The 72,089-nt window shown below is 32.9% G+C and overlaps 1 protein-coding gene and 2 pseudogenes across 1 annotated transcript; all 3 read left to right on the forward strand.

The window, feature by feature from the left end:
• The first annotated feature begins 23,756 nt into the window (after positions 1–23,756).
• Positions 23,757–24,756, forward strand: LOC125817170 (pectinesterase/pectinesterase inhibitor PPE8B-like). Its single transcript, XM_049496725.1, has 2 exons — positions 23,757–23,958; positions 24,083–24,756. Exons 1-2 carry the CDS (start codon positions 23,757–23,759, stop codon positions 24,754–24,756), a joined length of 876 nt encoding a protein of 291 aa, XP_049352682.1.
• Positions 24,757–57,154: 32,398 nt separating this feature from the next.
• On the forward strand, positions 57,155–58,383 carry LOC125817171 (uncharacterized; annotated as a pseudogene).
• Positions 58,384–69,521: 11,138 nt separating this feature from the next.
• The window catches only part of LOC125817172 (wall-associated receptor kinase 5-like), a 5,632-nt pseudogene continuing 3,064 nt past the window's right edge, over positions 69,522–72,089 (forward strand).

Here is a 72,089-nt window from a genome sequence, read left to right on the forward strand (position 1 = left end):
CAGAATCAACTAGTGTAAAAGCTTTCATCTCATATACAATATTCACTTGATGCTAAGCATTAATTCCCACACAGTACATATTAAGTCTTGACTTAAGTTCATATTCATGGAAGAATGTCTTGACACTCAATCCAACATAATTCATAGGATAGCTCATAGATCATGTGTGAGAATAACCTTTCACCGTCCATGTCTACATACAAGTCTTAGATTCAATTAGGTGAGAAAGCCTTTCAACCCTAGAATCTTCATTGTGTGAGTAAACCTTTCACATCATATCATATTCATGCATATGTGTATATGAGAACATCCTTTCAACAACACAACAACTACATCATAATCATAGACACTTTACTCTTAAAGTGTTCTTAAAGCATATACAAAAACTTCATAAAACATGCATAATATCATATTTTTCCCTTTCAAGGGTCAAAGCTCATATCAATCAATAAATCTAGAATTCACTACATTAGACATGGATATCATCATAATTCAAGTAACCCAATCACTACATGCATAATCTCATAACATTCTTCTTTCATCAACAACCCACATCACAAGATCATAATTGGGAAATATGGGGATTTCATGGGTTCTTTGGGATTACAACATAATAATCATAAGTAATCATCAATTCATACATAATATAACATAATTTAATCATTAGAATCGATTTTTAAAGGAACCCATGGTCTTGGAATCAAACCCTAACTTTTGGGGATTTTATCTTTGAATTTGGATTTTGAAGGGGCTCCATGGATGAATTCTATCCATGGATGAAAAGCTACCATACCTTATCAATGAAGCCCAATTAATTTGATGTGAAAAACCTTGCTTCTTGAACCCTAGCTCCAACTTTTTTCTTCTTCTTGTTTCTTCTTCTTCTTCTTCTAGAGAGAATATTTGATGAGGATGAAGTTTGGGAATTGATTTGGGTTTTAGGAATAATGAGTTGGATGAATTAATTTAGGAGTATAAAATACTTATATAGGGGGTTTAATTTAGGCTAAAACAACACCACTTAATATTAATTAAAATCGGAAAACCCCAAAGTGCCCCTAAACTTAACCCCTAAAACTGCCCCCAGGTCACCATCCACGAAACCACGCTGACGGGCCGTGGTTGGACCCACGGTCCGTGATGGTGAACGTGGTTTGGTGACTGGGACTTGGAAACTTGGATCTTGACCCACGACTCCCCCACCCACAGGGCGTGGACTCACCAACGGGGTGTGGGTCCTACCGTTGGTCACTATTTTTGGGCAATTTCCAAGGGTCCTCCTCAAGGGCCCATGGTTGGTCCTTGAGGGGTAGTACCTTGACGTTCTAACACGTAAACCTATATTTTTAAGTACGGGGAGTTACATTCATGACTCTAACCCTCACGTCAAGCTCTAGTTTAGCTTACTAATTTCTGGGGTGTTACAATACTGCATAATCATTGATGGCATATCTAGATACCATACTGCTTAAACATTGATGGCATACTCGACTGTCATACTAATCATGTTTTAAAAACTCTTTCTCAAAAATCATTTTTACTTCCTCAAAAAATCAATTTAAAACTCAAGTATTGACTTTAAAAAGCTTCTCAAGATTTATAACCCAAAATAGGGTTCATGCTGAATTATAGACATAAATCAACTCAAGGATCTCAATAATAATATAGAAACTCAATAATTAGGAATAAAATTTCAAAAAGAAACAGGAACTCGAGAACTCAAAATCAACTCATCTCAAGAATACTCAAATCTAGGGCTTGGATTTCTCTTTTATTGATTTGAAAGTAGGCATGAGGTCGAACTAGTCCAACACTAAGATAGTCTTACATACCTCGAAGAACAAGGTTCTTGTAAATCTTGAAGAATCTTGAAAAAGAACTCGATTAGAAGCCTTGAAACCTTATCTTGAAGGTAAACAATCAAGAAAACTTTTCTTGAGATTCTTGAATTAGTTTCTTGAAATATCTATGGCCAAGAATTATGATTTTTATTAGTGATTCATAATTGTATGGAGGAATTGGAGTTGGAAAGAATAAAATTCTTGAGAAAGACTTACCTTGAAGAAGAATCTTGAAAAAGATTGAAAGAATCTTGAATGGAGTCTTCTACTTTAATTTTTCCTTAGGGTTTGAGAGAGAAGAGAATGATGAATTAAGAGATGAAAATCTGATTGTTTTGGGTCTTTAATTAGTCAGGAAATTCGTTTAGGGTTTTCTTAGAGGTAAAAAGAGAAAAACGACCCTTTTAAATATTTTTCCATAGGCTAATTCGTCACATCACTGTATTAAGTTACTAAAATGGTCATAACTATTTACTCGAACCTCGGATTGGTGCGAAATTGGTGGTGTCGGAAATAAGATTCAAATACCTTTAATTTGATAGGTTATGGGACACGTAACTCTTTAAACTCAAGAGATATGGTTGTTTAAAGTTGACCCAAGTAGAATCTTACATCAAAACTTAATCGATAAGGAAACTTTCAACTCTACTTTGTGTTAGGAGTTTCTAGTGACCTTAATTGATATCCAAAATCATTCTCACACTAAAGAATTTACTTTTACACATATGGGCAATTTAAAAATCACCCGATATGACCCTACAAGTAAATGAAGAATGGTTCGAATCTTAACTTAGAAATTTTCGGGGTGTTACACATCACATACAAAGTTGAAACGAAATGACATAAACAATAAATGGTATCTTGGTCCTCGAAACATGAGAACACACTGATCTTCAAAGTCTATGGTATCAACTAACCACGAGTATGAGAGGTAGGAGCGTCGGACCCTACATTAGTGAAACAATATAGGCACAAGTATGCATTAACACATGAAATGTACTAAGTATGAGGCAATATGCATAAACATGAACATGATGATATAAATGACTTAAAACGAATAAACATGATCATAATGAAACATTTAAAAGCTTTTAGAGAAGAAATGACATGTAGATCATAAAACATATTTAAATATATTGACATAAAGGACATAAAAAAACTTTGAAGAAAATATAGTTATTTTGTGGGATCTTAGCCATAACCGATAATAAGACTGTGAGAGCTATATCATGGAATCCGGTATATCCCTCATACCGAAAGAAGGGGAAACTACTTGCCAAGGTAGAATCCGTACATATCATCTTTTGCTAAAGTGGATCCACTAGCTAGGTCATTTAAGACAATCCTATGGGAGCACGTAGTTTAGAACTAGAGGTTGCTACTAGAGACTACCCTATTTGAGCCTCCATCTCAAAGCACTCTCAGTGCTAAGTCTAAATCCCAACGGAATAGATAAAAGTCAATTATTAATTTAACATAGGGAAAGAAAATGATCAATACCAATCCACAATTTGAATATCAAAACATAGAGTAGATCCTTAAACATAATTCAACATGAATGAGAAAACCTTTCACCAATGTGAATTAATTTGTGATAAATACCTTTCACAATCATGATCATCATAGCTAGTGAGAAATCCTTTCACAATAACATCAATACTTTCCTTTCAAAGCATCATCAATTCATTTACAATATCTTCATGAAAACATGCAAATCTTCATAATTCATAGTTCATGGGTTTATCATAAGATCATGGTTGGAAATCATAATTTAGGCATGGGCAAGTGCAATTTCAAAAAAATATCATAGATTAAGATCAAATAGTGCATTAGAAGACTTTATTAATTATAATCAGTCATAATTGAAAGAAACTCATATTCATTGAATTGAAACCCTAATTTGATAAATTGTAGATTGAATTGAGTACTTGAAATCCTTAGGGACCCATGGAGGAAAGGACTCCATGGGTGAATACATGCATACCTTGATCCTTTAAGCCCAAGAAAATGGAGAATTTGGAGACTTGAATGAAACCTAGTTCTCCTTCTTCTTCCATAGAATTGAGAGAATTAGAAAGATGAATTTGATCAAGTTTTGGTTAGGAAAATGAGTTGAAATGGGTAAATTGATGGCTTAAAACCTTTATATAGGGATTAGGGTAGAAGATAAAATGACGTAGCATAGGAATATAATAATTAGGAAAGACCCAAAATCCCTTTATAAATAACTGTCGAGCCTCACCTACGGTTCGTAGGTCTTTCTATGGACCGTACTGGTCAACCGTAGATAGAGTTCAGAAACTATTATTTGGACCAACTTTGACGGAACCCCATGTATGGCTCATTTGTCTTCCTACAGTCCGTACATGCCAACCGTAGAAACCACTTTAACCCTCAAAATTTTACTAAGCCTGGGACTCACCTATGAGACCTACATACGACTCGTATATAAGATGACAGACTGTCCTAATGAACCGTACAAAGGGTACTGGGACTTGCTTTTTGAAAATTATTTTTCCCACATCCTACGGTTGCCATCTATGGCCTGTAGAAGTTTCTACGGCTGTAGTGGGGACCCGTAGACACAAACTTTAGTCCAAAAAAATTATTTTTCCTTATTTTCCAAATCTGAGGTGTCACAATAGAGGAATTTTCATTCATAACACATTGTTTAGTACCAACTTAAACATGCATAACATTATGAGGTGAATCATTTTGTAAATTAAGAGAGAAAAAATATCAGAAAATTTACCTATCCAATAAGTTTCGATTTGTAAAATAGTTTGGTATAACCTTCTAAGAAAAAGGAATATCCCAAAGGTACAACTCTTAGTACTGAATTAAATTCCTAGAAAAGTTAGGAACATAAAAGGTCTTTTCTAACTCTAAAATAAAATCACTATTGAGAATTAAGTTGCATGTCCCAATTAGCTTCCACATGCAGCTGCATCTTGTTTCCTAAATAGATGATTTGCTCAGCTCCCACTGGCTTCCGCATGTTTTGTCACGACCCGAGCCTGAATTCTGGATATGGCCAACATTCGAGAACCATTGTTGGTCTCCAAGCGAACCCTCATCCTACCTGACAACAGGTGGAAAACTAAATCAAACAATAATAGACTTGAAACATAATGAAATCCATTAAACTCAAATGCTCAACTTATAAAGTCTGGAAAATACTCAATAGCAATAATTATAATTTGTAAACAACTTAAAAGAAAGTAAATGTTGAGAGATACCTCGACTATGTTTATCTATGAAACCTCTACTATTAAGGAAGGATGTCAGGACAAGACTCATGACATCTCAAAACTACTAACTAGAAAGTAACTGTGAAGTCCTCCGGAATACAAGGAGACTCACCAAAAGCTAACTGAAGTGTAGAATGATCTCACCGAAGTGCATGTTGATGATCATGAACACCTGTATCTTCATCATAAAAGGATGGTCACATGACATCAGTACATTTGAATGTACGAGTATGTAATATAGCCGAAGTGAAATAACTGAATGAAAGGACTTCATTAGATATAACATAAACTCAATTGAATGTAAAGAATTAAATAAATGAAATCATTTAAAATTTACAAAAATACTTACTCATCTCTGAAACTCAACATAATAAGTGATATATAAAAATACACTTTAGCTTTATTGGGAGATTCTCTAACCGACAACCATCACTATAAGTTATGTGATGCTACAACGTCTTATCCTATATCGTGCTGGAATATAGAAACTCTCAACTAAGTGGATCCACTAAGCTCTGCCTGGAGGCACTAAGGATTCATCTAAAAAGTATGATCATGTACCCATGTTAGCAAGACATGGTTTATGGGGGGCTGTGAGTTGTCTGAACTCTCCCTCATATCAATGCTCAATACTACTCCCAATAATATATACTCTTGCTCATTGCTCAAACTATCCTCTTAAAAGAGGTAACTGATCTGAAATATTTCTAAAGCTCATTATTCATTTAGAAAACAAGGTTTCTCTTTGCTCAATGTAAAAATATATTCTGGGTTGAGATAACTACTCAAAAGGGGCCTCTTTCAGAGGTAACTGCTCTGTACTCAATCTTTCTGAAAACTCTATTAACTTTTCTAAAAAAAAGTATTCTCTTTCTTCATGTAAAAGTGAAACATTTGAGAAATACTTAGTTCCCTTATACTTATGCTTAAAAAAGTCAAACTCTTTTTTACTTTCAAAAAACTCAGTTTAAACAATTTTGTTTTGTTTAAAATATGCCCAATAAGAACTCAATGAATACTTAAAATAGGGTTCATGCTGAAAAATAGACATGAACAATCAAATCAATAATCACAATACAAATGTACAATAATTCAATGATTAGAAATAGGAATTCAATAATCAAAAACTCAAGAACTCAGAACTCAATATCAACTCATCTCAAGAATACTCAAATCTAAGGATAGAACCCTAGATTACTCTTTTATTGATTTGAAAGTAGATGAAGGGCATGAGGATAAACTACTACAACACTATGATTGCCTTACATACCTGGAAGAACGAAGTTCTGGTCGAAGTCCATGAAACTCGAAGAACACTTGAAACCCTACCTTTTCTCCTCTTAGAACCTTTATCTAATGGCTTGAAGTGTTAATGAACGTAAAAGAACTGATTAACACTTTCTAAGCCCTAACTATGTGTAAAACTTCGTGTTTTAGGCTTAGAATAGGGGTTAAAACAATGTATTTTAAGCACCACACACATAGAGAAAAGGCCAAAGCGACCCCAACTTAAAAAATTGATGGAGTGCTCTTCAAGGAAGACTTCACGGACCGCTTAAGGCTCCACAGTCCCTAAACCACTTCATGAGTCGTATAGCCGTCCGTGAACTTTTGCCTGTCTGACAGGGTCTTACTAAAATAGGCATACCTTTTTACTTCAAACTCAAAATGAGGCAAACTTGGTGGGTGATAGACCCCAAAGAAGATACCCTTGCTCACACCTTAGCCGGATTCAAAACCAAAAGCCATTGCGCCTGTTGGAAGAGGACTCAAAGACCTTTAATTTGATAGGTCATGTGGCACCTAATTCTTTTTGTGCTGAGAGATATGGTCATTTGAATTTGACCCAAGTAAAATCTCATATTGAAACTCAATCGATAGGAAAGCTTTCAACTCAACTTTGTGGTAGAAGATTATAGTGACTTCAATTCATATCCAAAATCATTTCCACATTTAAAGAATTGAACTTAACTTAAAAGCTGACGGAGTCACCTATATGGAAGGTTGGATGGTCCGTACAAGGCCTCACTGGCCGTATAGGGAACCGTGCAGAGGACCCCAAGTCTGGCAGCCTTTCAGAGCTGGACTTCCCTCCCTATATGGCTCATACACTTGTAAACGGACCGTCTAGGGGTCCGCACAAGTGAGGCCAAATTCAGGTAGCCTTAAACGGTCAACCACTGTCCCTAAACGGATAATGGTATTCTAAATTGACCGTTTAAGGTATTGTAAAGGGTCTTTAACCTGTTTTAGGCTTGTGGACTTGCCCGTTAACTCACTATAGCCTTTCTCGAAATTCGAGGTGTACACAAATGATTCAAATTTTAAGAGTAGAGTTGCGAGGTGTTATAGAATGATTCGGGTCTTAGCTTAGAAAAAATTGGGGTGTTACCTGTTTCTTTAATCCTGCAAGGAATTCGTAAATAGCAAAGCAAGAGATATATGTCTAAGATCATAAATGAATCCAATATTTTTTTTATTGATAAATAGTACCAAGTACAATGCTCTGAACTTTTATTACATTATATACATGATTCTAACAAATCAAGCAAGGCTTTCATATTTATAAAAAAATCATTTCATACAATAGCACAAATTTGAATACATTTGAAAGCATAAAGTGTCTCCTCTTTCTTTTCGAAGCATCTTCCATTTCGTTTAGCTGATGAGTATGATTCAGGAGAGCTCCGATTGACTGTGAAACAAAACATTATTATTCCCAACATTGAAAACTCAAAGGTTAAAGTACAAATCAAAGAGCCTTTTTTGAGCAAATTTTCATCTGACCACATTTTCTCATGAAAGGTTTAGTCGCTTGAACTGGTAATAAATTTTGTGGATGAGCCATAATTGAGACAAAAGCTCTTTCCTTGAAGAAAACCGAAGAGGTTCAAAGGAAAGTATCTGTGTACCACTGACGAGGCCAGTAAGGATACATTGGACAGGCTGCCCAAATATGTGTGCACAAGTTTCGAAAAATTTAGTAGAATATCATTGTCATCCAACGATAAAACATGATCATTTGATGAAGAAAGCACTTTGTCAAATTTATGTTGTATATATAATGTTTTTTTTTTACTGTGAACCCCCTAAAACCCACGTCGGTCCACCCCTAAGTCTACATACCAACTCAGCAAAACATTGATGCTTTACAGTGTCTTTTGAGATTTGTGCACGACTACTTAAGTCGATAAGAACCATTCGGGGATGGTGGAAAAACATGTTCCATGGACTGCCAACCTATCAATAAGCAAACTCAAAAGACTGCTTTTGTAACAATCTACAGAGTAATCACAAAAATAAGATAAGTAATTCCTTCATAACAATTATAAATAAATCAGAATATATTTACACTAATCAATAAAAAACTAGCAAGTTAATAAGCGGGAAAATGATTTATAAGAATCGATAATTTTTCACTAAGTAGAAGATGCTTGTCAAGTTTCAAAATTATTTCTTACCAGGCTCACAATGTTTGATGCTATAAAGAATTACTTGAGCGCTGTATAAACCTATGATGAACATAATAATTGTAATTAACTCTGGAAAGAAAATTATTTGGTTATGAAAATATTTGGTTAGAATCCAAGTATGATTCGACTACCTCATTGATGTTCTTCTTTTTTTTAAGTAAATTGTTGATTTTAAAAATAATAATAATGATAGTTATATTGTTAAGGTAAGTTACTATATATGATTAAATCTCATTAAAAGTAATCTAAGGTGTAGAAAATTTTGTACATCAACAGCGCGTAAAAATTTAACTTTTCTATCTTAAACTATAGCTATGTTCCATAAATATGTTTGCAATTTTTTTGTTCCATAATTTTCCCTTTAAAGAAAACTAAGAATCCATGAAGAAATGATAGAGGTGTTATGAAGGATGCCAAACTATAAATATTTTTAAAAAAAGGATGCACCAGAGAAATTTAAAATCGAACTACACAATGTTAAAATTGACATTTTTTTAATGAATTAATGCACCAAATTTTAAAAGATCAATATGCATAATATTTAAATATGATGAGTTCATATTAAATTTAATATGATGTGGATGACTGGAAAAAAACAAAGAGAGAGTTAAATCTTGAAAGAAATCATTTTTAAGTTTTAAGTTTTTGTTAACCTCTAAGAACAGAAGTTCCACCTGATAATCACCTCACTATGGACGATGCTTATAATGCATAATGAACAATGAGGAAATTTTAAATTTAAAAGAAAATGATAACAGTATCAAAAACAATATATATATAATGTGGATGATATGTATTCATCTACATTTATCAGGATTTCTTGGAAGTCTTCTATAAGTTGGACATTTCTTGTTCTACTATTATTTCTACCTGAGCAAGTATTAGCTAGATGTTCTTCACTTCCACATGTAAAACAAGATAGTCTATTTTTGTAAATTCTATTTAATGCCCTTCGGTTTAAAAACAGCACCTCCGATTTTTCAGAGAAAGATGGATAATATATTTAGAGACTATAAAAACTTTATTTTAGTTTATCTAGACGATATCCTAGTATTTAGTAACAATACTAATGAACATCTAGGACATTTACAAACGGTGTTTAAATTATTTGTAGACAATGGAATCATAATTAGCAAAAAGAAGATGGAGTTATGTAAGACTCTTATAAAATTCTTAGGGGTAGAAATTGGAAATGGAAAGATAAAATTACAACCCCATATAGCAAAAAAGGTTCTCGATATGCCAGATAAATTAGATAACACTAAAGACTTACAAAAATTTCTAGGAATATTAAATTATGCGCGAAGTTTTATAAAAGACCTAGGGAAAGTAGCAGGACCCTTATACTCTAAAACAGGTATTCACGGGCAAAAGACATTCAATATGGAAGACATAAAATTAGTACAAAGGCTCAAACAAATGGTTAAAAATATATCAGATTTAGCCCTCCCACTAGAAACCGACTACCCAATAGTGGAAACAGACGGAAGTCTAGAAGGATGGGGAGCAATGTTAAAAACAAAGAACAATAAATATGGAGAGAAGAAAGATGAAAAAATTTGCGCTTATCACAGTGAAAAATACAAAGAAAAAGGAAATATGAGTAGCATAGACGCAGAAATTCTAGCAGTCATATATGGATTAAATAGTTTTAAATTATATATTATTAATAAAAAAGAAATTTTGGTAAGAACTGACTGTGAGGCTATTGTAAAATTCCACCAGAAAATAGAAAGAAAAAATAGTAGCAAAAAAAGATGGCTAAATTTTTTAGACGCCACGTCAATATACAATATATCTTTAGAACATATAAAAGGAAAAGATAATTCCTTAGCAGATCAGCTAAGTAGACTTAATGAAAACTAATGGTTTGTTTTCAGAATGAGTACAGGCAAAAATAAAGACAAGGCCTCCAATTCGAGTTCAAGTAACAGTGGACAGAAAGACAAAGACTTATATCTGCAGACTCTATTAAGAAATACTTTATTCCAACCACATACAAGATTAGAGAAAGCAAGACTAAATACTACAAGCATGGAGAGACTATATTTTGGAAAACAAAATTTAATTTTCTATCCTCCATCTAATCTAAGTTTCACGGTAAAACCAAAAACGAAGATAGATAAACCTCAAAGATGCCTAATAGACAATCTGTGGATAGCATACAACAAAATTCCTAGAGACAATAGCTATTTCATTTCAGTGGTAAACTCTTTAACCCATTACTTTACAGACAAAAATGAAGACAAAAAATTCAGATTCTATGTAGTAGTCCAAGGGAGATTGCCAGGAGTTTTCCAGACATGGATAGAAGTTGTTGACTCAATCAAAGACTTTCCTACCCCAATTTTCAAAGGATTCAATGATTTCAATGAAGCATTAGACTATGTTAGAGGAACTCTTGGGGCAAATTATTTCATAAGCCCAGCTTTAAGACAAACGACAAGACCTTTCCTGCAATATAATATCCAAAAAGACACTGACAAAATAATCTTTTGCGATCATTGTTCTTCAATGACTGAAGGATTCAAAAGACTAAACCAGACAGTTGAGAAACTAGAGATTGAGAAAGGAAAATTGACCCAACATATCCATTCATTACAAGAAAGAATAAAGTTTTTACTTGGAAATACTAATCAAACTACGCCATTACAAATTCAAGACAACTCAGAAGGACCAAAGAGTTCTCCATCTCATTTCAAAATGGATAAGACAGGTGTACATTCCCCAATGAATGTAGAAAGAGCTATTGTATCGGCTAAAGGTATAACTAGTCCCGTTCAAACGGTAGTAGGTAAAGACTCATCAAATCTGTTGATGGCTGACACTTTGCCAAAAAGTGTAAGAATTTTTCCAGCAAGTTTTAATACGATCGCAGAAACAAGTAAGAAGACAAAGGGATTCTTACAAAAGAGAAAAAAAAAATAAAAGGATAGAAAAAATAATAAAAAGTTCCCTTTACAAGTTACTTACGGAAAAGACTAAGGAGGTTATACATGAAAGAATTATACGAGAAACCCCGGAGCCAGATGATCAAGCAGGTTCCGACCTAGAAGACACAGAAAGTAGAAGTGATGAAAACAATTTATCAATAGACCAATTTACTCGTCACTACGACCCAAATGAAGACAATGATTCAGGAATGAGTTTCGATTCCGTAGCAATACACAACCTGGACACCTAAAGAAATACGTAAGCAATGATGTCAACACAAGAAGACAAAAAACAATATGCAAGCACTGACATCACAAACCATTATTATAAAGAAGACTCCACTACCTATTCACTATTATTGAAAAGAAGACTCCACTACCTATCCGGACTCCACTACTAATAAAGAAGACAAAGAAGGACCATTAAATTTTGAAAAAAGTTTCACAAGCCATGTGACGATGGGGCCCAAAGAGCACCTGGCAGGTGAAGAAAGTTTAATCGAAATTTGAAATCCAAACTTGAAATCCGGAGCCTCAGCTATAAATAGAAGGCCATATGTTAAAGGACAGATAGAGAAAAGTGTAATCAGAGCATTGAGCAAAGAAAAGACTGATTCAGTTCTTGTAAGAGTTAGTAGTTTTACATATTCCCCTTCCCTTTCAAAAAAAAGAAAAAAGAGTGAGTGTTTGTGTACAAAGTGTATGAGTGTTTTTAATTTTCAAGTAGCTGCAAGGTCACCCAGGGACTCCCGAAAGGGAAACCTCATTTCGGCCATTATCATGTGAGTAGTTATCAGTTTTCTAGATCTTTGTAAGTTTCTCCCTATATTATGTAGAAATTATTATGTACTATTATTATGAATGTTTAATATAATGTTTATATTACTATGATGTTCATATAATGTTTAAATTACTCTTAGTAAATGGTTAGTTCCTTATCTTCTTAGTAACCTCGATGGATTAACATATAAATACCTAGAGAGGTTGAAAGTCCGCCATTGTTAGAAAATCGAAAGGACTGTATATCTCAGGGTGTGGTTAAAGATGCAAGTGCTAAGAACATGGGTTAAGGAAAAGAGATGAACAGAGTAAAAAAAAGTAATTTTGGGAGAAATTACATAGATTTAGTAACAAATCACTACTAAACAAGATAACGGAGCAGGAAGAGGGAGTATTGAGTAGGATTTTACAACATATTTTTACAAATGCAGCCTATTTAAACATCACAACCTGATTATTAGATATAAATTTTGACATATTTTTACTATATTTAAATGTATTTTTACTGGTATCAGAGCGAGAAGGTTTTGGGTACAAATTGTTTAAAGATCACAAATTAGTTAATTGATATAGTATTTTTATAATATATGAAAAAACACCCTTTTGCCAACCAATTAAGGTTAAATTATTGGTACTTATATAGAGAATTACAGACTAAATCTGAGTGGCTAAAAATAAAAGAGGCACTAAGCCTATATCTAGAAATATTAGAAACAAGAGACTTAACAGACAAACTTTGTAATCATGGGGGTCTATATTTATCAAATCGACCAACCTTGGTCAACCCAGAGTTATTAAGTGCATTAAAGTAGGAACTACATAACTTAGACAATAATGTCCAATACGCAAATAGACGCATAGGAGTCCAAATGAACTATATTAGTAAATTAATATTACCTTTAGGATAAGCAACATAGCACTCACCCTACATACAAATAATAATATATATGCAATCTAGAATATATAAGAAAAACTTTAGGCCATACGAAAGACAGATTATAATTGTAATGACCCTTCCGAAAATGATACTACCACCTAATCAAGAAAACTACTTAAATACTTGGGACATTTAAAAGAGATTTACTATGGCCATATTGATTTTAGTTTAATAGAGGGATTAGGTTCATAAAGGAAAAAAAAATAGATAAGGATGTGCATCTTGTCCATTTAAACATTTATGTGATGTCAAAATTGATATGGCATGGAGTTTCAACTTATGACGGAAAAACCCTCCCCAAAATCGCTTTTAAGCAATTAACCGATGGGATTTTCATGCATATATTATCTTCACACTTAAGGATGAAATAACACGAATATTACCCATTTCGGAGTACCGAAATCAGCCCGTCATGCTTCACAAAAATATTCAAAACAAATAGTAAATTTAGTATATTGCAATACTTGGGCTTACACACCCCAAAAAAACAAAACATATAGCCATACTTAATTTACAACCCATGGTGACATGATCACATTAGTCATCGAAATTTTATGTGAATATACAACACAAAGATCATGTACAAGTCCCAAGGTTTATACAAATATATATGCCTAAATGCAAATATGATCTTCCTTAAGGCTCTCAAAAATTCCATCTCCAATGGCCCGCTTCATGCATCCACTCTATCATTCCCCTACGATAGAAACAACTATCGCTAAGCATATAGCTTAGTGGTGCAAAACTATAGTTTCGGAGCCATCCGATTCACAAAACAAACTTTCTCAAGTCATGGGCAACATAATTGAACATAATTAATAAATCAAGTAAACAATATATAAAGAGTATCAAGTTCAATATTTAAAGACCCAAATGTCAAGAACGTTCATAACATCAGTTTCCAAGAGATTCAACAACAAGGCTCACCCAATATGTACATCATGTCTTCACACCAAGCACAAACAAGTATCAAGAAGGGTCGACGCCCTATATCAAGAAGGGTCAAAGCCCAATAATCAAGAGAACCAAGAACTATATTAAGAATGGCTTTCTAATTCGTACTTAAAATGGACAACATCCATACTTAAGACGAACTAAAAATCCAAAGTCAAGATGGCAAATGATCCAAATCAAGAGGCATGCCAAGAGTGACAAAGTCACAGCCACAAGAAGGACAAGGTCCCAACAAGAGTGCTAAGTGATCAAACAATCTGTACAAATGGGCGAGTTACACAAGCATCTTTAACGTCTCAAAGGATACCAACACAACAATGCAAAGTGACAAGAGGTAACCAAGGTACCAAGATACAATTTCAAATATACTAGAGGTTAAGAGAGTGCAAGTACAGGTTTATACACAAACCTCAGTGCCTTAGCAAAGAAATAGTCCAACCAATGTATCAAGGTCCTCAACTTGTTCACGACTATATACAACCTTTAAAATACAATTAAACAACTTATTTAATCCCTAGCACCTCAATAATATTGATGTAAAACGGTATTATCATCACAAGTAAAATTAGCCTGCACAAACACAACAATGCTCCAAAACAGTGATTCTGGCCAGCCTAGTACCTCATGTCGCAACTTAGATTTGAAACGGAAAACAGCAAAACTAGACTTTATAACCTTCATGAAATATGTAGATACATCTCTTAGGGTTGCAAACAAACAAGAATCACCGCAAAAGGTATTTTGTACAACAAGATATAGTCAAAACACTAACAGCTGTTCATACAGAATTTGAAATTCTAAAATCTGGACAGAACTTGTCCTATGTTGCGTCCCATATTTCGAATCCATAACAGCTGAATCAGAGTTTAGCATAAACATAAGAGTTGTAGGTATACGAATTATCTTTCCAAATCATATTTACTCACTGTAAACTAAGGTCTAGATCGAGAGATATGCATAAAATACCAAAAACTACCCAGCTCAGAAACAGATTTCGTCACTTACCAAAAAGAAGTGTGTGTTCTTGAATTCCAGCCAAAAAGGGCCACGTTTTCTCTTGTGATTTTGAAGAACAATATGTTAAGCTAAGGTTCTAATGTTCTTAGACTTGAGGGAAATTAATTTAATTGAAGGAGGTGTGAAAATATATAGTTACAAAGGTGATACTTATCAGCTGTACAGATGTCACCAAAAGGGGCTGCCCAAACAAAAAGTTGGCTGCCCAAAAAGCATACATATATATCTATATATATATCCGTTACCTTCCTTTTAAAGTTATACATAATTCTAATTAGGATATTACCTAAACACCCCATCACAAATCCTTAAATTACGATAAGAATTTATGCTAAGCAAGTTGGCAAGTATCACAACACTTCAAGTTCCCAAAATGAGACTAAAACATATTCTAGTAATTAAGCAACGGTAAATCGACATGCGACTCTTGGTTAGTATTTAGGGGTGTTGCAATAATTGACCAAGAATATCATTGGTATCTATTGAGAATAAGACAGAATTATATAGATATATACGATTTTCTGATAGAACAAAAACAGCTATATTTAGAACAATTAAGATTGTACTTAGATTTATTGACACCTTCACAAATATTGTCTATACGCCAGGAAATAAGACAGATAGATTTACAAATACCTACTATAGGAGCTAGAGTTTATCATTACATAAAATAAATTAGAATAGAAACACAAGATTGGAAAAACAGAACCTTATATTTAGCATAATAGGAATTGTTAAGAAATTAGAATATTTAGATTTAGAAGTAGTTTTAGAAAAGAAATTTCAAAGACTAAAATTTGGATCATTACTTAAGTGTAATTTCACAGAAGGAGACCATATCTTACATAGTGATAATCAACATTTAAATACTATTACAGATTTAATAATAAATTTAGAAGAGCATAGTCAGTCCAAAGATGATAGATTTCTAAAGCTAATAGAGACCATAGAAACCCTGCAGCAAAAACAAAACAAATCATTAGAGAAAATAGAACAAAATTTTGACTTTCTAAAAAACCAACAACTAGATATAATTTCTAAAGTACAGACCATAGTAGTAAATAAAATAATTGATAACAGTCCACTAGAAATATTAAATAGTCAACTAGAAAACCTTTATAGAGAAACAGAAGAAATTAAGAAAGAATTAGGTAAACTTAAAGACTTAACCCTTTCATGAACAGTCTTTTTTACAAAGAAGTTCTTAGAAAAACAGCACAATTTCAAGCTAACCCTGAAGGTTTATCAGATTATACTCCACCAGGTAAAACACACTCAATAAGTGTAAAACAAAATAATCTAATAATTTTTGCTTTATTAGAATTAAATAAAAACCTAGAAGACCAAATAACTGAAATAAATAAAAAATTGGATAGTTTATTAGAAAATAAAATCCTACTAGAAAAGATAAGCAAGAAAACAATATGCAAGACTTAATAGAACAACTCAAAAGAACTGAAATAACCTCTCAAGAAGATAGACTTAAAAGAAAGGATAAAACATGGACTTTTTTTTCAAACAGGAATAGAAATTCCCAAGAAAGACAAAGGACCAGTTTCTCTCAAGATAGACTAGGGAACAATATGTTAGCTCAAATAATGAATAACTCATCTAGACCTAGTAGTAGTCATCAGTTGGATGAACTAATAGATGTAGATAGAGACATAGAAATTTCAAACAAAATAAATTAAAATTATTAAATCCACAAGTTCTCTATAATATAGGTTTTTTCTCGTCAACAGCACATCTATACAGACATTATAGAGAAGAACAGTTAAGTGTATCAGAAAACGATAGTGAGAGTATAAATTTAATTAGTAAAGAATCTATGCAAGAAATACAGAAAAGACGAATGAATCTCATGCACATGGGATTGGTAGTGATTGGGCTTAAAGGCTTAACTAGAAAAAAATTGGGTACTAAAGTACTAATTACTTTATGTGATAGCAGATGGTCAGAGTCTAAAAGATCAATAATAGGTTTAACGGAAGTAGACATAAGTAATAATGGTGAAATATTTTACTGTAGTCCAGATTTCATGATAAATTCAAAAGAATTTGGAAAATACATAAAAATTGGCATACAAACCAAAGGATACGAAAAAATGAACTGTGAAAACAATCTTTTAGTTTGTGTTGGCTTTATAGGAAAATTAGCCACCAATAGCAGTTCAAGGTTTAAAATAAAGATAGACGATGCCGTAGGTATAATGGGAAATAAAGGAATCAAATTAATGAACCCTTTAAAAATAAATTCAGAAGAATATGCAGGTAGAGAATGGAATTTAGAAAAATTCTGTAAAAAAGAAGTATTAAGACCAAACGACCACCTCACATACACTAATACTAACGGAGAGACATCAATCAGATTCACTGATTATAAATATACAGATCAAAAAGAAATAGATGAAGATCTAGAAGATAATGAATCAACCATCAATATGGAAGGTATGAATACTCAAAATATAAATAAAGAAGACTACGAAGTAGACTTATCAATAGCAAAGGCTAAAGAATTACATAAAGAAAATAAAACAACTTTGTTTAGGTTGTAAATTAGGGAAAGTGGATATCTCTACAGTAGAAAAACATTTAAAGAATGCAAATTTAGAATAGATAATTCTGGGTATAGACAAAAAGAGGACACCCAAGAAGAAAGCGATGATGAGACAACACGCAGTCTAAAAGAATTCATGAAAACCGCTTCTTCTAGTTCAAGTCCCTTCCAAAAGACAACCCCATAACACCAGTAGAATTTACTATAGGAAATTTATCAGGACATAGGGTATATAGGCAAGACCCGGCAACAGAACCAGAAATGGTTAGACCAATAGGAATAAGAATGTCAATAGAAGCCCCTATCAAACTTCAAGACGGAGGAGATAGAGAAAAGATATTAAATATAGCAGCTCGTGACCCTCAATTATGAAACTCAGTAATAGACGTATGGAAAAGAATTGTGGTAGAAGATTACATGCATCATTATAGTGAAACAAATGTAGAAACTATGTATAGATACATGGAAACTTTTTTAGGAGAATCAATCAAAGGAGTATGGGAAGCATACAAAGTAGCTTACCCTCAAGAATTCCAAGAACTAGTAAATATGGGATCAAACTCGTATAATTTTACTAATAAAATACACAGCCTAATAACAGGAGAAGATCCAAATAGCGGATTAGTAGTGTTACAAAAGAATGCACTGATAAAACTAGAACAACTTAGTATTACAATTGGAGCCATATAAAAAAACTTTTTAAAAGACTATTTTTACTATTGCGCTATAAGCGGTAATGCGCTTGACCAAAGCTTGGGAAAAAAGCTTTTTAACAAACTCCCTGGAGCCTTAGGAAGAGAAGTAGAAGAAAGATGGAGCAAAAGAGAAGGAGTAATGCAGAATCCAAATGCTAATTGGTTTATTGGACATAAATTACAGCATGTTATGAAAATACTGCAAGAAAAATGTACAAATATACAAATACAAAAACAATTAAAACAAAACGAGACAGGTTTTTGTAAAAATATATACACAACGCAAAGCTATGATCAAAGTACACCAAAAAGAAAATACAAAAAGACATATCAAAATAACCAAGACTACAAACCAAGGAAAAGATATTATCTAAGGAAATCTACGGCAAGAAAGCCTTATCTAAATAAAGATAGACATGTAAGAAAACATAATAATAATAGAATTTACAAAAATAGACTATCTTGTTTTACATGTGGAAGTGAAGAACATCTAGCAATACTTGCCCAGGTAGAAATAATAGTAGAACAAGAAATGCCCAACTTATAGAAGACTTCCAAGAAACCCTGATAAATGTAGATGAATACATGTCAGATAATGAAAGTATATATTAAGTAATAAGTATAGATGCTTTAGAAGGAAGACAACAAGATTCATCTGATTCAGAAGAAGAAACTTTAATAAACGAAATAGGATATGAAAAATTAGACTTAAATATCAAGGAGTTTACATTTGTCAATATACAATGCGATCACCAATTTTCCAAAGGAAAAGGTTTAGATAGTAAAAAATGCTTTAATTGCACAGGATAACCCAATAAAGACAGAAGAGTTAAATGTATGAATTGCTATATAGAAGGATGTCTTATGTGCATCGATAAAATATTTAACATCAAAGTTATAGACCAGATAATAAGTACAAAAGAAAAAACATTAATATCTTTAGAAAAAAGGATTGACAGTTTAGAAGACAGAATAAGTAAATTAGAAAAAAAAAAGTAATTTTGGGAGAAATTACATAGATTTAGTAACAAATCACTACTAAACAAGATAACAGAGCAGGAAGAGGAAGTACTGAGTAGAATTTTACAACATATTTTTACAAATGCAGCCTATTATATATATATAAAATTTGTAATGAAGTTCCACCTGATAATCACCTCACTATGGACAATGCTTATAATGCATAATGAACAATGAGGAAATTTTAAATTTAAAAGAAAATGATAACAGTATCAAAAACAATATATATATATATATATATATATATATATATATATAGAGAGAGAGAGAGAGAGAGAGAGAGAGAGAGAGAGGAGGAACATAAACAAGGTGATGTGGGACCTCTCTATGGTCTCCATTCATATTTATTTATTTATTCTCCTTTTTTGACCAATTTTCTTTATTTAACTATTTATTTTTATTTTTAATATAGCATAAATCCTTTATATTCAATTAGTCAACTTTTCACCTTTCACTATATAATATATCTTCTTTATTAGATATAATGTGCATATATTTATAACTGTCATAATTTTCAAGTTTTCATATTCATAACCTTTAAATATTAAATATGAAAGTTAATATAGCTGATGGTATTCTTCCATTATTTTCTATATAGATTCATATTTTTTTGTTTCATGAGAATCTATCCAAAGTTAACCTTCATTTTCCCTATAGTATTGTATTCATGTTTTTGTTTGGCTTGCAAAAGAAGAAGAAAGTTTTTCAATAGTCACTTCTAGAAATATGGCCTACGACTAAAATGATTATGTGACGGTTTAATAACTATTGCCATAAATATTCTATAGCAACACTTTTAATCGTTCCCATAGACCTTTTGACCTAATACAACACTTATTAAAATAAATCATTGCATCAGCCTTTAATCGTTGCCACTAAGATATTCTAAAGAAAGGGTATAACTTACTTTATCATCATAAAGTCAAGTTGTATCAATTTTCTATAACTCCATAACAATTGTTTATTGTTTTTCGATAAAATTCAATTCATTGAACATAATTACGATTCATATTTGGTTAGAGGAGGACGGACAATATCAAAATGAATAAAGTCAAATTTAACGATGCAAATGAATAATAGAAAGTATTAACTAATATTAATTTATTTTATTCTAAAGAAATTATAAATTAATGTTAAATTTATCAATAAAATTCAAAATAAGAAGATGATGTATGTATATGTAGTTAAATATATATTGTATGTGGATAAATAGGTACGTAGAAGTTTTCACGATTAAAATTTTACTCATTATTTAATTGTAACCATTATTTATTTATACTAAAAGTATATTAATTATAATTAACAAACACAATATATTTCATCTATTCTTTAAAAGTATATTTATTTTGTTTCTTCTTCTTCTGTTGCCTTTTTTTTACTTTATAAAATAGTAAATTTATATTATTTGTTTTTAAATCGTTATAAATTACAAGAATGTTCTTAAGAACTATGTAAAAAAAATTAATACTTTTTCCCTATGAAACAAAACTATACATCTACACATATATATAAATGTATAATATAATAATTTTATTTTATATTATTTTTATGGAAGAAAAACTGTATAATTTTTTTTAATTTTCAACTAAAATTCTCTCTCTCTCTCTCTCTCTCACACACACACACACACACACACATATATATAATACCTTTTCTATTTAAATAATATTTAATAAATTATCAAAATGAATAAAGTCAAATTTAACGATGCAAATGAATAATAGAAAGTATTAACTAATATTAATTTATTTTATACTAAAGAAATTACAAATTAATGTTAGATTTATCAATAAAATTCAAAATAAGAAGATGATGTATGTATATGTAGTTAAATATATATAGTATGTGGATAAATAGGTACATAGAAGTTTTCACGATTAAAATTTTACTCACTATTTAATTGTAACCATTATTTATTTACACTAAAAGTATATTAATTATAATTAACAAACACAATATATTTCATCTATTCTTTAAAAGTATATTTATTTTGTTTCTTCTTCTTCTGTTGCCTTTTTTTTACTTTATAAAATAGTATATTTATATTATTTGTTTGTAAATCGTTATAAATTACAAGAATGTTCTTAAGAACTATGTAAAAAAAATTAATACTTTTTCCCTATGAAACAAAATTATACATCTACACATTTATATAAATGTATAATATAATAATTTTATTTTATATTATTTTTATGGAAGAAAAACTGTATAATTTTTTTTTTTAATTTTCAACTAAAATTCACACACACATATATATATAATACCTTTTCTATTTGAATAATATTTAATAAATTATTCGAGTTTTTTATTATCGGGCGAAGCGCGAACGAATTCATTAGTTGGTTATAGTGTGAAATCCAATATAAAGAGTCGCATGCCTAGAACCAACATTATAATATATAGTGGTTATTCAACTATGATTTAACTCCAATACCTTTATAATCTCAAAATTACAAAAAAAATCGTATGATCCACATTTCATGTTTATCTTCCTTTACACACTAATTAGTTATCATTACAATTTTAGTGTTTTTCTTCATTTTGTTACTTATGTTTGCTGTGATTTTATCTTTCTTTTATATAGTATTCTAAATTGGTTGATCTAGATAAAGCAAAATGAGTATTAAACACATATTTTAAATTTGTTGTTGATCTAAATAAAGTAAAATGAATATTAAAAACGCAAACAATCAAATCTTGATGGCTCCGTACTTGAATATAATCATAATCAATCTCATTTATACTACCACATTAAATTTAATTACATATAACACTAAAACTTAAAAAAATATAGATATAACTAGTTATTATTTAATTTATTTTAAAGTTATCTTATGTTTTAGAGTTCATTTAAGAAAACGTATGCCATGAAAACAATTCTATTGGAAGTAGTGTCCTTAGAAATGAATTTTACAATGTATAAATATAAATTTAATCAGATTCTAATGTGAGTATCAAGTAAAAATAAAAAAGAAGCATACATTTTTATAATCTAAAAACAAACAAAATATCCATAAAATCCCACCTTTTCATGTTTATCTTCCTTTTTTCCCCATGCAATAAGTTGAGTGGTAGTTATGTTCCCCCTTAACATTGCAATGTTAGTATTTTCTTCATTTAGTCACTTAAGTTTGCTATGATTTTGTTTTTCTTTATATAGTAATTTAAATTTATTGATCTAAATAAAGCTAATGAGTTTAAAAGTTTCAAATAATCAAATTTGGATCAATTTGGTAGTACTAAACAATATCTCAACTCACTTCTTTGATTCCTTCTCCAAATATCTATATATACATAACAATCTTGATAGCTTGATTGCATGCACAACACAATTAAGTATATACTCCTAGACCGGTTTTGCATTTCTTGCAAAAAAATGAGTCAACTCGAAGAAAATCAAGTTTTCGCCTTTTTGCGTTTATTCAATTTTCATTACGCAAAATTTCTTACTATCGTTCATAATCAATCACATTTATACTACCACATTAAATTTAATTAGATATAACTTTAAAACTTAAAAAATATATAGATATAACTAGTTATTATTTAATTTATTTTAAAGTTAACTTATGTTTCACACAAGAGTTCATTTAAGAAAACGTATGCCATGAAAACAATTCTATTGGAAGTAGTGTCCTTAGAAATGAGCTTTACAATATATAAATATAAATTTAATTAGATTCTAATGTGAGTACTGAGTGAAAAATAAAAGAGAAGCATACAAATTTTATAATCTAAAAACAAACAAAATATCCATATGGTCCCACTTTTTCATATTTATCTTCCTTTTTTCCCCATGCAATAAGTTGAGTGGTAGTTATGTTACTCCTTAGCATTGCAATGTTAGTATTTTTCTTCATTTAGTCACTTAAGTTTGCTGTGATTTTGTTTTTCTTTATGTAGTAATTTAAATTTATTGATCTAAATAAAGCTAATGAGTGTAAAAGTTTCAAATAATCAAATTTGGATCAATTTGGTAGTACTAAACAATATCTCAACTCACTTTTTCTAATTCCTTCATATCTATAAATACATAACAATCTTGATAGGTTGAATGCATGCACAACACAATTAAGCATAAACTCTTACATCATTTTTTGCATTTCTTCCTAAAAAATGAGTCAACTCGAAGAAAATCAAGTTTTCGCCTTTTTGCGTTTATTCAATTTTCGTAACGTAAAATTTCTGACTATCGTTATGTTTTTACTATCTATATTACAATGCGGAGGATGTCAATCTGTTTCACATCCTCCAAATGTTATAGTAGCCAAGGATGCGTCGGGAAACTATAACACTATAATGGCTGCTCTATCCGCGTGTCCGAATAATAGTATTGCACAATACTATATTCTAATCAAACAAGGAATCTACGAAGAATATGTCCAAATCGACTCATGGAAAACGAACATTGTTTTCATTGGAGAAGGAATGGACAAAACAATAATATCGGGAAATAAGAGCTATGGTGGTGGAATAGGAACATACTATACTGCTACCGTGGGTAAGTTGATGAGATATATAACTCAAACTAACCATAGAAATGTATGTTATTAGTCTTGCTAAGTTTACGTATTATATATATTAATATCATTGATCTGACTATTGTTTGTTTGTTTCCTTTTAAGGGGTGGATGGAGTAGGCTTCATGGCTCAAGACATAACTTTTCGGAACACGGCTGGACCTGCTAACTATCAAGCAGTAGCTTTAAGGGCATCCGGTAACTCCTCCACCTTCTATAGGTGTCAATTTGATGGTTTTCAAGACATCGTATACACACAAGCTGGCAATCAGTTCTACAGAGAGTGTATAATTTTGGGCACCATCGACTTCATTTGTGATGATGCAACTGCGGTGTTTCAAAGTTGTTTAATTGAAGTACGTAAGCCAATGAAAGGTCAATACATCGCCATCACAGCACAACAAAGAAATGACAATGGACCAACAGGACTCGTATTGCAGAATTGCACGTTGCGATTAGAAACTCCAGATGCGGGGGACAATGTTGCTATGTACTTAGGTCGACCGTGGGGAAATTTTTCACTTACCATAATTATGCAGAGTTACATAGATATGTTGATAAATTCAAGAGGGTGGATAGAATTTGAAGGAAGGCCCAGAGTTCAGCCATACTATTTGGAATACCAGAATAAAGGAGTCGGTGCAGATATAAGGAGACGTGTGAAGTGGGCATCAACTACTAATGATCCCAGGATCGTATCAAATTTCACCGTTAGAAATTTCATAAACGGTGACAAATGGATTCCCTCCACAGTTCCACATTACTTAGATCTCCTGTAGATATAATTAGTATTTAACTTAACTGTTTGCATGATTTTTCTCTACCTTGCTTAATTAATTTTTGAATCGATTTTAAAATTTTCAACAAAAATATTTATGGAATGTCCAGTTGGTATTTAATTGTTACGCATAATGTCTTATAGCTTCTGAAATTATCTTTTCTAATTTAAAGTATTTATGATTTTAGATTGATTTAATGAAGTAGTAAGGAAAGAGATTGTTTAGTCCTTCAACATTTTTTTCAAAACAAAGGCTTGATTAAATTGTCTTACTGAGACAAATCATGGTTCATATGCTTAGTTAGAAAATGATTCAATAAGTTTGTATCAATTTAGATATTATTCTTTACATCTTAGCCAATTTATATGTAGGAGTATTTTTCAACATTTTAAGCATTTTAAGTTTGTATGATTTTTTTAAAAACTATAAGTTATAGTATTGCAATGTGAAGTTCTATATTGGAACAATTATTTTTTCTAATTTAAGTTATTGTGTCATTATTGAACTTTGTTACCTAATATTACAGAGTTTACCTGAAATAAAGGAGTAAGAATGTCATTTAATAATGTTATCATTTTGTGATTAAATTTTTCAGTGTGAGTCTGTGTGATTAGGTGTTTTAACTTTCAAGTTGAAGTCTAAGTTTGACTTTAGTCAACATTATGAGTAAACGAGCTCGAATGAGAATTTCGGCAGCGTAGTTAGCTCCAGAATGTCGAGTTTAGTCTAGTACAACCATTTGTATAGGTCACGAAGCTTCCGAGCTAATTTGATGGCCCTTTGTGGTATTTGGCTTAAACAAAAATTGGGTATGGGACCCACTTTTCATCACGACGACTTTGGATGGAAATTTTGATGATTCTGTTAAGCCTGGAATACCTATTTTGATGGGGTAGCATACTACGTTTGCGCGCGCACGGATTCCGAACGAATTCGGGGCACCCCGTTGAAGTTTCGGGGCCTTAGACCTTTTGCTGCCAACTGAGGCATGGCCGCATTCGCGCACCCATGGTCGCATTCGCGCACCCATGGTCGCGTTCGCGGACATCAAAAACAGTCGTGTACATGCATCGTGTTCGCGGACGACAGCTGGCACACGCGTTCACACGATCTCCCCGCGTTCGCACCTGTCAACCGTCAGGCCTATTTAAGGCTGGTCGCAACCACCCTGAGTTATAATTTTAGAATTGCAATTTCTTCCTTGTTTTAACTCTATTTTTGGTGATTTGAAGTGATTCGTGCTCGTAATTGTCGGGTTCTATGTGGTGGAGTTGTTGGATTATGTCGGTGACACTTTGTTCGAGGGGAATATTTTTGGTAAGCTATTTCCCCTTCTCTTGGAGTTGAGTTTTCGTTGTGTTGTTGTGTTAGATGATTTTTGAGCCTCTAATTTTGTTCAATTTTGGGACATAGGCTCAAGGCATAAATTAGAACCTTTTGACGGAATTAATTTCAGAATTTTCTGGTAGAGATCCCACGATTCCCGTTTGACTCAAACAATTGATTCATCTCAATTTTGGGTGATTTTGGTGTGTAAACAAATGTATTGACGTCGTGATCCTATTTTGATAGTGTGACATCATTTAGAGGTCGCTCGGAAGGGAAAAGCTCCATCCTTGTGATTTGGAGTGTGCGCGATCGGCCTACAAGTAGGCTACGACTTCCTTTCTAATTAGATTGAGCATGAATGTGTAAATTCACGATGATAAGTGTGAATTGAGGGTGTATACCTAAATAATGGTTGATTAATACTGTTTTGATGGTATTACCATGCTGGCAGGGGGTTGTATGTGTGTTGTAACATGCTATGTGATTTACTTGTTTGGTTACTTGTTTTGGAGCATGATTTGGCATTAGTCTAGGATAGACTAGTATTGTCTTAGACCCATGCACCTTCTGACTATGGTATGTATCAGACGTCATTTGGATGGACTAGGTCTTTGTAGACTGGAATAACAGACCCAGGTCTGATAGTATTAGCCTTAGCTGAGGCATTTGCGCTGCTTGTTAGACTTTCTGTCTCCTCTCCCTATTTTTGCAGCTCTGATGCATTACCGAAGGTGATGTGCTTTCTTGGGATAAGAGTGTTTTCGGTTTGGAGCCTTTTATGATATCATTGAGGGTGGACGTCGATCCACGATGGCTTGGAGCCTACTTAAGATCCTCTTTCGAGTCAATATCCCCAGACACTCTTGCTAGCTGGGCGGCTGACGCCCCTAGGAGTGAGTTGGGTAGTTGGGCGGTATGGATATCTGAGAACCTCTATGAGTTGACACGCTCCCAAGGCACTTTTGCTAGTTAGGAGGTTGACGCCCCTAGAAGTGTATTGTGTGGTTGGGTGGCCTAAGTTGATAGTGACTCTTGCTAGCTTGGATGGGAGTTGACTTATTGAGTTGATAGTCACTCTTGCTAGCTGGGCTGGGAGTTGACTGATTGAGTTGATTGTCACTCGTGCTAGTTGGGATGAGAATTGACTGGTTCTTGGTTACTTGGGCTGGGAGCCAACTGACGTCCTGAATTCAGATGTGGATTACTCTTCTATCTCGTAGACTTAGCTATTATGTGTACCTGTCGGGCTTATGGGGGGCCATTTTGGTTTTATTTAAACTTGTGCACGAGTGTACCTTCTGGGCTTATGGGGTCCATTTAGGTTTAGTTTAGTTGTACCTAGATTTACTTTCTGTATGCTCGTGTGCCTTCTTTTCATATCCGCTTTGGCCTCTGGTTGTGTCTAGATTATATCTTTTCTGATTGTCTTTACCTTTCTTGCTTGATCGGCCTATGATGCCTACTGAGTACCTTGTTTTGGTTCTTATGATACACTCCGCATTTTCTCATGATGCAGGTCCTAGTCTAGCTACCAGCAGTGATCATTCGTGCCGTCTTTTTCAGCTTGGGGATATCGGAGACGAGGGTGAGCACTTGAATTTCTGGATCAGCCTGTCTCTCTTTTGTACATATGTTAGCTTGTATTTTGCCTTTGAGACGACTTGTTGTGGTCCACTTTTGAGACTTGTATTTATTCTTGTTGATAAGTTCAACATTTTCAAAAAATATTCAGTTTATTAAGAATATAAAATAAATATTACTATTCATAATTTAATTTAAATCTAATTTTTTTTTATCATTTTGTAGATATCTTAAAAAGTTTATTGTTTGCGAGGTTTGATTTCTAGGAAAATAATTACTTTTAATTTGAAAAATAAATAAATTCTAGAAAAGTTATTTTCAAAATTAATTCTGACAATAATTAATTTTCTACAAAGCCAAAGTTCTCATTTTTGGATTTATCCGTATTTTTGCTGCATAAAGAGAAATAATATCACATTTTTCATAATATGCACATAAGCGTAAACTTAAATTGTGAGAGGAATATACAAAAGAAAAGAATGTCCCAATAGTATATGTGTTCTGAGTTGGCTCTGAATTCCAAAAATAAATGGATCGGATTAAATAAGAATTAAAAGAAACTGCTATGAGCGAACTAAATGTAAACATGAAGGGAAGAGTAAAATATGGAGAAAAAGTTACTTAGACTCGAACACGCAAACGTATGCCCACCTTGCAAAATCTTGAACGTCTTTTATCACTAAACCAAGCTTGTGGCTTATGTTGAAGGAGTTCACAACACACACACACACGTGTATATATATATATATAAATGGATCAGTATCCCCAAATTATGATCACTGTAACACCCCATAAATTTTTTGAGCAAAGACTCGAACCATCCTTCGTAGTGAGTAAGTTTTTTCAAGGAATTTAAAATTTCTTAAGTGTTAAGGTCACTAGATGTAGCACCTTGAGTTCCAAAAAGAACTAAATTGGAAATAGCGAAATCTGAAATTTTGCAAGTTATGCTTAAGTTATGAGTTTTGGATCAACTTCAAACGACCATAACTCTTAGTACATGATGAATTAGGTGGGATACAAGATAGACAATGAAAGGTCTTTGAATTATCTTTCCAACGCCATCGAGTTTGCTAAGTTTTGAGGTCGGATGAGTGAGATATGCCCTTTTGAAGTCAAACTGTCCAGTTAAGAAAGTTACTCGAAAATAGTAAGGGGTATTTTGGTCTTTTTCTTTCCCAATCAGATTTAATTTGTTTTTAGTAAGATTTTAAGGGTCTAATCTAATTAGGTTCAGTTTATAATCCTAATATATGCCTAGGGTTTTAGTTGAGAGTTCAAGAAGAGAAAAGAAGAGAAAAGAGGAGAGGATCAAAGCGTTCGTTCAAGAAATTCAAGATTTCGCCAAGAACCTAGTTCTTTCAGGTATGTAAGCTTCCTTAGTGTTGAGTTTGTTCACCCACACGCCAATCATGTTAATTTCAGTGTTAAATTGTTCTAGAAAGTTGAAAGTTTGATGTTCTTGAATTTACTTTCGTTCTTGAATTGGGTTGAGACTTAGGAATTCTTGAGATTATTGCGTCGATTTATAAAGTTATTTTGAGTTAGATTCTAGTGTACATGAGCTGAGTATTTAAATCTAAATAGAAGTTAAGCAAAAAAATTGAATTTAGGCGAATTAGGGTTAGAAAACGAAGAAGGAAAAAGTCGAGCGAATCTGGCAACCCAGTCCGCGTCGTGGACCTGCCTCCCCATTTCACAAAATTTTTCTTCGCTGCGCGGAGAGGTCACGGACCGTTCTGCCTCAAAATTTATTTCTCGACCAAATATTTAAATGCATCTCCGCGTCGCGGACTTGCTCCCAGACAGTGATTTCTTGATCATTTCTCATGTTTAACTATCTAAAAACACTCCTAAACATGAAGATATCTTTCCTACCACAAATCATAACCTTGAATTCATAATTCACATTCAAAGTAGAGTTAAGAGTTAAGTTTTGAGAATTCTTTCGAACATTCTAAGAAATTCCTTTTGAGTCCTTTTGTGGAGTCTTCTACAACTTCTAGTAACTTGTTTCAAGACTCGAACAAGTGAGTATGAGAGTGAGGAGAATGTATTCATGACTCTAATTTATTATCACGAGATCCTTCATATCATGAACCATAACTATTGAATTCATAATTCACATTCAAGAGAGAGTAAGAGTAGAGTTCAAAGAAGCTTTTGAATTCAATTGTGAATCCTTTGAGATCCATCATCGATTTGAGTTCAGTTTTGAGTAAGTAAGGATGAGAATGAGAATATTCGTATACATGAGTTCCTTATTGATATTTTGACCCTTGAGTTGAGTCGTTCATGCCCATAACTTCCGCATGAATTCCATCAGTTGAGTACCTTTGAGAGGAGTAGTATCTTCAAGTTCTAGGTCTTGAGTATTGAGTTTCTAATCCCCTTTGAGATTATATTTCTAATCATGGGACTATTACATGTTACCCATGAAGTCCTTGATTTGCATTGTCCATGCCCATAATTCCGCATGAATCCTATAAGTCGAACAATCTTGAGATGAGAAGTATCTTTGAGTCCTTGAGTTGAATAGTTCATGCTCATAATTCCACATGAACCCTCTAAGTTGAGCATTCTTGAAATGAGTAGTATCATTGAAGTTCTTGAGTTCCAAGTATTGAGTTCTATCTATGGTTATTGAAAACCTTGAATTGAGTCGTTCATGTCCATAATTCGGCATGAACTTTATTTTGAGAAGTCTTTTACAAACGTTTTAACTTTGTTTTAAGACATAAGCTTTGAGTTGAGTAAAGAGTAGAGTAAAGTTCATTTTCTTCAAATTATATATGGGAACTAAGTATTCCCAAGAGTAAATCTTTTCACATTTAAAAAAGAAGGAAACTGAGATTTCCAAAAGAGTTTTGAGCAGTTGAGTAACATCTCTTTTTAGAGAAAGATTTTGAGTAATTATCTCAAGCCACAGAAAGAGTTTTGTTTGTTTAACATATGAGCTGAGTATTTTGGGAGTAGTATTGAGCATCGATATGGGGACGAGTTTGAGTTCAGATAATTCAAAGTCTCCATAAACCATGTAGCCATCATGGGTAGAATGGATCATACTTTTTAGATGAATCCTTACTTCTTTTTAGCATAGACTAGTGGATCCACTTAGTTAAGGCGTTCTATATGACGGCAAAGTATAGGACAGTTCTGGCAGTGTGGGAAAGACGTTGTATCAACACTTAGGCTCATAGTGGTGGTTGTCAGTTAGAGAAACTCCCACAAAGTTATATTGTATTTTTACATACACATTGAGTATTATTGTATTTTTTTTAATGCAGTGAGTTGCTATCCACAGTTTTACCTATATATATATTGCATCTTTTACTATTGTTTTATCCTTAAGTATCATGAGTTGAGTCTTTCGAGTTGAAAATGCTGAGTTGAGAACCTTATTACTGAGTCGAGTATCTTATCCTTAAGTACTTCTGAGTTGAGTAAGTTTTGAGTATCCTTGAGTTGAGTAAATTTGAGAAGAGGTAAGTATGTTTCCTTTTTATCAAGTTCAAGCTTATGTTATGCTTTAGAATTCTCCTTACATGCTCGTACATTCCACGTACTGAGCCATTTGGTCTGCATCCTTTCATGATGCAGATTATTTAGGATCATCAGCAAGAGTTTCGTTGATAAGACATGGAGTTCGAGTTAGCTATGGTGAGCCTCCTTGCTTCCGGAGGATTTCATTTACTTTTCAGTTTGGTCAGGATGTCGTGGGTCTTGTCCCGACTTCCATCTTTGTCATTTAGAGGCTTCATAAATAGACAGTAGAGTTTTAGAAGTATGTTTCATTTATCTTGTTAAATGTTTTAAAGACTTAAGTTGCCTATTTTATGGCAAGTTGAATATATTATTTTATTCAGAGTTTTTCATTTGAAGTCTATTTCATTTATCTTGTTAAATGTTTTAAAGACTTAAGTTGCCTATTTTATGGTGAGTTGAATATATTATTTTATTCAGAATTTTTCATTTGAGTTAAATTTATGTATTTCAGTTTCAATGAATTTTATTCTGTTTTAAACTTTTGTATGCTTGAGTTAGTCTTCCGCTTGTAGTAAGCCAGGATGAGGGTTTTCTTGGAGGCCAACAATGATTCTTGAGTGCCGGCCATGCTCAGGGTGTAGATCGGGTCGTGACAAACTCATCCTCAATTACACACCATTTCTTTCCCGAATCTATTACATTTCTTAACTAGTTTAAAGTAAAACAAATATAGCTTTAGGTGTTGAGGTGAGAAAAACAATTTAGAAATATAATTAATATGAACATCTATAATGTAAAATTTTATAATTAATTAACATTAAAATTCAATTTGATAATTTTTCTAATTCTTTTTTTAGTTATACCAATTACTAAAATCATCTTATGCTATTAATATCACGCACCGAGCCTACACCCTGGACGTGGGTGGCACTCGAGAACCATTGTTGGCCCCAAGTGAACCCTTAGTCTGGCCTACTTACTCAGCGGAAGACATAGACATAAGAAAGAGAATCCAAATACAAGATAACTCATCATGTCTCAAACTGAACTCATAATGTTTTTAAAAAATAAACATTTAACTTAGCAAAAATGGCAACTAAAATCTGAACATAAGCCAATAACAAAATGATGACGAATGAATTAACATCTGACTGACTATCTATGAAGCCTCTTAAACAACTAAGATGATGTTGGAACAGGCCCATGACATCCTAATGAGCTAAAATGATAAAGTCATGATCATCCGAAATGCAAGGAGGCTCACCAACAACTCTGAAGCTCAACTGGATCAACGATGTGCTGGATGCTGATCCTGGCTACTTGCGTCTGCATCATAATAAGAAGTAGGCCAACTGACATCAGTACATTGAATGTACGAGTATGCGAGTTGGAATGCTAAACATAACTTAAGCTTGAAAAGGATCTGAAAAAAACACTTACCTTGGCTTTACTCAACTCCTGAATAACTTAACTCAACTTATTGAACTCATTTCAATATAAAGCAGTTTAAAAACAAGTGCAATATAAGGAAAAGTTGTTTAAAACATGATGTCAACTCTGTGTATTTAGAAATACATTAATAACTCTGTATGTATGCAAAGATACAATATGAACTCTGTTTGTATATGAAAATATAAATATTTCTGATGTATATAAAAATACAAAACACTGTTGTGGGAGTTTCTCTAACCGACAACCATCACTTAAGAACTATAGTGATGATACATCGTTTCTTGGCCCCACGCTGCCAGGGCCACCCTATACCTTGCCGGTGGTATAGAACTTGAACTACTAAGTGGATCCACTAGTCTATGCTAAAAAACGCTAAGCGTTCATCTAAAAAGTATTACCCTTTTCTACCCATGATGGCTACATGGTTTATGGGGGGCTGTGAGTTGTCTGAACTCTCCCCCATATCGGTGCTCAATACTACTCTCAAAAATATAATATTAGCTCTTAAGTTTAAAAACATACTTCTTCCTGTGATTTGAGATTAGTGCTCAAAAACTTAGCTCAAAGGCTATCTTGGAAATCAAAGTTTCATCTCTTGCTTCATTTAGAAAGCGATTACTCTTTTCTGAAAACTAGCCCGAAGGCTCTTTGGAAATCAAGGTTTCCTTTCTTGTTTAAATGTGAAAACATTTTAAACCGTTTGGGAATACATAGTCCCCTAATACTTTTGAAGAAAAGAACTTCAATCTTTACTCTTTACTCTTTACTCAACTTGAACTTTAAGTCTTAAAACAAAGTTAAAAGTATTTGCAAAAGACTTCTTGAAAAGACTCTAAGAACTTCCTAGACTTGGCTCTTGACTTTCCTTGAATTTGAATTTATGGATTCAAGGTTATGATTCATGTTTCTGGATGATTTCTAGATATTTAGAAGTCACTTAGAGTAGTTAGAATCAATGGAAAGTGTTAGTACACTTTAGAAGGACTTAATAGGCTAAACGACGAAAACTGGTGAAAAATGACAATTTGGGCTCATCCTGGGCGCGCCGCGCCAACTCTAACTTATTGGGGCTCAAATCTGGCGCACTGCTGGCGCGCTACCCCAACCTTCCTTAGGCAAAAATCTGATGAAGTTTTGGTCTCATTTTCTGATCTTAAATCAATTTTAATCGATTCACCTTACTTAGGGCGAAAGATTTTTTGGATGGTTCATTCCAGTCTGAAGTCAGTCAAGTCATGGAATTGACAGAATTTCCCCCTTAACCAACCCTAAGAGGGAATTCTTCTATTCATTAAGATGAAGCCATTTAGTCAGCTCTAAATTTGAACTCAATGATTGCAATTCAAGAAGGCGATGAAGTTTTGGCTCAGTACAGTAGCATTTGACTTTGGGAAAGAGAATCAATCGCTTACCTTGTTTGTCATGCCAGAAGCATTTCGCTATGGTTCTCATTGATTGAATCGATCCAAAGAAAAATAAATGCACGACAGCTTTTGAAGAAAAAAGAGATGCATCTTTCTTTTCAACAAGAGGAATCACAACTGATTAGAGTGCTACCAAGTTTCGTTTTTGGTTGCAACCCGAATTCCCGGGAGAATGAAATTCAAAAAGTTGAGGAACGAAGTAACCTCATCCAATGGCCCTTCCTCTCCTTTAGAGTCGAGACACTTCGTACCTTCCTAGCCGTCTATTTCTCAAATTCACTTTAGAATCAGATACCTAAGGCATATACACAAAATCTAACTCATACAACTCAAGGAATCAACACTTTAATATCAAGAAACTCCTTAATCTCAACTCATATTCAAGAACGAAATCAATTCAAGAACATCAAATTCTCAATCTTTTTAGGAAGAAAATACGATGAATTAAACATGCTTGGCGTGCGGGTGAACTAACCCAACGCTATGTGATCTCACATACCTTGTAGGGATCACCCCCGACAAATCCACAAGCTAAACTTGACGAACTTGATGATTTCCTTGCTTCTACTTCTCTTTTCTCCTTTCTTTCCTCTTCTCTAAAACCCTAACTCTTTTCCAAAAGTGTAAAACTGACCAAGTTCAGTTTAGACCCTTAATTAATTCACTAAAACGAATTTAATTAATTGGATAAGGAAAGGACTGAAATACCCTTCAAAAATCCGGATTAGACATTTCCTTATTTAAACAGCCCAACTTCCAAAGGGCATAACTCACTCATATGAACTCGGAATCGCGCAAACTCAGCGGCGTTGGAAAGATTATTCCAAGAGATTTCCAACCATATCTTGAAGTACACCTAACTCATTCTGAGCTAGGAGTTACAGCCGTTTGAAGTCGACCAAAAACTCACTTTTCCTAACTTAAACAAATTTTCAGATTTTTCATTATTTCCGAAAATGACTATTTCCAATTATTAGCTTCTTCCTAGTTATTTCAAATTGCGAGATGTTACAATTAAACTAAAATTATATATAAAATTGAACACTATAAGTATTATTTATAAGAATAACAAATTGTACAGACGAATTATAAAAAGTAACAATAAGGACCAGGACAAAACTATGTGGACGAAATAGTCTCTACTCTTTGCTACTCAATAACACATTTACAAAGTGCAACACTAGGAATAAATTTGAGTGTTATACTATATTAAATACATCAATTTATTTTTTTATTTAATGAGAGTGAGTTATCAGACAACTATCATAGGTCACATCAGTTTTCAAGGTCCAGACATTCCATTGCAGCATTTAATTGAAACTAAAATGACTATGTAGGGTCCACTTTAATCAGTTTCTTAACAAGTCCAAATGAAATTATATGTTATACTTTCTTCTAAATCTATTCATAATGAGCTACTTTAGGAGTATTACCTAAAAGTTAAATCTCTAATAATTTATAAACTAAATGTATCATATTGAAATACTCTTTCTTTTCCATTTTATAGTTACATATTTGATTGCACAAGAAATTGTAATTGTTTTTCTTTAAAAAATCATGTCAAAGTTATTTCAAATATTTGTATGACAATAAAGTTATGATTATTAGATATAAAAATCAAAAGTTTCAAAATTAAGTTATTTTATAAGATGCCATATAAATTGAGATTAAAAAAAAGATTGATTTCTAATATTATTTTATATAATTTATGTATTCTCCTTTTTTGTTCGTTAAATAACCTTATGACTTATGATTATATGTGCATAAGTCATAATTTAAGGAATTTACTTATGACTATTTTTGTTATTAATTTGACTTTAAAAAAAAGTAATTAATAATGTTTTTTTTTACATCCAACCCAAATAATCGAAAAATTATTTTAATTCAAAACACTTGAAATATGTCAATTTAACTAGTGGAAAAAGTCATATTTACATTTGTACTTTTAGTAAACGGTTACATTTATCCTTCGTCATATTTTTTTTTGACATATCTGCCATTGCGATCTAACTTTAGGCACATATGTGCCCTTGGACAATTAAGTATCATGTCACCATTTTTGTTATCCTAATGTGGCATCTACATGACCCCTACATGGATATATTTTTGTTATAATTTTAAATTTACTTCAGATTTAATACTCTATCCGACCCATTTAATTAAACCTGACCCACCCAATTAATTTAATGAATATACTTTCCTGCATTGAATTGAAACCTGACCCACCCAATTAATTTAAGGGAAAATTAGCTAACTAGTCAAAATCCCTAACATATTTATTTAAAACAGCTACACTTCAAAATAATTATTAAAAAGGTCAATATTTTAGTTTTATAGCAAATTAAATGCATCCAATTCTAATTCCTTATTTTCCTTTAAGGCCCACGTCTTGCAAAAATATTGCAACAATACCTTTCAGCCAAACAAACGTTCTCTCTCCAATTTATAATTATTTCAAAACAAAAAAAAATCTCACTCATCCAATTCCCTTCCTCTATTGTTCTTCAATTTTCATTCCCCCGTTTCTCTCTTTTATATGTGACGTTTTTTCGATTATTTTCATAAATTGATAAAAATCTCCCAAAAAATATTCACAACAATCTCATTAATTTTAGTTATGTATCTTTTTTCGATTTTTATGTATTTTAATGATTTGCATCTGTTTAAACCTTTCAATATATTTGTTTGTATAATTGCTTTGTAAATTCTCTATTTTCGATTAGGGTTTTTGATATGGAAAAACTCAAAATTCCTCTCTAATGAAGGACTCAAAGAGGACTCCAAGAAGTATATCATGTAATGATCGACTTTTTAGCGAGTTTTCGTCTTTTGATCTTTGTCACTCAAGGACAAGTCGATAATGTAGGATCGACGGCTAGAAAGTTGGAAGAAAGCAGATCTAAGCATCTACATTACCTTATCTGTATGCAAAACCTTCCTCAATTACAGAATATAAACATCATCAAGAGCAAGGACACAAACAATGAAAAGAAAAGGAAACGATAGGCTCTTCGTCTTTATGTGCATATGTATTCCCTTGTTCCCTTTCAAATTTAAATAATCTGGAAATATAATAAGTGTTCCCTTTTGTAAATTTTTTTTACTTATGTTTGGATACAACTCATAACTAAACTAAAGTGTATTGATCAAAGTTTTTCGTTGGTTTTATACATAAATTTTGTATTCATTCTAATTGTATGCCATCAAATTTTATAAATTTATCTTCATTTTGTTGTCGTACTATGAATTGGATACAACTTCTGTAGCTCATAATATCATTTTGTTGGGATTCTATTAGATACAACATATTTATGTATTTCTTCTATTTGTATGCATATTAGTTTTGTATTTATGTCATCAAATTGTATTCATCCTTGGAAGTGGATACAAAGTTAGTAGTTCATAATAGTATCTTTGCAGCTGATTGTGTGGAATACAACATAATTTTTGTTTAGATACAACTTTTGTAGTACATAATATTATTTTGTGGGGATGATGTGGAATACAATATATTTTTTGTTATATTGCTTCTTATTTTTTATTTATTCTAAATGTATGCTTGCTCACCAAACTATCTGGAATACAAGTGGTATCAACAGAGTGCTTATTGATGACCCAAAATACTTGTATCTGCATCATGAAAAGATGCAAGTCGAATGACGTCAGTACATTGAATGTACGAGCCTGTAAGGGAAAAACTGAAACATGCATATATAGTTGAACAAATAGAAAGGGAAAACATACTCACCTCAACTCAACTCAACTTAACTCAATATCAAAGCATTGATAATAAGATGTAATGTATAAAACTTTTAAAACAGTAAGTATCAACTAAATATGTATAAAAATACAATAATAAAATCTTTGCTCTTATTTAGGAGATTCTCTAATCGACAACCATCACTATGAGATATGTGATGATACAACGTCTTACCAATGCTGCCAGAACAGTCATATACCTTGTCGGGGTTGTCACGACCCAGGGGTACCCCCTAGACGTAACACGACGTACTTGACCCCGAAGGGGTCTCATACAAGCCCTTAGCATAATATTACACATAAAGTCATAAAAATGATGCGGAAAATTTAAAACTTTTACAATCGAAGTCAACTTCTTTTTCATAAACGAATATAAGAATCTAGACCTTGTCTCATTCACCATCTAGAACAATAGAGAATACAATTAGGGTCTAAGCCCTTTACATCAATAAGGTCTCGAAAATAGAAAGTACAATAGAAGCTAGAAAATAATAACATCTTGTCCTCGAACCATGAGGACTCATCAAGCCTAGGGAATAGTCAACCCAAGCTTCAAATGAAAGAAGAAATACGTCTCAACGACCAGAACCTACACTCATAGTAAATGTAAAAATATGGGTTAGCACAAATAATGTACTAAGTATGGAAGCCATGCATAAAAATCCTTGAAACATGCATAAAAGGGACATTTAGTTGAAATCATGAGTTTATCAAGTTTGAAAGCAATTATGCACATTTATGAAGAAACATAAGTCAAACCAACATATAAGTAACCCAAGGCTATACTAGTGCAATGCAAAGGTAAGATCCCATAACCCTACCAAATGCTAAGTATCACATTTAGGTCACCAACAACATACATATCTTACTTTTGCCTCATCCTTAGCTAACATACATAAGTAAGGAGTTATTCATGTTCATAACTTGCAACAAGTAAAGTCAACCTTAACATCCAAACATATCTTACATACATAATCCATAAGTCTTCATAACATAATTGAATCTCATCATAACCCCTCTCACAGTCTACTTGTGCAATGCACAAGTGGAGTACCATACCCCCACTCATACTAAGTAGTACCTCTTAAGAAGTCATAATTAAAGTTCGTGTTCTTATCATAGTTCATGTTCATATCATATAGGGAAATTAACATTAACCGACATAGACCATGTGAGCTACATGATATCCAGTATTCTACCCCACACCGAAAAGAGGTGTCCTACTTGCCTAATGTAGAACTAACATATTTACCTTTTAGGTGGATCCACTAGCTAAAGACCTATGTGGGCACATAGTTATGGGATAAGGAGATTGCTACTAGTAACTCGGAATACTAATGTAAAAGGTTTCCATCTCATGAGATAACTTACATTGGGAGGCCAAACTTTCTAACGTAAAAGCTTTCATCTCATTTTTGTATCTACTCGGTGCTAAACATAATTCCCTTTAAAAGTCACATTAAGTCTTTACTTAAGTTCATGTTCATGAAAGAGTGCACTTAAGTATTCAAGTCAACATGGTATCATAATAGCTCTTGGATTCATTAGGTGAGAATGTTGTTTCAACCTTAGAATCATCAGCATGTGAGTAAACCTTTCACATCATATTCATAGTGTGTTCATGAAAATGGCCTTTCAATCAACACAACAAGCTTATCATAAACATACATACATACTTCATGCATAATCAAGTGTAAGGGTATAGGGAAGAAGGATCATGCATCAATACCATAATTAAACAATAGTCATAGGATCATCACTATCTAAGCGAATCACAAGTTCATATACAATCCTCATCAATATGTAAAAACCCTAACAAGTTGCCCTTCAAGGCTATGAATCAAGATCAACCCTAAATTATAGAATTACCACTTTAGATAGAGGGAATCATGATTCAACAACTTAATCAATGTAAACATAATCAATTACCAAGCTCCTATCATCAATCAAGCCATACCATAGTTCACAATTTAGGAAGAAGGAGAATCATGGGTCCAAGGGAGATTTTCATCATAATTCAACAATACTCCAACATTCAAACCATAAATCATCATAATCAATTTCAATAGACCATAATTAAACAATGGCAAATGTTTTGGAAGAAGATCCATGGCATAGATTGAAAACCCTAGGTTTGGGGAATTTGGAATCTTAAAAACATAGTTTGAAGGGGCTTTTTGGGTGATAGCTTCCCAAAGATGAAAAGCATCCATACCTTAGGTTGAATTCCACACGAAATTGGAGGAGAAAGGCTTTTTCTTGAACCCCTAGCTTGACCTTGTTCTTGCTCTTCAATGGAGTCTTAGAGAGAATTTTTGGAGAGGAGAGGTAGTTTCTAGTTTGAGTCTTGCGAGTTATGAGGAGTTAAATAGGTAGTTAATAGTTAATAACTACTTATATATGACTAAATAACTAATATAAACCATCCCCACCCTTGAATAATAAAAATATAATTTACCTTAAATACCCCACCTTTAGTCGAGCTTATGATAGCTTTTCAGACCCCATCCACGACCCATCCACCCACGGGGCATGGATGGACCCACAAACCGTACTGGTCACTCGTGGGTTGGGTCTGGGGCTTGTCATCTTGGCCAACGTGCATGCCTCACTTACGAGACCCCACCCATGGGGCGTGAGTGGGTCTATAGAGCGTACTGCACGGGCGTGGTTTGGTACTAAAACTTGGAGATTTGGGGGAGGCCTAGCCTTGAATCACGACCCCTACCTATGGGGGCGTGAGTCCACCCACGGCTCGTGGGTTATGAGAATTTTGAGTTGTCTAAACTCATCCCCATATCGGTGCTCAATACTACTCCCAATTATATATAACTCATGCTCAGATGTTTTAAAACTTAACTCTTCCTCAAGTTGAGATAATTACTCAAAATATCCTCTTAAAAGAGGTAATGCTCAAGACTCATAATAAACTCATTTAGAAATCAGTGTTTCTCTCTTTTAAGTGTAAAATTATTACATACTTGGGAAATACTTAGTTCTCTTGTACTCATTTTGAAACATGAAACTCAATTCTCCTTATCCTCATACTCATTTAATTGAGTCTTAAAAACAAATTGAGATAATTGCAAAAGACTTCTCAAAATGACTTGATAGGACTTTCTTGAACTTTTCTCTTAACTTTACCTTGCTTTGAAATGTGAATTTAAGAGCTATGATTAGAATATAGGATCTCTCTGTGATTGATGAAGGCTTAGATAGTTAGTAATAATAAGAGAGCAAAAATATGATTTGAAGAAGCACTAGTGCGACGCAGAGAAGGAATTTTATTTTTGGTCGAGAAAGATTTTTGATACAGAGGACTTCGTATCCTTTCTGTGACACGAAGAGGGGTGATCATCTGTAGGTGGAAATTTAAAACTTCTTCGCGACGTGGCCCTGGGCTCAATTATTTGGCCGTTCTTTTCTTCCTTTCCCAAACTCAATTCAATTCATACCAAATATAATTACATTGCCCAAATTCATAAAATTTCATAAAACCAATACATTTTCAATGAAACCCACAAAAGAATCTGTCAAGAGACTCAACTCATTCGCAAAACCCTCACTTCAAGAACTCAAAGACCTCCATTGTTAGCTAAAACTCAAGAATCAATCAATCAACTTCAAGAACGAATTCATGGGTAATGTCATGCCCCGAGGCTACCCCCTGGACGTAAACACGGGACCTAAGATCACGAGTGACCCCAAACTAACCCTGAGGTGGCATATCATAAGCATACTAAAAGATTATTGAATAAAATATATTATGTTGAAGCTTAAAACCATAATTAAATGAAAGTGGGGAACACCCAATACTAATCTGACTATATAAAAGACTATGAGTTTAATAACAACTGGAAGATCAAGCTCAAAACTAAAGCTGAATCTAATAATATGTCTGAAAAAGCCTCTAATGACTAGAATTGCTAGGACATGCCCCCAGCTAAATTTAGTAAAACTGAAACTGAAATAAAATACTAAATCTAGAAAACATGTCTATTGTCGTCGAAGTATGAGGACTCACCACTGAAGCTACTGAAATGCGGATCGGGAACCGATCTATGCGTGATCTGGATGCTTAGTACCTGAACCTGCATCATGATATGATATAGTGCAGAGTATGTGTCAGTACTTGCAATGCACTGAGCATGCAGGATATAGAGTATAGCTGAATAAAATACATAACTGAAAAAAGTATACTGTGCAATAACATAATCTCAACTGAATGTAAATATAGAAATATTCTGAAGACTGAACTAAATGTAATGACCAAGTACTAATTTTGAACATGACATACTGAGATTGAATGCTGAAATATAACTAAAAACCTAGTCGAATTCACTAGAGTCTGATTGTGGGAGCTACTATTAGCCGCCATAAAACCACGTGAGCTAAACGTGGAGTCCGATGTATACGCCCCATTGAGAGGACCCAATATACCTTGTCAGGGGTATAAAGACTTGACTGGTGTGATCACTGTCCAACTCGGTCTAAGCCTACTCCTAACTCGAATGTGTATAAACAACATAACTGAAATACTGGATAGCTCAATGTTGTAACACCCCAGAAAAAAAAATTCGAACTAAGACTCGAACCGTTCTTCATAGTGAGTGAGATTTTACCAAGTAATTAAAAATTTCTTAAGTATCAAGGTCAATTCACTAGATATATCACTTTGAGTTCGAAAAAGAACTAAATTGGAAATAGCAAAATCTGAACTTTTGCAAGTTAAGCTAAGTATGAGTTTTGGGTTGACTTTAAACGCCCATAAAGACTAGATCAGGATGATTTAGGTGTGCTACCAGATACCGTAGGAAAGGTCTTTGAATTATCTTTCCAACGCCACTGAGTTTGCTAAGTTTCGAGTTCGGATGAGTGAGATATCCCCTTTTGAAGTTAGGCTGTCCAAATAAGGAAAGTTAACAGAAAATAGTAAGGGGTATTTAGGTCTTTTCCTTACCAAATCAGATTTAATTCATTTTTAGTAATTTTTGAGGGGTATAATACTATTAGGTTTACTTTTATAATCCTAAAATATGCCTAGGGTTTTAGTTGAGAGTTCAAGAAGAGAAAAGAAGAGAAAAGAGGAGAAAAGAGGAAAGGATCAAGCGTTCGTCGAGATTCTTGCGTGTTGTTGCGAATTTTCGCCATGGGTTTGATCCCTAAGAGTTATGTAAGCTTCCATAGTATTGGGTTTGTTCACCCACACGCCAAACATGTTATTTTCAGTGAAGTTTCGTTCTCAAAAAGTTGAAGGATTTAAGTTCTTGATAGATGTTCTTGAGTTCATTCTAAATCTTGTTGTGTTGGGGTTTTGATAATTTCTTGTGATGAAATTTAGTTATTTGAGTGTTGTTTTGAGTATATTAGAGTGTAATTATGTTAAGTAATCGAATACAAGTGATTGGGGAAGAAATCTTTCGATTCTAGGCGAGTTAGGGTGAGAAAATGAGTAAAGAAATTCGTCGGGTTTTCTGGGTTGGGTCCTGGCGTGTCACGCCAGACAGAGCACCCCAAAGTAGGCTCCAAATTTAGGGGCTGGCGCTCCGCGCCACCCATAGCCCCAGGGTTGCCTGCCCCGTCCAGTTCGCAATCAGTTGCTCCGTTTGAGTTCTTTCGAAGCGTACCTTCATTCTTTTTCGATTCTAACTACTCTAAACTACTTCTAAACACCTAAAATCATTCCTAAAATGATCATAACCTTGAATTCATAATTCAAATTCAAGGTAGAGTTAAGAGTTAAGTTTTGAGAATTCTTTCGAACATTTTAAGAAAATCCCTTTGAGTCCTTTTGTGGAGTCTTCTACAACTTCTAGTAACTTGTTCCAAGACTCAAGTAAGTGAGCATGAAAGTGAGGAGAATGTATTCATGAGTCTACACTATCATCTATATCTTTCATATCATGAACCATAACTCTTGAATTCATAATTCACATTCAAGAGAGAGTTAAGGGTAGTGTTCAAGAAAACGTTTGAGTTTGATTGTGAACCCTTTGAGATTAACTATTGATTTAAACTACGTTTTGATGAATTAAGTAAGAGAATGAGAAGAGTCGTATACCTGAGTTCCTTATTGATATTTTAACCCTTGAGTCAAGTCGTTCATGCCCATAACTTCCGCATGAACTCCATTAGTTTAGTATCTTTGAAAGAAGTAGTATCTTCAAGTTCTAAGTCTTAAGTATCGAGTTCCTAATCCTTCCGAGATTATAATCCTAATCATGGGACTATTACCTATTACCCATGAAGTCCATGAGTTGAGTTGTTCATGTCTTAATTCCGCATGAACATTATAAGTCGAACAATCTTGAGATGAGAAGTATCTTTGAGTCCTTGAGTTGAGTAGTTCATGCTCATAATTCTGCATGAACCCTCTGAGTTGAGCATTCTTGAAGTGAGTAGTATTATGGAAGTTCTTGAGTTCCAAGTACTGAATTCTATCTACGGTTATTGAAGACATTGCATTGAGTCTTTCACGTCCATAATTCAGTATGAACCATATTTTAAGAAGTCTTTTACAAATGTTTAAACTTTGTTTTAAGACTTAAGCTTTGAAGTTGAGTAAAGAGCAAGAGTAAAGTTCATTTTCTTTAAAATGATAAATGGGAACTAAGTATTCCCAAGAGTAAATGTTTTCACATTTAAGATGAGAGAAAGCTGAGATTTCTAAAAGAGTTTGGAGCAAGAAAGGGAACATCGATTCCAAGAGAGCTTTTAAGCTAAGTTTTGAGTAATTATCTCAAACCAAAGAAAGAAGTTGTTTTAAAACATATGAGCTAAGTATATTTTTGGGAGTAGTATTGAGCACCGATATGGGGATGCGAGTTCATATTAACTCAAGTCTCTATAAACCATGTAGCCATCATGGGTATTAATAGGTCATGTTTTTTAGATGATCACATAAGTTAAGCTAGTGGATCCATTAAGTTAAGTAGTTCTATATGACGGCAAAATATATGACAGTCTGGCAGCGTGATGGTAAGAACAATGTATCACCACTTAGGCTCATAGTGGTGGTTGTCGGTTAGAGAATCTCCCACAAAAACTATATTGTTTTATTATATAAGTAAAGTTGAGTTTGTTATTGCATTTTCTTTAACGAACTAAGTTGTTTTTATTGTTTTATAAAGCTTTCCATATATTGCATGTGTATTGTTGCTTTATATTGAATTGAGTATCCAGAGTTGAGTACCCAGAGTCGAATATCATATCTTTGAGTTGTGTATCTAATCTCTGAGTTGAGTATCTTATCCTTGAGTACTTTTGAGTATCCTTGAGTATTCCTTGAGTTGAGTAAGTTTGAGAAGAGGTAAGTATGTTTCTTTTTTATCAAGTTTCAAGCTTATGTTTATGTTTTAGTATTCCCTTTACATGCTCGTACATTGCACGTACTAAGCCATTTGGCCTGCATCTTTTCGTGATGCAGACACAGGTATTCGGGATCATTAACAGGAGATTCGTTGATACATCCAGGAGTTTGAGTTAGCTATGGTGAGCCTCCTTGTTTCCGGAGGATTTCATTTACTTTTCAGTTTAGTCCAGATGTCGTGGGTCTTGTCTCGATTTCCATCTTTATCAGTTAGAGGTTTCATATATAGTCAGTATAGTTGAGAAGTCTGTATTATTCATTTATTTTATTAAATGTTTTAAAGACTTATGTTGCCTATTTTATGGCGAGTTAAATATATTATTTTTATTCTAAGTTGTTCATTTGAGTTACAGTTTTGAAAGGTTGAGTTTATTGAATTTTATTCAGTTTTAAGATTTTGCATGCTTAAGTTAGTCTTCCGCTTGTAGTCAGCCAGGATGAGGGTTCGCTTGGGGACCAACAATGGTTGTTGAGTGCCGACCACGTCCAGGGTGTAGACTCGGGTCGTGACAAATGTTCTGACATGCAGATCTAAGAATGCAACATTTAAATACTGACAATGAAGCATTCTTAACTGGAGCATGTATATCTGCTTATCTGACCTGGATAGTGTAATTCATTAACTAAACGAATCTACACAACTAGGGTTCTGAATTTCATGCAAGGAACTAGGCAACAATGTTACGAAACCATGATAATCTAATTAAGGATACTACAACAGTTAATTCGCAACAATCATATAAAGTTCTAGAAACTCTAGGTCTAAACAAGATAAAGGGAATCAAGAATCTGACTGAATTCTAGGGACCTAGTGGAAGAAAGGAATCCACTAGTGAAATATCACATACCTGGTGATGAAATTCACGGAGAAATCTTTCGATTTCGGGGTTGGAATTGAAGAAAACTTGTTGCATTCTTGGAAGGGTTTGGGTCTCCTCTTTTCCCCTCTTTTATTCTAAGTTTGATGAAATTTTAGTGAATGAATCGCTTAGGGAAAGATCTGACTAAGTTACTAGGCTTAAACCAACCAAAACTACATAGTTTAGGGATCAAAAGACATAGTTTAAGTACCCAACGCATAGGGGAAAGGACCAAAATGATCCTGACTTAATTCTGGCGAAGCCCATCCACGGAGGGAACGATGGTCCGTCATTTGACCTACCGTCCATCGTTTATTGGTTCGTCGTACCCTGAGAGCTTCACCAAAAAGAGCATAACTTTTTTACTGGAGATGGGATTTTAGCAAACTCGTGGCGTTGGAGAGAGGATTCAAATATCTATCATTTGGTAGGTCATGGGCCACCTAGTTCCGTTTGTTCTAAGAGTGATGACCATAAGAAGTTGACCCGACAGCAATTTCCCTCTAACTAGCTACTGACCCTCACCTATGGTCAGACCTATGGCCTGTAGGTCCAACCACAGACCGTATTGGTCGACCGTGGGTGGGATTTGAGACCATAAATATTTGGTGCTCAACAATGGACCCCACGTACAGATCGTGTGTCAGACCACATACAGACCGTCGGTGGCTTCTGTTGTTCTTGCACCAGGTCTGAAAAGCTCCAATTTTTTTCCATTTCCTCAAATCTGAGGTGTTACAGTAAAACTTTACATGATTGGAGTGAGGGCGAAAAAAACCCAACACTATGGAAGCTTACATACCTCGAAAGAACTAAGTTCTTGGCGATTTCCCCAAATTTCTTGATGAACTCTTAAGACCTTCTCTGTTCTCCTATTGAACTTTGCCCTAACTTTCTAAGTGTTTAGGAATGAATGAAAACTGATCACAATCAGGTTACACCCCTATTTGGGTGAGAAAAACGTTTTTGACCAAGTGGGGTAGGGAAAAGACCAAAATACCCCTCTTTAAAACGGATGAAATGCATTAACTAGAGAGGCTGCACTTGAACAGACATAACTCCTTCATTCAAGCTTGGAATTTAGCAAACCCGGCGGCGTTGGAAAGAGGACTCAAAGACCTTCGATTTGATACCTCATGGGCCACCTAACTCTTTATGTGCTTAAAGTTATGGCCATTTGAAGTTGACCCAAAACTAAAAACTGAAGTTTAACTTGAACGAATCTCTAGTTGGCTTTTCAAAGTACGAGATGTTACAGTTACAACCTTTGTTGGTAATTATATCAACATCACTCTTAGATGCCAAATTATAACTTAAAAAACATATTTAAAATAAAAGAAATAAACTTCTTCAATTATACACCGAGTGAGTAACCAAGAAAAAAAAAAAGGAGGTAAGGTATCTTTCTTAATTAATAACTCCCAAATTTATAATAACAATTTTTCAAATTTGTTGCTAGTATATTTCTATAAATTGTATTCAAGAGTGTGGTTTAATGATTAATAATAAATTTTTAAATTTAATTTTTAACAAAATAACAATACTAGATGATTTCTTTTTATATATTCTAAGCTCAATGAGCTAAACTATATGATAAGTGTTGTTGGTGGAAAGTGATAACTATCCAAAAAATTAATTAAGATGTAGATAGCATTACCAACAAATAATTGATTAATAAATGAATTTACAAAAAGAGAAAAGGTTTTCAAACTCAATAAGCAATAATAACATCTCAAAAAGAAAAACTATTTTAAATTTTATAATTCATTGTTTAATATATGAGTTCACAGAAGGTCTAACAAACTCAATATTAAAACATTAAAATTAAAAAAAAGTATCACTCTTTTTTTTGAATGGGTCCTTTCGAATTGGATGCCATTCAGTGAAAGACTCTTCACAAGTGACTGAAAAAGATATGACAGAATTTACATCAGTTTTTGCTATATGGAGATCAGTTTCATCTAAATATTTAATTGAATCTTTAAGATCGACCACAGCTAAAGCATAATTATCTCGACAAATCTGAATACATTGCTTGAGAATTGGCTCCATCGGTTGCTTCAATAAAATTAGAGCTTGATTATAAATGTCATTAGCCTTGGCTAAAGACAATTGTAGCATGATAAGTGTCAAACCTTTCTTATCAGCAGCAGAAGAACTTCTAGGATCCGCTCTGAGAGAATCAACACATAATTTATTGTTAGTGGACTTTTTACAAAAGTCATTTATCAGATCTCCACATGAATGGGCCATAAAAAAGAAAGCAACGAAAAAAATCACTGTCAATGCTCTCATGAGTTTCATTTTTTCTTTTTCTTTTGTGTGAAGTGTGGCTTGATGGATGAGCCATTCTTATAGAATGAAATATTTTAGTTATGCCTCTTTTGCATTTACAGTAAAAATCAAGAAGATTGTGTTACCATTATTTTAATGAAATAATGGTAAGCAAATTGAAATTTAAGTTGATAATTTTTAATTATTTTCCTTTTATGCAATTGTGAAATATAGCCAAATTCTATTAGCTTACTTTGACTATTGAAATTAACTTTTTTAATAAAATTGAATTTTAATTTATGCTTCATTTTAAATGTAGTTAATTTATCAGAGCAATTCAATTATATTTTAAAAATTACTAGCCATGATAAATCTCAAGATATGAAGGGCATTAATTTTCTGCCAAACATATCACAAGTGGGATTGTTCATGATTTGATCAAAAATTTATTTAAATTAAAAATATAACTAAATCAATACTTTTTCTAATTTAGTTTGATTTGAATTTTAAGTATCATATATTTTTTTGGTCAATTTTTTTGTTTTTATTTGTGCTATCAGTTTTGAAGTGAAGTATTCCTGATTTTGATTCAAGTAGATTTAACTTATATCTATTGATGGTTATACCCTAAAAAAATATTTAAATTTATTATTAAAATTTTGAGAACAAGAGGTTTTGATTCAATTGTACACAAAATAAAATACAATGTTACAGAGATAAAGAACGAATACTTAATCAATTGAAAAGCAAAATTGAAGTAGTCATGATCAACAATTCAACATGAGTCATGAGTTGTGTGATTCATAGGACTGCATTGTAGCCGATGAATGTCAATTATTATTTCTATTTTAATAATTTTAAAACCAATTAAATTGATTCATTTTGATTTTAATTAGAAATCGACTCAAATTAAATCGTAATGTTCCTTCTATTTCAATTCATGTATCTCACTTTTCTCTTTAGCTTGTCTGAAGAAAAAAAAAATCACATTTTATATTTGGTAAGTTTTTAATTATTACTAGTTTTGACGCACGTGTGTTGCACGTGAATATCAAACCATGTACCACACTATTTTTAAAATTAATGTGAATATTATTAAATAAAAAATTAGTCACTCTTAAAATCTCTTAGTTACACCTCTTAAATATATTTTCTCCTCCCTTTCCCATAATGCATTACTTTGTTATTATTGTATTGTTGGTGTTCTTACTTTTAATATAATATAATATAAATAAATATTGATATAAAATATAGAAGATATACTATATTGGATGTTTTTAGTTGGGGTATTAGATTAATTTAACATTCATGTTAGGGAGTGTTCTAATTTCACTGAACTTTGAGATTGTCAACGTCTGTAAATCAAACTTGTGGTTTTAAGAAGAGAAAAATAGAAAACACAAAAAATGGTGTGGTTTAAAAATGTGAGGAAACCCCTCCATTTATAGTTTAAAATGTATAATATTAGTATGTGCATATTGTTTCTTATCATAAAAATATAGAAGATATACTAAATAGGGTGTTTTAAGAAGAAGAAGAATAATGAATATTTTTTAAAATGTAGTTTGAAAAAAGCCCCTCTTTTTATAGCCAACAAAGGATAGTGTATGAAAAACTGAGTATTGTGCCTTATAAAAAAAGAAGTCACAACCCTTTAGAAAAGTCACAAGCTTTCAGAAAGGTCACAGCTCATTGGAAAAGTCTTAACTCTTCGAAAAAATCGCAACCCTTCGGAAAACCCACAACTCTTCTGAAAAGTCGCAACCCTATAGAAAAGTTACAACCCTTCTAAAAGGTCACAACTCATTGAAAAAGTTATAACTCTTCGAAAATATCACAACCCTTCAATGTGAAGATGTGTCTGCCTTTAATATAGTATAATATAATACAGATAAATAAATATAATACGATATAAAATATAAAAGATATACTACATTTGGTGTTTTAGTTTGAGGTATTATAATAATGTAACATTCAAGTTAAGTAGTTCATTCTTTTAAGGTAGTATAGATAGATAAAAACAAGATTAGATATAGATTGGTCTAATTTTAATTTGATATGAAATATTAAAAAACAAAGAAAACTTTTAATTTAAGGATCATATATAGAATATATAAAAATGTCATTTAGCTTTGTGGTCTTAAAGATTCGCCCCCACCCCCAAGAAAAAAGAACATTTTATATTAAACTGAATAAAAGTAAAAGTACAATAAATAAATTGAAAACGAAAGAGTACTTACTAAATGTAGTTTGGACTCTTCAAACAAGTTTTTGATCAAATATGTTTTCTCCAGCAGTTTGAGACTTGCCAGATTTTGAACACCAAGTTGTAGTTTGTGCAACGGAAAATTATTGAACTTCTTGTCAAGTAAAAGTTGTTGCAAAAGTATATTTTATGGCTATAAAAATGAGTACATATTAATTATCAAGATACTCTTCTCGTTTAAAGTTGAGTTATTTCATTCTCCTTGTTGCATCAATTTTTGTTGATCTATCTAATTTACTCACAAAAATATTACAATTGCATAATTGAACAACTCTCACAATCTTCCTTATTTTAAGAAGAAGAATAAAAAAATTACAAAATTCATAGTTTATAAGTGTGAGAAACCCCGTCAATTTATAGACAACAAAGGATAGTATGAAAAGGTGTTTATCATGTCTTTTCAGATAAGTCACAACCCTTCAGAAATATCACGACTTTTTGGAAATGTCACAACTCATCGAAAAAGTCACAACTCTATAAAAAAAGTCACAACCCTTCCAAAAGTCATTACCTGTCAATGTGAAAAGGTACCTACTTTTAATATAATATAGCATAAATAAATATACTATTAAATATATAATATATACTAAATTGAGTGTTTTAAGTTGGAGGTATTAAAGTAATTTAACATTCAAGTTAGGGAGTTCATTCTTTCAAGGTAGCATAGATAGATAGATAGATATATCAATTTTCTTATAATGACACTCATACATATATATATATATATATATCCAAAATTGGACGTGATGACACTCATCTTATCCCACGACGACAAGTAAGCCACCCAACTAATATGATAAATGCATAAGTAAAACAAGAAAAAGAGACAAACACCATCTAATAATGCAAAAACCATAATCAACTCAAATAAATCCCAAAAACCTGGTTGTCACATCCATTCTTGGGTTGTAATAAATGGTATCAGAGCCCCAAGTTCATAGGTCTTACGTCTGTACAAGTCAAGTCTAGTAGGGTCTCGAGGATCGACGCGGAGACATGTGTGGCTTATCTTCGAGAGGCTATGTAGACTTTTAGGGAAAATCTTCACTTGTTGAATCTCTATCGTGCGATCTTAATTCGGTCTAATTCTTTTCACTTCATTTAACTCACTCACTTATAGTGGTGACTTGTGCTTGGTTATTTGTGCGTTTAATTATGATGTTATCATGTGGTTTTTGGTGTCAGGTCTGGTACTAACGCGAAAGTTATAGACTTATGAAAATGAGGTGTGTTCAGGCTTAGAATGTTCTGCAATCCAAAGATATTGAGTAAGTTTATAGTTCAACGATGCATTTTGAGGATATTTGAATGGTGAGGGTGAATAATGATTTAAGGAAATGCATGAACATCTTATCTTCTTTGGCTAGTTACTCAGCGAAGAAGATAATTTGAATGGTTTAAGTGTTTATATATGACTGCTTCAGCACTACTGGAGTTCCCTTGGTTACAGCCATGAAGCGTGTTACTTTTGCTATTGACCTGGTCTATAAAAGGGTAAATATCGCTTTGGGCTAGAGGATGAATAGATTTTGTAACACCTCCCAACTCTACTCTTAGAATCCGAATCGTTATTCTTAAGTCTATGAGCTTGAACCGAGTGATATACTACTTGCTCATGTGTTTTAAGGTCCTTTACCAAGTGTATAACGGGTATCGAAAGTGATTTAGGGTCATAAGGGTCCTGTAACACTAAGTTAAGTTCAAAACCTTTCTATTGGCTAAGTTTTTTGCATTAGTTCACACAATAGTCAACTTCAAATGATGATATGTTTCATTATATAAAGAACTACATGGACCATAGACTATCAAATTAAAGATCTATTGAGTCTCTTTCCAATGCAATAAAGTTTGCATCAATTCTAAGAGTAAAAGGTTATGCACATTTTACTAGACATTGTCTTGACACACGCCGGCCGCGAGGCCGAGGCATTTTCCGTGCAGGCGCGCACCGAGGCAGCAACTATTGCCTTCCTACAAGGTTGGATGTGCACCTGAGGCGTTTGCCGCACAGGAATTTGAGGCCTTAATGACCCTCCAAAAACGTAGTTCACCTCCCTAGTTCATAAATTTACCCTAGAAAGAAAAGTTTTCAAGAAAATAACTTCCTCCAAGGTTCATCCATCATCCAAGGTAAGATTTGGCCATAGAACTTCATAGTTTCTTCATCTTAATACGGATTAATAACTCCTACGGATGAAATTCACAGATTTTTTGAGAAAGCTCCTCAAGAACTCATCTCTAAGGTTTAAGAAAGTTTTTGTGGGTCTGTTTTTTCCAAGATCATACTTTTCTCTGCTAATTGGAATGATTAAGGCATGTAAGGCTAATCATAGTGATGGAATGATTCATCATCACGCCCTACATCTACTTTCTATCAGTAAGATATAATCTAGGGTTGCATCTTTAGTTTTGATAATTCTTGAGATGAGTTGTTGAATTCTAAGTTTCTATTCCTAACGTTTGAATTGCTATATGTTATGCATAGAGATTCTTGAATTGATTGTTCATGACTATCATTCAGCATGAACCCTAGTATTTGAGTCTTCACGGAGTTATTATTGAGAATATTTGTAACCAAACATTTGTCTTAAACTGATTTTCTGAGAAAGTAAAGAGTTTTAAGTAGAGTTTAAAGAGAGATTTTTGAGTAAGTTCAGGGGAACTAATTAATTTCCAAATGTATTACTTTTACATTGATAAAGAGAACATTGTTTTTCATAAAGAGTTTACACAAATACTTTAGAGTAGTTACCTCTTTTAAGAGGATAATTTGAGCAATTACCTCAAATTGAGAAAGACTATGTTTTATACATTTAAGCATGAGTAATATATTTATTGGGAGTAGTATTGAGCACTGATATGGGGATGAGTTCAGATAACTCAAAATCCCCATAAACTATGTAGCCAACATGGGTAAAGGATCGTACTTTTAGATGACTCTTTATTACTTTCGAGTAGAGCTTTACTGGATCCACTTAGTGTAGATTTCCTAATTCCCGGCAAGGTATAGGACAATTTTGGCAGCGTGGGTGAGATGTTGTATCATCACGTTGCTCATAGTGATAGTTATCGGTTAGATAAACTCCCTAATAGATTAAAAAGTATGTTATTGTATTTTCTTATACATCCTTAAGTTAGCCTCTTTTACTTGTAAAGCTTTAAACATTCTATTTTTTACTTTTGCTTTGAGTTAAGTTAAGATGAGTTGAGGTGAGTAGTTCTTCATCCTTATCAGTTTAGTTATTTATTCTTTCAACTCCATTACATACTCGTACATTCAATGTACTGATACCATTCGACCTACATCTTTTTATGATACAAATACAGGTGTTTAAGATCATCAACAGGCGCATTGTTGAGATCACTTTGCACTCCAGTTAGCTTTTGGTAAGCCTCCGTGCATTCTGTAGGACTCCATTTTTATTTTCAATTTAGTCATATCAGGGTGTTGTGGGTCTTCTCCCGACATCCATGTTGAACTATAGAGGCTTCATAGATAAATGAAGTTGAGGATTCTCTTAGTACTTTCATTTTCTTTGAGATGTTTTGCAAAGTATTAATATTGGATTGAGTATTTTTAAGATAGTATGAGTTGAGTGTTTTACAACTTTGAAGATTTTCTTCTGTTTTAAGTCTTAAAATGTTTGAGTTAGTCTTTCGCTAAGTATTCAGCCAAACCAAGGGTTTGCTTCGGGACCAACAATGGTTCTCGAGTGTCTGCCACGTCCAAGGTGTAGGCTCGGGGCGTGACATATTTGGTAATGTATTGCAGTTACTTAAGGGGTAGAAATGTGTGGGTTATCTGGTACGATCATGTGTGTGGGTATGATGTCTTCTAGTGGTGGATCTAGAAAAAATTCACAATATGGTACTAGTGACAAATGGAAATAGAGATATCAGTTATTGAGTGTGATTCCTGACTACTTCAGGAACTATCAGTTATTTGACCTATTCGGGAAAGAAAATGTTTTATATTGCATTCACATCTAAGAAAACAATTGCTTAATGTGTTCTCTTGAGTTAGGCGTTGTTTATAAGAAATACTATAATGGTGGATCTTTGGTAAAATATTAATGTGTTCAAGTTGAGAAGTGTATTTCGAGGATCTAATTGGGAGCAGGTGATTTCATTATGAGCCAAAAGGAGTGACTTGATATTGATATGATGAGCTTATGTGCAAAGAAAGTCCCAAAAAGTATACTTGAGTGAGGCAATTGAGGATGTTAGCAAGCAGTGTATGTTGAAATTAGTTAATTCAAAGAATTTGTTTGGTATATCTTGGATTTGAAGCATCACATCAATGGTAAGATTGACTTCATGGGGTGATGTGGCCTTGTTTTCCTTGTTCAGGTTATGATAATAATGTTATGTGTTCATCAGATGTCTTAATAACTGTTGAGTACGATTTGAGAAAGAAGTCTACAAATACTCTATTCAAGTGTGGTGATAAGTTCTTTTGTGGTTACGATTTTGGTAACTGGTACAACTGGATTCCTAACATATGATATGGTAAGATCAATAGAGAGGTGATCAAAGATAAGCTAGGATATGTGATTTCATGAAATCTTGAAGGTATATGCTAATGTCGATTGATAAGGGTATTGACTTACATGGTTTGAATCAAAATTCAGTTTTTTCATTGTAAGAATACGTTCATGGCAATAGGTTTTGTCAAGGTATGGATTGGTAAGGTAAGAAATGATTGATCATGTTGATTGTTGAGCATTTGAAAAGACTTGTGCATTGTTTGGGTAGAGCTTTTGGTTGTTTATGGGCCTAATATGTGTTTCTCTTGAAGTTTTTGGCTTAGAGTGTGATGTAAAATGTCATGAGTTTTTGGTCAAAAGATAGGATTGGTAAATGAGTTAGAGAAAGAAAAAAGAGTCTTGTATATTGAAGAGTTCAAAGTATTTAGAATTGTGGCACAAGTAAATTTAAGAAATATGAAGAAATAAGACATCATGTGTAGGTACTTGGTTTAAAGTTGAAAATTGTATGGATTCTTACCTTTGATTTGAGATATGACAATGCAAGGTGGGATGGTTCGACACAGACTACTATGATGAGTTACATAGACACTTGTTGGTAAATAAAGTTATGTGTTTATGGTATACATAGTTATTGGGGTGATCTAAGGTTTCTCTAAGATTTGGCATGAATATGCAATTGTTCGAATGATGGTTGCGGCATGGCATATAAAAAGGTTGCATACAATCAATATTGGTTTATGATTCAACAGATTTATCTCGATGGAAAAGTAAAGAGTTGTAATTAGTGCTATCAACCATGGGTAGGACCAGTTTCCGACATAAAATGCTAAAAGTAAGATTGAGGCGGTAAAAAACCTTTCTTTGGAAAAAAGGAGTCATAATTTAGAGTCACAGGATGTGACCATTTTTTTCCAAAAATTAAAAAATTGATATTAATGATGGTTTTGGAAGCATGAGTAGAGGATCAGTGAGGTCATGATATTTTGTTGGCATCAAATTTTTTGTTTTAGTTGTCAGATTATGGTGAATATTCTAATGACCCGGTACTAGAGTTTAACTTCTTGGAGAGTTGAGTCTTTGATTATAGTTAATCATTAGAGAGTTAAAGGTACTAGAGTTAGTTTCTTTTGAGTTTGTTATCCTGAAAAGGACGTGAATCTTGAAGCGAATAAGATTGTGGTGTAGTTTTTACCTTCCTTGAGGTAGGAAGGTTTCCACGATAAGATCTTTGTTTTATTGTGTTGCATTTTATTTTTCTCGACAAAAGTACAAGAACCTGGTTCTTGTATAGAGGTAAGGTTTCTTCAATTGGTATCAAAACAGGTCTTTGCATTAAAAGACTCACATCTTGAAAGTGATCAATGGTTGAACCACCTACACCATAAGAAGATGCTTCTAAAACTCGACCACCACTGTTTAATGGAAAGTATTATGGATGGTGGAAGAACAACATGATGGATCACTTACTAGGAGAATACACAGACCTATGGGGAGTCGTGTTGGACGGTGCAACCATACCCATGAAGAATGGAATTGGTGGAACCACTTAAGTACCAAAGGATAGGAAAGAATGGAATGTTGCGGATAAACTTGGAATTCTGAACAATGCTAACGCCAAAAAGATATTGATATGTGGAATAGGTCCCAATGAATACAATCGAATATCATCATGTCAAGATGCAAAAGCAATATGGGAGACTCTACAAACTATGCATGAAGGAACAACTCAGGTAAAGAAGTCTAAAATTGATAATTTGAATAGACAATACGAACTGTTTCAAATGGCAGAAGATGAAACAATCCAAAAGATGCCTACCTGGTTCTCTGCAATAATTAATGAAATTTACTCACTAGGAGAAATAATTACCAATAGGAAGGGAGTCAGAACACTTTTGAGTGTTCTTCCAGAGTCTTGAGAAAGAAAAGTAGAAGTCATTACTGAAGCACGTGATCTAGATAAGTTAGTTATGGATAAACTCATCTGAAATCTCATGACCTATGAACTTAAGAAAAATCAAGAAAAGGAAATTGGAGGCAAAAGAAAGGAGAAGAACCCGGTTCTTAAAGCCATAACAGCAGAAGATTTTGAGGACGAAAACATCGCGCTAATGACCAAAAGGTTCTCAAGAATGTTAAAAAAGGGACAAGTGTTTCAAAGAAGGAATTTTCAGAAGACAACTGAAAATCCAAGAGATCAAGTCTGTCACAAATGTGGAAGTCCAGATCACCTTATCAAGTTTTGTCCATTAAAAGCTGTAGAGGAAAAGGGGAACAATTCGGAGAAAGCAAAAGAAATTAAGAATGATAAGTACATTCCCACAAACAGACGAATAGCCAATCAAGAAGCTGATCTCTCAATGAAAAGGGCCTTTGCCGCTATGGAGGACTCATCAGAAGAAGAATATAAGGATGGAGGATTCGAAAATCAGTCACTACTTGCAATAGAACAACCATATAAATATAATTTTCTTGCACTCATTGCTGAAATAGAATCAGAAAATGAGAGGAACACTTGTCAATCCCAATAAATGATTCTTGCACAAATGGATGGAACAAATTTTGAAGATGAAGAAGAAGATTGACAAACAAAGCAAGGTAAGTCTTCATCACATTAAAGTAAATATTGATTCCTATTCTAAAAGGGAACTAGAATCCCTATTGAGTACTCTTATAGATGCATATTAGTCAATAAGTTCTAAAAGAGAACAAATGATGGAAGACTATGCATGTTTAAGAGAATAAAATGACAATCTTGAGAAACACAATCACTGTCTTCAAAATAAATTAAAAAACGGGTTAAGACCCAGAGTTAAGTCACAAGGGAAAAAACTCCGCTAGTGAACTTCAATTTGCTTTAGAAGAAGAAATAAAATGGTTAACCATAAATTGTCAAGCCTTAACTAAAAGAAATAGGTTGTTACAAGAAAATCTTGATAAAACCACATTGGATCTGGAACGAAATCTTAGATGGACCAGGTCCTCTGAAATTTTAACTCAGATTCAAGAAAGGCAGACCACCAGTCGAAGTGGGATAGGTTTTAGTAGACAGAAAAATCTTGTAGCACACACTATTCAAATGTCTGAAAGTACATGCACTCATTGTGGAAACTCAGGTCATTCAACAAATCAATGCCAAGCTCTATTTGAGGCCTTTCATAAAAATGTTAAGTTCACTAAAAAGAAAAAGGCTGAAATGATTAAGAATCTGGTTCCAAATAAAAATACTTCAGATAAAAGGTCTTATTATTTACCTTTCTAGGTTAGAAGAGATCTTATTCATCCTTTTACTCACAAAAAGGGGTCCAAGCTAATATGGGTTCCCAAGGCTAGTTTTTGACTAGTGTTTCAGGTGAAGGTGAGAGAGGAAAAAGGTCAACCTAGTACATGGATAGTGCATTCTCCAAACAGGTGCTAAAAATGGTAGAAAATTTCCTCTCACTCTCTGCTTTTCAAGGCGGCAGTGAAGTCCTTGAAAAGGATGAGAAAGGTGAAATAGTCAAGATTGACAGAGTTGAAAAGTCACAACCACCGGCCATAGAGAATGTGTTTTATGTTCAAGTATTGAGCACAACACGTTGAGCATCTCTAAAATTTGTGACAAAGAAAATAATGTACTGTTCACATTAGCTGAATATTATGTGCTAAATTGTAACTCCGGGAACTTGGTTCTGAACATGAAGATAATGTACTTGCCTCAGCGTCATTAATGATATTTCTCTACTTGGGCATAAGAGAATGGGTCATGCTAGTTTCTCTCTTTTAAGTAAACTAGTCATGAAGGATCTGGTTCATGCAACTCTCCGAATCAAAACATGTGTAGCTATTGTGCATGGTGTGTAGCTATTGTGCATGGTGTGTATGTAAAAGGGAAATAGCTGAAGTCATCATTCAAGCAGAATAAAAAGGTTGACATTGAAGAAAGTGACTTGATATCAAACATCTTTGATAATGCAAATTTAGGGAACATTGTAGATGAACCTGGTTCACATCTGGCAATCATTGATGCACTTGCAGCAGGAGATACTGGATTAACCCATGGTCTTGGATATGGGAGGAATAATAGAGCAATCAGGACACTTAGAGTCTGGTACATCTTCCGGGGGAACTTTGTTGTGTGAACCTGGACCTTGTTATTCATTGATTTGGTTCACTGTTACTCAACTTGAAATTCCTTTAATCTGGGAGAATAAGATGATGTGTACATACTCACGAAGGCCTTGAATATGAAGAAAATGAGAAAAAATCCTTCGAAGCTTGGTCTTGTCGAAACAAACTGATATATTATCATGATTTTCTTTAAAAATTTACAATGAATATTTGCTAACTCAGTCTCGTACTGTAACAAGTACACACTCCAGGCACATCTCAAACAATATTTAGCAGGTTTGCATATATTATCCCTACTCTTTTACTAACAACATTAAGCAAATCAGTGAGGAACACACAAAAGGGGAACCTGGTTTCTCCGTAATACCCAGGTATGTACCATCATTTTTCAATGTATGAATTTCATGTGTTTGTGTCAAATATAAGCACTAGTGAACCTGGTCGACCATCAAAAATTCAATTATTTAACCCTTTCTTTAACAATAAGCACCATTCAATCCCAAACCACTCAAATGATGAAAACCTCAGTCTTGAAGCCACCCTTGCTCTAATTTAGGGGGAACCTTGTTTTACCTCTCACATCTGAACTAGTTTCGCAAATTCCAAATTGATATTCCATCCATTCCAAGTGTATAACTAGTTATCTCTTAGGGGGAACAATTTTCTTAGGAACAAACTATTATCGGTGCTTGCCTTCATTATTGATAAATCCATCGCTATTGCACCAAATTGTGAAGAATTATAGTTAGTACTCCTTCCAAATATAATCAAGAAAAGGGTTATAAAAAAACCCACAGATGAGTGAAAATGTTATGGAGTAGAATTAAAAAAAAAAGGTGAAAAGAAAGAAAGCTCCATAACTTAGTTGTTGTTGCTCATAATGCATGAAAATACTCACCTAGTCTCCTTGAAACTGACTATGCTCAACTGTTGATGGACCTCATGTTTCTCTTTATGTAATTTCATATTCTAAGAAAACTGATCATAACGAAGGAGCTGGTGCACAATGGGCGTACTGAAAAAAGAAAAAAAAATTGATGGCACAAAATATCCTTTTCCTCCTCATTTTAGTAATCTTCGTCCCAATCCTTATCCTCCATTTTTCAGACTCTTTGATGTGCTTATGTCTGTCTCGTACTAATGATATCATATGCTTTTGATTTAGGGATCTAAGGGCTTAAACTGGTACATATTTATTTATTTTGTTTCCCATTGAAGATCTTGATTGTGTATGAGTTTAAGATGTCTAATATCCTCAGATTAACTTATCGTATTGTTAGTAGAAGTGTACTTGAAAGTGTTGCCCAAGTGGCCATGAATTAAAATGATATTGCACTCATTGAATGTTAATCGAGTTCTTTGGTTATTGGTTTTCAATGATGCCAACAGGGGAAAGTTATATGATGTGGATTAGGGACACACTACTAAAAAAACAATGAATACCGACCTCCGGAGGTCAGTATTCCCTGAAATATGGATCAAAAAGCGACTTCCCAGCTTAGGTTGGAAAAAGCTTGGTCGCTATTCAATTCCGACCTATAGAGGTCGGTATTTCCTGACCTCTGGAGGTCAGTTTTAATTTTAAGTCGGAATATTCATTACTTTATTTTTCGACTTCCTGAGGTCACTTTTATATATTAGTTTATTTTTTATTTTTATTATTTCCGACTTCCTGAGGTCACTTTTATATATTTGTTTATTTTTTATTTTTATTATTTCCGTCTTCCTGAGGTCAGAATATTTATTTCTCATATTTTGGAATACCGACATCCAGATGCCGGTATATTTTAATTTTATTTTTTCTTAATTTTTAAATTCCGACTTCCGGAGGTCAATAATTTTATTTTTAATTTTTGAGATTCTGACCTACGAAGGTCAGTATTCTTATTTTTTTATTTTTGAGATTCTGACCTCCGGTGGTCGGTATCCTTATTTTCTAATTTTGAGATTCTGACCTCCGGAGGTCGGTATCCTTATTTTCTATTTTTGAGATTCTGACCTCCGAAGGTCGATATTTTATTATTTTTTTTTGATATTCTGACCTCCGCAGATTGGTATTTTTATTTCTTATTTTTGAAATTCTGACCTCCGAAGGTCGGTATTTTATTTCTTAGTTTTGAGATTCTGACCTCCGGAGGTCGGTATTATTATTTTTTACTTTTGAGATTCTGACCTTCGCAGGTCGGTATTTTTATTTTTTATTTTTGAGATTCTGACCATCAGAGATCGGTTTTCTGCTACAAAACTGGCAGCAAATTGTTGCAATTTTAGTTGCCCACCTTCATATTTATACCAAAACAACCCAAAGAATTCCAAATAAGCTATTTCAAAATAAACTTCATCCAACCAAAACAACACAATATTTTCAACATATACAGTAAACTATTTCAAAATGAACTTCATCCAACTTCAAAATAAACTAAATACGATCAAACAATTCCAAAAATATAGAAGTCTAAAATGTCAAATAGATACAACTACTCCTCATCACCCTTAGTCTCCTTATCACCCTCACTCTCCTTATCAGACTTATCATTCTCTTCACCGTCACTCTCCCGATATGGAGGAAGAATTTTTCCTGATTCAAAAAGAAAAGTTAGTTGGGCTTGAAGCGCTGCTTACCTCTTGTTCTCTATCTCCTTTGTTGTCGCAATCTTCTCCTCTCTCTTCCTCTCTCTTTCTTCTCTCTTCTTCTCTATGTCGGCTACAGCAGCAAGCTCGACATTGAGAAAAGCCATATTACCCTCCATTGCAGATATTGTCTCTTTATCCCCACCATCGAAGCTTAGGATGATGAACCACAATACCAAGCCTTCTTCTTCTGATACGTCTTTTCTGGATAGTCGTAGACTAAACCTCTAATCGGTTCACCTGCACTCTGTTTCCAAAGATTCTCGTTTTCTTCTTGTGTAAATGATCTGTCCCGACTCTCAAGAGGTAGAGTACTACGATATTCCTGAGAACTTATTTAAACAACTTAATAACTTTTTAACTTTAACTAGTTTAGTATTGACTTAATTCCAACAACTATATCCACCAACTAAACCACATTATTTATTTTAAATTATTTAAACAACTTAATAACTTTTTAACTTTAACTAGTTTAGTATTGACTTAATTCCAACAACTAAATCCATCAACAAATATATTATTTCTAAATTTAAAGCTAAGTGTCAACACTAGATGGACACAAATCGATCTTGCAAGAAAATTTATTTTGTCATCAATAGGATCAACTAGTGTTGGTACTTATGCTTAACAAAGATATTATTTCTAAATTTAAAGCTAAGTGTCAACACTAGATGGACACAAATCGATCTTGCAAGAAAATCAATTTTGTCATCAATAGGATCAACTAGTGTTGGTACTACGCTTAACAAACACATTATTCCTAAATTAAAGCTAAGTGTCAACACTAGATGGACACAAATCGATCTTGCAAGAAAATTAATTTTTTCATCAATAGGATCAACTAGTGTTGGTACTTATGCTTAACAAATATATTATTTCTAAATTTAAAGCTAAGTGTCAACACTAGATGGACACAAATCGATCTTGCAAGAAAATCAATTTTGTCATCAATAGGATCAACTAGTGTTGGTACTTATGCTTAACAAACACATTATTCCTAAATTAAAGCTTAATATCAACACTAGATGGACACAAATTAATCTTGCAAGAAAATCAATTGTGTCATCAATAGGATCAACTAGTGTTGGTACTTATGCAAAACAAACACTCGATGGACACAAACAAGTTATCACAAAATTAAAGCTAAGTATCAATACTAGATGGACACAAACACTTACAGAAAACAATTGTACTTGAACTTTAGAAATTTAGAAGCACCAAACCTTATCTCCTACTTTGATGAAAAAAGCAATATAGTCTTGTATCAATTTTTTTAGATGTTGAGCTTCCTCAATTGCCTAGCACGAAAAGAAACAAATGTTAATTAGCTTATTGAAATTCATACCCACTTTGGTGATATACCTCACAAGCAGGCATATCATTGCTTTGGAAAAAGGATGAAACTTCATATATGCAAAAACATGAACAGAGACTAGCAACAAACCATTGCTGACAGTAACCTTGGAGCAAACTTGTGGGCATAATAGAACAAAACAAGAGACCACATGCAGGTATGCACTAAAAATCCCCAATAACCAAGAGTCTCCATAACACAAGCTTGTCTACTTCATAAATTAAAAGGTCAATAGATGTTGAAGTTCGACTTGCATTCATAGTATGATCCAATTTAGTGTGCTTTTATGAATTCCAATGTTGAAGTTGGTCGAATTTGCATCATAAAACAATATATTAGCTCTACAACTATGAAGAGACTATGCAACAACAAAAAATGTGTATTATCAGATCCAAATAACCACAGTAACCTAAAATCAATATTCCTAGTAAACTGTCCTCTTAAAACTTCTAGATAACCCATGAACTAAGACCAAAAGAAAATAAAGAGAAACAATGTTTTGATCATGAAGTAAAGAGAAACAAATAAACAAAGTAGACCTTTATCTTAAACCGTGAATAAATATCTTCTATCTACCCTTCTACACACACATTCCTCTATTCGACATAAAATTGTGTAATGCAAATACTTCCAGGATAGTGTAGGTTAAAGAAAACTAGATCAGCATAAAACAGTAACTTCAACAAAGCAGTAACACCCAAAAATACCAAAAATCAACTAACCACGTATTGTTGTAATAGCATGAAAGAATTTTTCTTTCATGCCCAAAAGTAGAAAGAAAAATGTCAAATGCAGAAGCATCAAAAGTCTAGATCAAATGAAGTTACTATATCGACCAGGTCAATCAAGTAAAAGTCAAAGTTCACAATGTTAAAACTAACAAAAGTCACACTTCCACCTAAGGTTCTTGGATTTTTATATGATACAATAATAAGACCAGCGAAGTTCTGGCTTCAACTAGATTTTTTCTCAATGAGTCCTGGTAATTGCAGGCTGTAGTATGATACACGTATAAATAGTTAACATCAAGCATATATGAAGTTTTATCCTTTCAAACTCCATTTTTTTTCGTTTCTGAATTCACACTGTACTAGTAATTAATCAATACCCATAAAAAAAAAATCAACAACAATTTGCCCAATGAACAAGCATTTCATATAGTTGAAGAGAGAAGTGAGTGGGTTGGTATTACCGAGAAAATAAACAGAGCAAACTTTATGGAGGCGGCGCGAACTGAGAAAGCAACTGATGGAGGCGGCGCCGATCGGGATGGAGGCGGCGCCGATCGGGATGGAGGCGGCGCCGATCGGAGGCGGCGCCGATCGGAGGCGCGAACTAAGAACCTCTTGTTGCTGCTGCGACCACCCTCGATCTGCTGCTACGACCTACTACTGCTGTTGAGGCAGCGCCGGTCAAGCTTGGTGGTGTGGCGCAGGGATGGGTAGGGATGGGCGCCGATGGGGTGGATCGGGGTGAGAGAGGATTAAGAGTGGAGTGAGAGATGACTTAGGGTTTTGATATTATCATTCTTTTTTTAAGAGAAGTGTTTAATTTACCGACCACGAGATGTCGGTATCTTTTAAAATAATTATTTATATTTAAAAATATTTAATAAATACCGACATCGTGAAGTCGATATTATTTAAATAAAATAATAATTTAAATAGACCGACCTCTTAAGGTCGGTATTTATTAATTTATTTTAATATAAACTCATCTCTTGAGGTTGATTTTATTAATTAAAATTACATATATAAATTAAAATTTTATATATATATATATATATATATATATATATATATATTTAATTTAACTACACATCAACAAAAGTTTAATTTAATAAATTCAATTTTATCGATCAAGTTAATTTTATAATATATATATATGATTTAACTACACATCAACAGAAGTTTAATTTCATAAATTTAATTTTATCGATCAAGTTAATTTTATAAATTTAAATTATATACCTCCTAATTATATAAATTTAATTTTATCGATCAACAAATTAAAAGTTTATCAATATCAAATTTAATATATAAATCTCCTTGAATTGATCATCGATATTTCTTTAATTGATAATGTATTTCATATCTGAACCACTAATATATAAGACTTGATTTGTTAAACTACTCGAGGAGTATATAATTAATCAACGTATTTCATACTCCGATGAATTATCCTTTACATGTCATCATTGCCTACGATATGATCACTACACTTGACATCCATTCAAGATCGAACGTATATAATAATATTATCTCGCATTTCATACTCGAATAGATTATATGTTAGCTCTTCACCTCTACATCATGACATGATATATTAAGTTCATGATTTGATGACGGACTGATAGAATTTGTACATTACTCTAGAAATATAAGTATAATTATCTCTTAATTCATATCAACGTAGTTTCATACTCTAAATATGGATTATAGATATTTTTTTGTTTATTCCACGAATTCTAACTTTTTATTTATAAAAGTATACAAAATTGTTATACTTTTTTAAATAATTAATTGTAGGTGTAAAATGAAAATCTAGTATTATGCTAGCAAAATTATGATTTATAGGAACATTTTAAACAAACCAACCTCTGGATGTCGCTTTTATTAAAAGTAATTAGTTGAAATAAAAATACCGACCTCATGAGGTTGGTATTTTATATTAATTTATTTTTTAACTTATATAAAATCGTCATCCGGAGGACGATTTATTTAAAGTTAATTGAAAATATTAATTATTAATTTTCTGGAAGCCACTACATAAATATTTTAATGAAAATTAATTTAATTACATAATATTTAATTTTACCGACTTCCGAAAGTCGGTATTATAATATTTTCTGTTTTTTATTTTACGCAAAACCATCCTCCGGAAGACGATTTAAATAAAATTAAATCAAAATATTTCTCAATTTTGTTTTTTATATTTAATTGAGAAAAAATAAAATATTGTTATTTATTTATTTTATTTAATACCGACATCAAGAGGTCGGTTTTTATTGTAATTTATTTTTTTCGGGAAAAATTCGACCTCCAGAGGTCGGTATTTGGTTTTCCTGCTTAATTTTGCATAAATACCGACTACTTGTAGTCGATTATCATATCAACGTAGTTTAATACTTTAAATACGGATTATTGATGTTTTTGGTTTATTCCACGTATTCTAACTTTTTATTTATAAACGTATACAAAATTGTTAAACTTTTTTAAACAATTAATTGTAGGTGTAAAATGAAAATTTAGTATTATGCTAGCAAAATTATGATTAATAGGAACATTTTAAAGAAACCGACCTCTGGATGTCGCTTTTATTAAGATGAAATAAAAATACCGACCTCATGAGGTCGGTATTTTATATTAATTTATTTTTTAATTTATATAAATCCGTCATCCGGAAGACGATTTATTTAAAGTTAATTGAAAATATTAATTTATTAATTTTATGGAAGTCACTATATAAATATTTTAATGAAAATTAATTTAATTACATACTATTTAATTTTACCGACTTCCGGAAGTTGGTATTATAATATTTTTTGTTTTTTATTTTACACAAAACCGTCCTCCGGAAGACGATTTAAATAAAATTAAATCAAATATTTCTCAATTTTTTTTATATTTAATTGAGAAAAAATAAAATATTTTTATTTATTTATTTTATTTTATATCGACATCAAGAGGTCGATTTTTATTGTAATTCATTTTTTCCGGGAAAAATTCCGACCTCTAGAGGTCGGAATTTTGTTTTCCCGCTTTATTTTGTATAAGTAGTCGGTTTTCTAAAGTTTTTTTAACTTTTTATTCTTTTTAACAATACCAACCTCCGAAGGTCAAAAATTACCGACCTCGGTTGGTAATTTTTAGGTCGGTATTCACTATTTTTTTAGTAGTGACATATTATGCATAGTTTGTCATCATCAAAAAGGGTGAAACTGTTGGGGAATGAGAGAACATGAAGTTTGTAGTTTGGATGATTGACAAAGAGTCTTGATAGTTTGTAGTTCTTAAGGTGTGACAAAGCATTGTTTATCATCATCAAAAATGGGGGAAATGTTGAGAAGTAGGAGAACATATAAAGTAATTTTGATGATTGATAAAGTGAACATGGTTCACTACTTGTTGTCTTATGTGTACTCTATTAGGTGAACCAGGTTCTCAGTCGTGACTGCAGACAACCTGTACAAATATAAGAGATTGCGGCAAAGAAGAAAAAGTGCAGAAATAAAGGAGCGAAAAAAGAAATAAATAAAGAGCTAAAACACAGGAGCAAAGAAGGAAAAAAAAATAAAGGAAAGAAACAAATAAGAAAGAAATAAAGAAGGAAGGAAATAAAGAAGTAGCAATTCAAGTCAAATAAGGAAAGAAGTAAATATAGACAAGTTCAAGAAGGAAAAAGATTTGCTATTCCTTTCCTTGTAGAAGTTGATGAAGGCAAAGCAAACTCTATAAAAGGTTCAAGCCAAAGAAGGAAAAGATTTGTCTCTGCATAAACACAAATCGAGAGAATTTTTCAACAAAGGCAGAGCAATACTTATTACATATTCACGAAAGTAATCATCTTGAGAGCAATAACCATTGGAGCAAAATCGCAGGGCTTCGTCATAGAAACACGAGACCCAGGTTCACGAGCTATGTTCGAGTCTGAACTATTGACTATTGAAGTTTGATCAATGAAAGTCTAGGGTTATTAGTCTTTGTTGATTTGTTCTAGGTTTATTATTGAGTTGTAATAATTCCTAGATTGTGTAACAAGAAGTGAATTTGACTTCTTAGAGAGTAGAGTCTTGAGAGAATTGTAACAAGAAGTGGGTTTGACTTCTTGGAGAGTAGAGTCTTGAGAGAATTGTAACAAGAAGTGGGTTTGACTTCTTAATTGGGGGTAGCGTTAAGAGAGAGTTGTCAGAGAATTGTAACAAGAAGCTAGTTTGACTTCTTGGAGAGTTGAGTCTTCGATTATAGTTAATCATTGGAGAGTTAAAGGTACTAGAGTTAGTTCCTTTTGAGTTGTAATCCTGAAAATGACGTGATTCTTGAAGTGAATAAGATTTTGGTGTGGTTTTTACCTTCTTTGAGGTAGGAAGGTTTCTACGATAAAATCTTTGTTTTATCGTATTGCGTTTTGTTTGTCTCGACAAAAGTACAAGAACCTTGTCTTGTATAGGAGTAAGGTTTCTTCAGTGGGTATGGAGAAAATTTTGTTGGGAGCACCATCCCCGAATGAGCCTTGCATGCGCGATCCAGATTTAGTGGGGCCTCCAATGAGGACTCCAAATATCGGGCGGAAAAACAAAATAAAAAGACAGCAATTGCTCATTCTCACCTTTCTTGAAAAGGAAAAGTAGCCATAGACATTATTTTCTACAAAAAAAATTATGTACAAAAAGATTCTCGATATTTAATTTGCTGCATAAAGTTGTCCATTCTCCTTGACATAAGCTACATTAAAATGCTAACGTAGTTCACCTTATTCTATTAAATGAAATTAATTTATCCTTCCAAATTCATAACTCGCTATAAAAGGATCATTAATGGGATAAAAAAATCACAACAAACAGAAAATATTGCTCCTAATAATTATGTGATGATGGTTGGTCTGATAATATTAATTTGCTTTTCACTATCTTTCGGTGATGATGCTATATTACCAACACACAACCATCTCATAGCAAAACCTAACTACAATGAAAGTTGTGGCAACATCAACATCCCTTTCCCATTTGAGGTGACCCAAGATTGCACTCTGAACTATCAGTTTCTTGTTACTTGTAACTAGGGAGAGTTGTCAAAATAGTCACTCTCAAGACTTAATGTGACATTAAGTCACAAGTCTTGAAAAATTAGTGGTATAGCCACTAATTATGACATCACCCATGCGTTCTATTTGGGACATACAAAAGCATCTCCTAAGTTTTAATATATACACTTTGGTCCCCTCCTCTTTTACCAACAAATATGGAATAATATGTGTATTTCCAAATTTTAAAATTATATTTGAAAAAAAAAACTCTCCACAAGCAGCTCATTTTTGCTGCTGATTTTGCCGGTTCCGGCGAATTTTTCGGCCATATTATTCATTTCACAAGTAAAATCATCATCATCCTACTCATTGCTTTCATTTTTACTCCATTTCCTTTCAAAAATCAAGCTTCAAAATTATTTTTCCGTCATTTTAGAAGCTTGAGAAATCTTCCATAATAACTTGATAACTCATTAGTAGATACATTTCAATAGTTTAGAAGCATTATAAATACGTTTTTCATTGCAGAAACTCAATTTTGAACTCGATCTCGCTCAATCACATTTTTTACGGATTTCGTATCTCATCGATCGTTAAAGACTGATACTGTAATCTAGTATCTATCTTTGTAGTCTATAATGACAGTAGCTGAATTTGTTGTTGTTGGTGGTGATTATATGAGAGTATGGGAGGAGACTCCCAAAAGCTAGAATTGGAAATCTTTTAGTAAGACGACAGTGCTGGTTGTGTTGCGTCGTAATGGTTCATATGACGTTATGATTGCAAGCAGGCCAGTGAGTTAACTTGGATTCTATTAATGTTGTCCCTCTCAAATCGGAATGGTGTGTGCCACAAGAATTGCTTAATGTGAAGATTCCTCCACCTCTTGTCGATACCAAGCTTGGAAGAAAAAGAAGAAAATGTGTCAAGGGCGTCGGTAAGAATTTCAAGAGCAAGAGAAGGAACAAATGTTCAATTTGCAAGACAACCACACGTATGAAAAACAACAAATCTTAAAGAAGTGTAATTGAATTTGTTTTTGTAATCAAGATACTAGAGATTTCAAGCTACTATTTTTTTTGGACCTCAGAATTTTGGTCAATTTAATGTCAGCTATTATCAAAATTACTCATGATCTAATATAGATCAATCAAGAGATGACATACATTTTGTACACTATTATTAATGTTTATTATCGAGTCCACTCATTGTGTATTAAGGTGTGTATTATTTATATATAAAAATTTATGGTATTCATAAAATAATGATGTTAATGCATGGCTTAGAATGATTAATGAAGGAAGTGCTCTAAAAAATTATCATGATCTCAAGTTGTGTATTTTAATGTATGTGTATTATTTCATGCATGCTATTTTAAATGCACCAAGTCAAACAACCCATAAGAAATAATCTAAGTATAATTTTTGTTACCTTTGTAAAATTTGAATATCTAAATATTTATTGGTTGTCAAAATATATAGACCCTTTATACATTTGATACATCTCTATGTGCGTGGTGTCTGTCTGACCAATGCAATTTACACTCTGGCATTAGTAAGAGATATTCAGGTTTATATCTATGTTAAACAATGATCGATACCGCACCTTCTAGAATATGACACTTATATATAGACCATAACTAGTATAATTTTTTTTAAAAAGAGAACAATTAATTAATAATAAATTATATTTTTGAAATTAATCCAATTAAACTAATTTAAACAAGTCATATGATCATGTAAGGGTCCACATAAATTGGGGGTGGTGATCAGAGATGTACGAGGAAGAGTTGTGGTTATACAATCAACATCCTTATGTGGACTCTTATTTTGATCAAACAAAAGTATGTTATGAGGATTTCATTTGCTCAACCACAATTCATTCTCATACATCTCTGATTACTATGCCAAATTTATGCGGACTCTTATATGATCATATGACTTGTTTAAATGCATTTAATTGTGTAAATTTCAATAATTTTTGTTTATTAATTAACCATTCTCTTTTTAAAATTCTACTAGTTAGAGTATATACATGTGTATCAAAATCTAGTAAGTTTATTATGGATGAAGGTATTAGTATAGGCTAGACTATGCTTAGTTTGGTACTCGACTTCTTATAGTCAAGTCTATCCTAAGACCTTCATCCATAATAAACTTACTAGATTAGGATGCAATTAAGTGAGTTTAAACAAGTCATAAGAGTGCACATAAATTGAAGATAACAATAAAAAATGTATGAGGATGAGTTGTGGTTGAACAAATGAAATCCTCACAAAACATACTTGTACTTTAGTATACATTATTTTGAGGATGTTCATTGTATAACCACTATCCATCCTCACACATCTTTGATCATCGCTCCCAATTTACGTGGACTCTTATATGATCATATGATCTGTTTAAGCACATTTAGCTATGTAAAATTTCAATAACTTTTTTTTATTAATTAGTTATTTCCTTTTTTGATAATATGCTAGCTAGTAAGAGCTATAAACAGTAAACTCATACAATATAATATAGATAAAGCGTGTAGTTTATAATTTATAGTGAATTCAGTTGATGGTCCTCAATATAATCTAATTTATCTAGTACTTTTTTTATCTACTATTTTTTTTTACCATTGCCTCAACCCGCATATACCTTATAAATGATGAAGTGTCAATCTATACAATCCATCATCTACCAACCACATGAGAAATAATTGATTATAATTATTGATGCACAATACTAACAAAATTTAAATATTCACTTTTTGCAATGGTAGTAAAGTACAACTCAAATTACATTGTAATATCTGACTTTTTTTTATATAAAAAAGAAGGCAATCTTTGTTTTAACTCCCCTCATTTTATTGACTTCATTTTATATTCAATTTAAAATAACTACAATGTCTCAAGCACCTCAAATATCCAACGCAAAATAATTATTGTTCCATTTAAGTAAACCATAAATGAGTTGTCTTTTGTTATGTTGTCGTTCTATCTAAATAAATGATGAATGCGCAAAGAAGAACCTTAAGACTTTCTGACATTCTTTTTATATAAAAAAGAAGGTAATCTTTGTTTTAACTCCCTCCTTTTATTGACTTCATTTTTATTCAATTTTAAATAACTACAATGTCTCAAGCATCTAAAACATCTAATGCAAAAAAGTTATTGCTCCATCTAAGTAAACGAGGAATGTGTTGCCTTCCGTTATGTGTCT

Source organism: Solanum verrucosum, unplaced genomic scaffold (assembly GCF_900185275.1).
Source record: "Solanum verrucosum unplaced genomic scaffold, falcon-dt-bn FXZP01000094.1, whole genome shotgun sequence".
Taxonomy (NCBI): Eukaryota; Viridiplantae; Streptophyta; class Magnoliopsida; order Solanales; family Solanaceae; genus Solanum; species Solanum verrucosum.

Coding starts and splice junctions, on each gene's coding strand:
- LOC125817170 (XM_049496725.1), top strand. CDS start 23,757: ATGGCTGCTCTATCCGCGTGTCCGAATAATAGTATTGCACAATACTAT. Junction 23,959..24,082: donor ATACTATACTGCTACCGTGG/GTAAGTTGATGA, acceptor TTTCCTTTTAAG/GGGTGGATGGAGTAGGCTTC.